The sequence below is a fragment of the Ruditapes philippinarum genome, unplaced genomic scaffold (genome assembly GCF_026571515.1).
Source record: "Ruditapes philippinarum isolate M1 unplaced genomic scaffold, ASM2657151v2 ctg9859_1_1_1_1, whole genome shotgun sequence".
Classification (NCBI taxonomy): domain Eukaryota; kingdom Metazoa; phylum Mollusca; class Bivalvia; order Venerida; family Veneridae; genus Ruditapes; species Ruditapes philippinarum.
In genome coordinates this window covers 22940-93350 of record NW_026855033.1, presented here as the reverse complement: position 1 = coordinate 93350, position 70411 = coordinate 22940, and the positions used below count along the sequence as shown (strand labels likewise).

At 32.0% G+C, this 70411-nt stretch overlaps 1 protein-coding gene and 2 long non-coding RNA genes across 4 annotated transcripts; 1 reads left to right on the top strand and 2 right to left on the bottom strand.

The window, feature by feature from the left end:
- The first annotated feature begins 16603 nt into the window (after positions 1-16603).
- LOC132741901 (uncharacterized) lies at positions 16604-19460 on the top strand. Its single transcript, XR_009627360.1, has 4 exons — positions 16604-16728; positions 17321-17398; positions 17567-17652; positions 17890-19460. It is a non-coding gene; the product is annotated as an uncharacterized LOC132741901 (long non-coding RNA).
- A 2939-nt stretch (positions 19461-22399) lies between these two features.
- On the bottom strand, positions 22400-30622 carry LOC132741903 (uncharacterized). The gene is made up of 2 exons (XR_009627362.1): positions 27884-30622; positions 22400-23682 (listed from the first exon to the last, which is right to left on the bottom strand). It is a non-coding gene; the product is annotated as an uncharacterized LOC132741903 (long non-coding RNA).
- Positions 30623-30745: 123 nt separating this feature from the next.
- On the bottom strand, positions 30746-57287 carry LOC132741902 (uncharacterized). Of its 2 annotated transcripts, none has more exons than XR_009627361.1 (8): positions 56964-57287; positions 55900-56427; positions 55269-55412; positions 53496-53631; positions 50008-50180; positions 48017-48152; positions 32469-32628; positions 30746-31916 (listed from the first exon to the last, which is right to left on the bottom strand). XR_009627361.1 is itself a non-coding variant. In XM_060730171.1 (8 exons), the coding sequence occupies exons 1-7, from the start codon at positions 57193-57195 to the stop codon at positions 32470-32472; spliced, it is 1521 nt and encodes a 506-aa protein (XP_060586154.1). In that variant the 5' UTR covers positions 57196-57287; the 3' UTR covers positions 30746-31916; position 32469. The 2 variants fall into 2 exon arrangements, 1 of the variants encoding a protein (XP_060586154.1); XM_060730171.1 differs by having other exon boundaries at positions 32469-32641.
- Positions 57288-70411: the final 13124 nt, after the last annotated feature.

The window sequence follows — 70411 nt, the reverse complement described above, 5'->3', positions numbered from 1 at the left end:
ATTTAAACTGACGAGATTCTCCATAACAATTGTTTGATGGACTGGAGGGGCTTTTGTCCTACCTGTATTTTTTTATGGGGGGGGGGGCTTTTGTCCTACATGTAAATTTCATGGGAGGAGGCTTTTGTCCACCTTGTCATTTTTAAATGGGGGGGGGGGGCTTTCGTCCGGGGGGCTTTTGTCCGTATCCCGTGTGCTACAGGAACAAGAAAATGATAGATCCTTAGTAAACTCAGTATGTCAAATATAACGGCGCAAAAGAACCCACTTTCTGTTGGCAGAATGTCGGAGAAAATGAAGGAAATGGTTTTCCTAGAAATTTTACATTTAGCCGATGATAAATATTTCATGTAGCTCAATTGTAGACTAAAATGACATCTGTATTTGTAATGTTATGCAAATGTAGCATTATTTCAAGGGAAATCGAGACGCGGTTTGGGTACAATATTACTTTCTGGCATCGATATCTGGTATATTAGCATTTGTTGAATATATAAACGACATACATATGTTTTACAACCATTTATATTATATGTAAAAAGGTTGGTATTACATTTATTTGATATAAAAGATGTGTCTCTGGCCTTAAGACGTTTTACTGTTTCATGCGATAGATAGAACATAGATCAAATATTTGCTTGATAACACTGTCATGGACTTGTTTAATACAAACCTACCTTAAAATAAAATGGTAACTCATAGCATGTATATACATTTATGTCAGACACAGTCTGTCTGATAATTTTTATGTTGATAACTACAATGTAAACATCATGTTATATCATTAACAATTGCTTTGAAGTACAAACACTGTATTGGTTTTATTAGAGTAGTGACAGCCATACAACACTAAAATGTAAGACACTAATTTGAGATCCGATATAAAACGCTAATATATAAAATAACAAGTAGGCAAATGAGATTAAAACATCTTTACCATTAAAATGAAAATAAATAAATAAATAAATAAATAAAAATGCTACAAATTGTCATACAAGCACAGGAAACGTACTGCCTGATTGTGTCAGAAATAAGTGATTAGCTTCATAGCGTTGCTTACTCTCGATCTCTTAATAACTAGAGAAAGAAATCTTAATCTATAGAAAACATTCACGAAACTTTTTTTGATAATGACATATATTTGTCTCGCATTTTTTTTGTATTTTAGATAGAGATAAATATTCAATAAACTTGAAACATGTTTTGTAGTGATAATATACTTTTTAAAAATACAATGCTTTTTTTCCAGAAGAAAACGGGAAAGAAGAAAAAAAGATAAGGTAATACTTCATTGTAGTCTAACAAACCAAACACTTATTTTCTAATTAATAAATCTTTCTTAAACATCTGTGGACTTTACTCTCTGTACCTCTCGTATGCAGAAAAAACCTTTGGAGAGCGTTCTTTGTTTGTTTGTATTTTTACGGCACGTCAACACAAAACTGGCCATATCGTGCCGAATGCTATAATAGGCTTAAATCTTATGTTAAACTTTGTAAATGACAATAAAAATGAGCCAATTAGATCCTAGAATACAAGTTTATCTCTTTCAAATAATCAATGATGTTTTTTGATGGAATTGTATTAAAGAGTTCTTTGAGTGAATTTACAGAATAAAATCTATTACGAGCCTGTGAAAAATCATGACATTCAAGAAGAAAATGCTTGACAGTAAAATTTTCATTACAACCTACACAGAAAGGTGCATTGTCATTTGTGAGGAGATAAGAGTGGGTAATTTTAGTGTGTCCTATTCGGCATCGAAGAAGAACTGTTTGATCACGGCGGTTTGACAGAGATAGAGATGGTGACACATCAAGAGATGAGTTTATATCGTGAAGTTTATAAAAAAACGGCATTGCCCCAAATTGCTTTCCATTCAGATGATACGGGTTTATTTATAGCCGGTCTAAAATAACAAGCAGGTAACAATAAGTCATTGTTTTGAAAATTTAATGATTGTTTAGTTAAAGCATCTACTTTTTCATTTCCTCGTATACCTACATGACTTGGAATCCAATATAATTTAACAGATTTTGTTTTAAGTATATCATGAAATTGTAAAAGAAGTTTCTTTATCATGATATTGTCAGATTTTTAAAATTTTTTAATGGATATTAAAACAGAAAGCGAGTCAGAAAGTATCACACATTTGTCCCAAATTGCTTTCAATTCAGGTGATACGGGTTTATTTATAGCCGGTCTAAAATAACAAGCAGGTAACAATAAGTCATTGTTTTGAAAATTTAATGATTGTTTAGTTAAAGCATCTACTTTTTCATACCTACATGACTTGAAATCCAATATAATTTAACAGATTTTGTTTTAAGTATATCATGAAATTGTAAAAGAAGTTTCTTTATCATGATATTGTCAGATTTTTTTTTAATTTTTAATGGATATTAAAACAGAAAGCGAGTCAGAAAGTATCACACATTTATCATGGGTATGCTGTGCTATGTATGACAATGCTAAATCGATAGCTTTTGCTTCAGCAGTAAAAATTGACGCATTATCTAGTAAACTCATACTAGATGTTATTTTCAAACGCAGCCGCACCTACTTTGCAACTTTCTTTTGAACCGTCCGTATACATATATATAAAATCTTCATGTTCTTCCTTAATTGCTAGAAACTTCTCTTTAAAATGTTCAGGTGAATTTGATGACTTTTTAATATTTGAAAAGTTAATATTTATTTTCGGAGAATTTTATCATGCCTAATTAAGTCCAAGGTGGAACATTCTCATCGTCATTTTGAAGGATACTGTCTGGATTAATTTTAAGTTTATCTAAATCATCTTTACCTTACATCGAGTAGTGAAGCTCCCAAAATGTAATGTACCATAGCAGTGCTTTGGAAATCATGTTAGTTTAATGAATAAGCCATTCATTTAAATGAAGAGAAAAAAAATCTTTGTCGATGTTTTATTAAAATTTACGAGTACCTGTGTTGACAGCTTTGCAGAATTGTGCATCTCTTTGAAAATATTTTATTACACAAAGCGCAAAAGAATTGAATTAATACAACATTCCACGCGCTTGTAAATCATGTTCCCACAATGAAACCTAATTGCGTTCAGATTTCAATTCTCAGCACTTCATTGTTATTTGGACTATCTAATTAAATCTAAAGAAACCTGATTCAAATATTTTAATAAAGGAGGTTTAGAAAAACAGAAAATTACAAATTGAAAGAAATATTTTATCTTTTCGATATAAAAAACAATGGCTTGTAAGTTTAAATCCCAATAAAACGGAGGTTATGTTTTTTCATCAACTACATCCGAAAAGCCTACTCTCCTTTTTAATGATAATGAGGATGTACAGTATACGAAAAAACAATCACTTGAACAACTACAGTATGATGCAGCACGCATAGTAACAGGTCTTACCAGGTCGGTATCGATCAATTCGCTTATAAATGAAGTTGGGTGGGTTTCCCTCTCACATAGGCGTAAAATACAAAAAATAGTTACGGTTTTTAAAGCTTAAATGGTCTTCTTCCACAATACCTTGGAAACATATTTCATTGCTAGTTTCAGAAACAACAGCTTACTCGTTAAGAAACAACAACAATTACATAACCATAGCTAGACGCACCGAAACGTACAACAAATCATTTATACCATCTGCTACTGAATTATGGAATGCATTAGACACCGAAATTCGAGAAATTAATTCATTGAATATTTTAAATCTAGAATGAAAGAAAAGTTTAAAGCCACCGTAGTACCTAAACACTTTTTGTTTTGTATAAGATATTTGTCAGTTTTACATGCTCGTTTAAGGAACAATTGTAGCAACATACATGCTGACCTTTTAAAAAATCACTTGAAAGTCCGACTTGTATATGTGGGAACCTTTGTAAGGATGCCGAGCACTATCTTTTTCTATCAGTATTCTCTAACGATGAATATGTGCGCACCAGATACCAAGAAAGTGATCTACTCACTCAGTGAAGATTATAAATGAACCCAGTATGCCATTTTGACAGTACAAATAGTCAATATTTGAACCTTCATAAAACTTCATAAACATCACCCATTTCATTTACATACATTTGACGGTTAATCAAATGAATAGTTTAAACAAGTAATACAAGTTTTATTTAAGAATTAAGATCAGCACAGAAGAGTCAAAAGTTAAGTCAAAACGACATGTTAAGTTTTAATGACATGTCGATGTTTGTGGTTTCGTTTTAGATTTCGTAGCTTTCCTTTATCATATTTTGATATCATTTCAAAATCAATCAGAATGTCAAAGAAAGAAAATAGGTTCTACTTGAAATTTTACAGTCATAATATGACACATGTGTCATGTAGCGCGAAGGCAGACTAATATGACATATAGTTTTATGTAGATAAAGGGTAGTCTTAGAGAAAAACGAGCCAACGTTTGAATAAAATATTAGTTTCTGGCAATTGTTTGGCAAGTACATGAAATTAATATGTAAAAATATACATGTATGGAATAGACATGTTTTTCCAAGGTGCTAAAGAATGAGTAAAATGACTGTAAACAGATACTTGTAATAACATTTGTTTGATATAAAAATCTGGAAACAAAGTGATCCCTCGGAAGCATTAATCACAACAAAATTACAAGAGAATTGCAGACTCGGTTTGATTGAGTCTGTACATGAGGGATAAAGCGGCTTTTCATACCATTCTTAAGGATATTTACAGAAATTTCATTTCTAAATTTACAGTTGAATTCAAAGTAAATTATAAAATTGAAGGGAATAATGGAAAAATGTAAACTTATTACGACTTTCACCTGTTCACTCACTCTATACCATTGAATGGGCATAATATCACTTTGATTTATGAAACGAATTAAAGTAATAACCAACTTTTTGCTTTTAAAGATGTTTACAAAATCTTTATAACAAAAGAGAGATGTAGACAATGCAATTATTCTATATCCCATTTTAACTTTATAACAAAAACTAGTTCAATTCAAAGGCTAATTTTCGAGGGTAGGTCAATATGTTATGCAATATGGTCATTAAATTTAACAAAAGAGCAAATATTTTACATTTTTCTAATTCAACCCTGCGGAATAATCTCCTTCTATGACAGTACAAAGTATCAAACTTTAATTACAATTTTCAAATGCTTCAACTTAGTCCTCCTTAGGTATGCCTTTCAAAAATGGCCGACCCAAGTCTATTTCAATTTTCGTAGCGATGACCTGCAAGAAGTTTTTCAGTCTATGAATGAGGAAAATATCAAAGGGTGCCAGGTGGATGTTTAAGGAGTCACTAGTTTTTCTCGATGAAAATCAATCATAGAAGCTCCTTTGTGTACAAGAGCGTTGTCATGCTGAAAATACATGCTTTACATACCAGTCGAAGGACGAACTTTATTGAAGTGATTACAACTCCCTCAATTACAACAGTGTAATTTTCACTCAAATCGGACAAATAAAAGCACACAAATAGATTTTCATTTTACTTCTAAGAATATTTCTTAATTATCCTCTGCATTATCTTTCTTTTCTAAATGCCCCAACTGTTCTATATAAGAAAATCTGTTTTTGTTTTTTTGTTTTTAGGCATTTGGACCTCAGTGGAGTTCCTTTATCGTTCAGGCCACGAACGTTTCATAGTTTCCCTACTTGCAATATTGATATGCTATCGTTATTCTTCAGGTTTATCTTTTTATCAACTATCGCGTCTTTATTTTAATGTGTCATATATTTTTGCGATCTTTACCGGCATTTTCTTGGTTTTATGTTTATGAAATGTTCCAGTGTAATTATCATATTATACGCTCAAATACTCCTTATAAAGTGAGTGGAAAACTATTTTTGAGTCATGCAGATTCAGTCAGCGTAATTGTAGGCATTTAGCAAATAGTGTACAGAAATTTCTAGAAAAAAATACTTTATAGGACAGAAATGATGGTAGTTCTATATTTTTTGACAACAATTACTAATCATCACATAAATGTTGTGCACTCATATGCATATAAACTATAATTTTGAATGGTTTCTTTTCAAGTCCAATAAAATCTGCTGTGTACCGGAATGCCACACACCTGGTTATGATGAAATTCCTGGCCATGGAAAGCCTAGTTACCATAGTTTTCCTGGAGCCACTAATCCACTTCGATCTGTTAGGCTAAATAAAATAAGGAGAAATGAAGGGCCACACTTCATGGTTAGTTTCACACCAGAGTCTTTCCAGAGTATTTAGTAAATGAAATTGCAGTGTCAATCTCATTAATCAGTGAATATTAGAAATAAAATGGATTCATCGGAAAACAATCATTTCCATAAATTGTATCTTTTACTTATATTTTTCTTTTATAAAATTTATAGTTTAAGCACAGTTTAAAGGTTTAAGCATTTTTTTAGACTATTTGTAAGTCTGTGAAACTTCATCTACATATTCTATTTATATTACACAGGTTTTTATATCACTCAAAAGATAAATCATAACCCTATTATACTGTTATATACAATCTGGCAATAACTTAACCTGTGAGATTTTTTTCTCTCCTGAAGGTCGGCAAGTACACATTTGTATGTTCTTTGCACTTTGAGAGAGAAGGATGCCTTTGAAAAATCTGGATTTTCTAATCGCAAGTATTTAAAACAAGAAACAGTTGGAAAGACAAAGTGCATTTTTACAAGCCACTCTCTTCAGCAGAAACATGATGAAAATTACCTATAAAGTGACTGCCATTACCCTGCTGTAGCGTCCAATAACTTTGAATCACCCTACAATTGAAGATCAAATAATCATCACTTCTGGTCCAATATCGAATGAATGGTCCAATGAAACTCCGGCTGAAAATGAGGTTATTCACAACAACAAAAAATTGTAGATCATGTTAATTATTTACAAGAAAGACTAAATATGTAGCTATAGAAAATAAGAAATTAAAAACTGCCATTGTACAACTTCAGACAGAAAAAGAGTCAAACAACTTCAGCATGAATAACCTGAAACCAAGTGAGATGCAATTTTATACAGGGTTTTCTTCTATAGAAGTATTTGATACTAGAGAGAAAAGTGAAATTATTGTAATGTATGCAAAGAAAGACACAGACGATGAAGAAAACCGAGTAAAAAGAAGCAAGAAACTGACACCAGCTAATCTGTTTTTTTTTTGTTATTTCTGTGCCGTGTGAGGGTAGGACTCTTTGAATTTGATTTAGCAAAAAGAATCAATGATTCATTAGGCCTTGTGAGTGTGATTATCATATCTTGGGCAAAGTTTCTTTATTTACGCCTAGGTTCGATAAATGTTTGGCCATCAAGGGAGCAGGTTGATAATTTGTGTATGTTTCCGTTTGTTTACCATCGCCACCGGAAAGATCAGGTTGATAAAACAATGCTGTTACTTTTAATGAAAAATACCAAACAACTAGAGTCATAATTGACTGCACAGAATTGAAAACTGAAATGTCTTCCTCTTTTCTTTTGAAAAGTCAAACTTACAGCAATTATAAGAGTTCAAATACACTTAAAGGTTTAATAGGAATAGCCCCTTGTGGATGTATAACATTTGTTAGTCAGTTGTACTTCGGAAATATTTCTGACCGTGACATTACTGAACGCAGTGGCTTTTTAGGTTTGAACTTTAATAATGGAGATAGTGTGATGGCAGACAAGGGATTTGACATTCAAGACCTTTTAGATCAAAAAGGAGTAAAATTAAACATTCCTCCATTCCTAGGACAGTATGATCAAATGACTGAAAGTGATGTGAGACAAACTCAAAGCATTGCTGCAGAGAGAATTCATGTTGAAAGAGCAATCAATAAAATTAAGAACTTCCACATATTTGATCAAGCTATTCCTATGTCGCTTTTTGGTTCCATCAATCAGATTTGGACTGTTTGTGCATTGTTGACATTATTTCAGGATCCCATTATATCATGCCCTGGCAATTAGATGCATTTTGAGTGTTTCTTACCCATACACTTAACATCTGGATACACGTTGTTTCACCAGCCAATGTAAATGTCATATATTGTAGTCCCTCACCCCCAGAAGAAAAAACATACAAAACAAAAAGGGACAAGTCATTGTTGAATGTGGCCAAGTTGTGTAGTTATGTCAATATTATAAGCATAATGTAAGATTTCAATATTATCAGTATAATGTAAGAGTAAACATTTTATATTGATGCCCTTTTGTGTTTATGACATTTTGTATTAACATTTCATATGTTAATTTTTATGTTGATTTTTGGGACTATATTTTTATAACTACTTAATAATGTATTATTTGGAGAGCTTATGAAATTGAAGTAAATAAATGTAAGAAATAAATCTGACGGTTAATTTTCTTGTATTATCCCGGAGGAAGAAAAACAGGTAAATGTACATGAGAGATACATATATGCAGAGATACACATAGAAATACATATATTCAGAGATTGCAATGCAAGAAGAATTTGTACCATTTTTCACACGTCAAGGAGTAATGAATTGTATATCTGTTTTATCGAGTCCTACAGATGTTTGTTGAAAATCATTTTTCAAAGGTCTACACCTTCATGTAAATTACATATATGGAATGTTTCTATGAAAATGGACTTTAACGGAACAAAAATAATGCGAGCTCAAAATCTAATTTGAAAAGGTGGCATAACTTGACAAGAAACAATTTTTAAGACCAGTATTTCCCTTTGAAATGGAGTCTTTATGACAATAAATATGTATCCCAAGTTTAAAGTGAACAGCTTATATAGTTTCTAACAATAGCTCCACTTTTTTTGTTCTTCACAAAGTGGAGCTTAAATGATTAACCATGAATTGGCAAGCATTTAACAAGATGTTTTATGAAACAAATATTCTATACACACACTAAATGAAAGTGTTTCTGTGCTAATGCTTCTATGAAAATATATGATATTTTGCTCAGACGGCAAACAGCTAACAGCTTTTACTTTCGGTATGTAAAAAAGCGATTTGTAGAATGCTCATATATTCATGTAGCTTCATAAAGTCCCTGTGGCTAAGTGGTTTATGTCTTCTACTTCAAATCACTTGCTACTCACTACTGTGGTTTGATTACTGACCAAACCTTTGGATTATTTCATGTGTAGAAGTATCCAGCTATCCGGCTAGTCCACTTTTGATGGCCATTATATTTATCATGTGGAGCCAAAACAACACAGAGGTACAAAACAATAATTTAATTAAGGAACAATGTCATATACAACACATAAATAAATTGCATATACAGCACATAAATAAATTAAATATAACTGGCTAATGTTCATTTCTATGTTAAAAGTTATCACAAGATTCATGCATCCTGGCAAAAATCACAAAAACAAATTCATATTTCATATAGTCTGACAAATCAATATTTGACACTTTCCCCCTCTCCCCACTATGTTAAAAGTTATCACAAGATTCATGCATCCTGGCAAAAATCACAAAAACAAAGTCATATTTCACATAGTCTGACATTTTACTATCTGACTCTTGTCTCCCTGTCCACCCCACCCCCAGCGGAATGACCATATATAACCCTTTTAAGTATATATAGGCAATAATGCAAGAAGCAAATATTTTTTGAGTTACGTGCGACACAAGTTGAAAATTGCAAATTTTTACTAAGTCAAGGGCAATAACTCTACAAATATCCACACAAAAATACCCAGGTACACAACTACACATGCTGATTAACATTCCTGTAAGGTTTCATGACTCTAGGTCAAATATTTTTGAGTTACATGCGACACAAGTGGAAAATTGCAAATTTTTACTCAGTCAAGGGCAATAACTCTAAAAATACTACATATATCCACATGAAAATACCCAGGTGCACAACTTCACATGCTGATTAACATTCCTGTAAGGTTTCATGACTCTAGGTCATTGAACGCCGCCTTTCCTAGTTGATCTTGTTTATCATATTTTTAACTGGCCTGGTATGGCTAATGATTTAGAACTTTGGGTTCGTTAGTGTGAAGGTTGTGCGAGAAGTAAACCTGGACCAGGAAAAGGGAAATCTCACTTGAAACAAATTAAGGCTCATCGTCCTATGGATATTTTAGCTGTAAATAAGTTGGGTCATCTCCCTTTGACAAATCAGAATAACGAGTATATTATAGTCCGTGGGTGTGACTTTACTAAATGGACAATGGCTTTTGCTGTTCCATAACATACAGCTTATACTGACCCTTATTACTAAAGTGTTTTTTTAATATGGATTTCCTACTCAAATACATAGATCAGGGGAGATAATTTAAGTTCTCCATTATTTTCAAATTTATGTTCCTTATTAGATATTCAAAATACTAGGGGGTTCCGTTCATTGAACGCCGCCTTTCCTTGTTGATCTTATCATATTTTGTCCTTATAACCCGAAATAGGACGGGATGATTGAACGCGCTAATAAGACTATAGTGTAGATGTTATCTCATTTTGTTTCCCTTACAGAAAATCAAACAGACTGGGATGCCACACAACATAAAACTACAGTTGTACCACCAATTTACTTACTAGTATGTTAGGACGAGAATTAGACTGTCTATTGATTTAATGGTGGTATGACTTCCACTATATACTACAGAAGTAGAAGGTCCAATTGAATATTTTCAATAAGTGAAAACTTCGAGGCGTGAAAGACTATTAAAACCCTAAGAAATATTGTCAATGAAGGGTTTTAGGGGGCTTGAAGGATGTTGATTATCCGTCATGTACAGACTCAATCAAATATAATAGATAAATATAGAATCCCTAAAGAAAGCCCAACAGGACAAAATTGAAAATGTTGCAGGCTCGGATGAGCCTGTTCATGGACGGTACTGGAAAGTGCAAGTTACCGTCCACGCCCCCTAGCACCGGCTTAAGCAGAATTTAACATTTAAAGATGAAATAGTACAATTTTGAATTTAGAAACATCCGCAGATGTGTTCATACGGCGGTTATCATGGAACCTTCAATGTGACACTTCCATGCCATTCCATGAAAGCGGCGTATGGTCCCCAGTTAATGAAAAGCGTGTGCCCTAAACGAGAAAACAATGGGCGGAACTAATTAAAATGGAATTTTGAAAGGGTATCAGAGGTTATGAAGCCTGTATATCACAGATAAGACGTCAAAAGACAAATTTAAAAAGCAGGCAACATATCCTAAGGGTGATTTAAAATACCAAGAATAAAGATCAACAAGGCAAAGGCAACGTTCACAGGACGCCGCCCCCGGACACACCCAAACATTATCATGCAAACCGATTCTGCAATTTTCATGTAATTAAAGTATTCTCATCATGGTGTTTCTCAAGGAAGCATACTTTCTGTTACACTTTTTGGCCTTAAAATAAACAATATTGCTAGAGCTCTTACACCAGGCATAGATTGTTCTCTATATGTAGACGATTTTCTAAACTGCTATCGGTCAAAAAGTATGAGAACAATTGAAAGGCAACTTCAACAAAATTTAGATAAAATTCAAAAGTGGGCAACAGCAAATGGTTTTAATTTTCAAAAAATATGATAAACAAGATCAACAAGCAAAGTCAAAAACCCAATGTGTTCATTTTTGTCGATTACGGAAACATCATAATGACCATGAACTTTACATATCTGGTTCTAAAATTCCAGTTGTTGATGAAGCTAAGTTTTATAGGAATTATATTTGGTAAAAAACACATAATATAATTATTAAACATTTGAAAACTAAATGTCTAAAAGCTTCACATTTTCGAAAGGTTTTATCCAGTACACATTTGGGATCAAATTCCTCCACATTACTGAAATTATACTGAAAGATCAACAAGGAAAGGCGGCGTTTAATGAACGCAACCCCACACGACCAAGCAACAAGAGCCAGCGGCAAGTCTTATCCGATCAAGATTATGGTTCTGTAGTATATGGGTCTGCAAGAAAATCATATCTTCAAATGCTAGATACCATACATCACCAGGGTTTGCGATTAGCTTTAAGTGCTTTTCGCATCTCACCTGTAGAAAGTCTTTATGAAGCTGGGGAACCGTCACATCATCTACGTCAAAAAATCTATCACCTCCATATGCAACTAGAATTTCATCTAATAGCAAACACCCAGCTAAAAATATTATTTTCAATCCAAGTTATACTGAAAAATTTGTTAACAAACCAAAGGAAATTAAACCATTAGGCCTTCGTTTACAAATGATTTAGATAAACTTAAGATTCATCCAGACAGTATCCTTCAAAATGACGAGGAGGGTGTTCCACCTTGGACTAATCATTCCCCAAAAATAAATATTAACCTTTCAAATTTAAAAAAAGTCATCAAATTCACCGGAACATTTCAAAGAAAAGTTTCTAGAAATTAAGGAAGAACATAAAGATTTTATACATATTTATACGGACGGTTCAAAGAAGGTTGCAAAGTAGGTGCAGCTGTGTTTTGGAAATAATTTTACATCTAGTGTGAGGTAACCAGATAATGCATCAATTTTTACCGCAGAAGCAAAAGCTATAGATTTAGCATTGTCATACATAGTACAGCATACCCATGATAAATTTGTGATATTTTTTGACTCGCTTTCTGTTTTAATATCCATTAAACATAAAAAATCTGACAATATCATGATTCAGAAACTTCTTTTTACGATTTCATGATGTACTTAAAACAAAATCTGTTAAATTATATTGGATTCCAAGTGATGAAGGTATACGTGAAAATGAAAAAGTAGGTGTTATACCTAAACAAGCATTAAATTTTCAAACAAACATGAACAGGCTCAATCAAACCGAGCCTGCAACATTTTCAATTTTGCCGTGTTGGGCTTTCTTTAGGGATTCTTTTTTCTCTATTTTATTGTTAGATCGGCTATAAATAAACTCATATCATCTGAATGGAAAGCAAATTTGGACAATGCCGTTTTTACCAGCAAGCTTCTAAAACAGGGCTACCGCTATCATAAATTACGGAATATTTTACTAAATTTTACAATCGTAACTTATGAACAGGCTCAATCAAACCGAGCCTGCAACATTTTCAATTTTATCGTGTTGGGCTTTCTTTAGGGATTCTGTATTTATCTATTTAGGGATTAGCCAGCCTGGTTTTTATGGCGACGTGATTTACAAACTTCGTAAGATTTTGGGTCATGGTAATTTTTCTGCTGTTTTTACTAAAATCATTAAACGTTTTATTAAAAGAGGTTATGACCCTACTATTTTAAGACATACTGCATGTTTAGTGTTCAACCATTTTACAGTTAGACACTACGCTTTCCTCTTTTGATTGCATCTGACGGACCAAGTGGGAGACTCTATGATGGATAGTTCGTAAAGCCCTTTGGGACTGAATTGTCTTAATGTTCGTCTTCTGCATTGCTTCGTCGGGCCCTTGCAGGTGATTTTCTTGTTGCTCTGTCTTCCTTTAGGACATTGAGTACTTTTGTTATGGTCATTGGGTTTACTTTTATATGTTTCTACATGATCATTTTAGTGTTTTACTTATTTAACCTTTTGTAACCATGACAACTGTTAGAATTTCACTTGGCGGGGATTCATTTTATTTACACTGTCTCGTTTATAGGAACATGGTGGGGCTAAGAGCCAGGTTTGGTGCACCATTAACCGGTTTAAACTCCCCAGCAGTCATTATTATGCTGCTGACCGTTCCAAGGCGGCGCCCCACTGTGTTCCTCAGATGTATGTATATGTTGTTTCATACTGTTTTGGTGACACTTTTGCTTGTGTCCCTTGTTGTTTTCTCGTCTACGGTAAGTATCTTCCCCTTTGCCTCTAGTTTTTATTTCTTTGATTACCCCCCCCCCCCCTTCCCCCGGTCTCCTGTCCCCTTTGTGGGCCTATTATTCTTTTCTTTGAATTCCTAATCAGTTACAAATTATTTATCATTTAATGATTAACCTGTCTTTGCCCTGTCCTGTTTTTGTTTGGGGTCTGCCTGGGCTCCTTGCCATTGGTTCTTGTTGCTGGGTCATATGGGGGTTGCGTTCATTGAACGCCGCCTTTCTTGTTGATCTTGTTTATCATATTTTAATAAACTTAACGATATAAACCCATCTCTTGATGTGTCACCATCTCTATCTCTGTCAAACAGCCATGATCAAATAGTTCTTCTTCGATGCCGAATTGGACTCACTAAAATTACCCATTTGTATCTCCTCATGAATGACAATGCCCCTTTCTGTGTAGCTTGTAATGAATATTTTACTGTCAAACATTTTCTCCTTGAATGTCATGAATTTTCACAGGCCCGTAATAGATTTTATCGTGTAAATTCACTCAAAGAACTCTTTAATACAATTCCATAAAAAACATCATTGATTATTTGAAAGAGATAAACTTGTATTCTAGGATCTAATTGACTCATTTTTATTGTCATTTACAAAGTTTTACATAACATTTTAAGCCTATTATAGCAATCGGCACGATATGGCCAGTTGTGTGTTGACGTGCCGAAAAAATACAAAAAAAACAACAAACAAACAAACATCATGAGAATAAAAATGTATAACTGATATCAAATAATCAAAATGCAACAATATTGACTTGAAACTTAAAATATATTGATAAGTACATTTTTTAAATACCTTTAGGTTCGATTGTAGAAATTTTAACTGTGTTTACCAACGCATGGTATTTTTGTTGCTGATGTTAAAAAAAGTTTAGATTACGCATTTAGATAACATTCAAGAATTACCAATCACACTACTTATAGAACATATGCGTTATAAATTTTGACGAAGAAAAAACAGAAAGGATCAAGAAAAATGCAGCCAGTTGTTCAAAACTTCATCTCATGTGTGTGCCATATATACATGTATTTTATATACTATGTGTTGTAAAAATGTGTCTGTATAAATAGAAAAAATAAAAGTTCAACAAAATGCTAAGTATTAAATTTAAGCGTCACAAATTTCCTCTCAAATAGATTAAAAAAGACACAACAGCGACATATTTTGATGATCAGAATTATAAATCATATATAAGGCAAACACGAGAAAAATTTTGATATATCATCTTTATAATAAGGCAGGACATAACATGCGTGCAGAAAAACTATGAACACGACAATATTACAAGACAGTTAATATTCGAAAGTCGAAATGCTCTTTAATAGAATATTTATTGTGCTTTAATTTTGTGAATTTGTCAAAGTGGCTGGACAAATCGATACTTTTGTTTAACTTGAATGTAAGCTGAAATGATGCACTACCTGGAAATGCGCTGTCATGGAAATGGAAGTGGAAATACAATCCAAACTAAGAGTAAAAGATATAAAACGCCATAACTGCCTCATGTTGTTACATTTCATTTTTCCCTTGAAATAGATAAATACAGAATCCCTAAAGAAAGCCCAACACGGATATATTGAAAATGTTGCAGGCTCGGTTTGATTGAGTCTGCTCATGGACGGTACTGGAAAGTGCAAGTTACCGTCCACGCCCCCTAGCACCGGCTTAAGCAGAATTAAACATGAAAGAGTAAAATTTTGAATTTAGAAACATCCGCAGATGTGTTCATACGGCGGTTATCATGGAACCTTCAATGTGACACTTTCGTGCCATTCCATGAAAAGCGGCGTATGGTCCCAAAGTAATAAAAAGCGTGTGCCCTAAACGAGAAAACAATGGGCGGAACTAAATAAAATGGAATTTTGAAAGGTTATGAAGCCTGCGTATCACAGATAAGACGTCAAAAGACAAATTTAAAAAGCAGGCGTTCATATCCTAAGGGTGATTCAACATTATTCAATGAAACCGTCTTTATACGAGGTATGATCAAAAAGTTATCGGCCCGATATACTTCTAGCCACTACACTGACATTCACACACGATATGTCGATACCGATAACATATTGAAGATTACTGACCGAGTTACTCGCGGTTTTACACAGATTAAGTAACATAAAACAACACACTTGAATCAGTAGAGAGGTGTGACATTTAAACCAAACGGAGAAAGTTGAAATCATAGCCGTCATTAAGTACCTCTGTAAGAAAGGGATGTCCCCAAGGAAATCCATGAAGACTTCATGGATACACTTGGGAAGGAGTCCCCTTTCTATAGCACTGTGAAAAAATGGGCTGCTGAAATTAAGAGGGGCAGGGAGAGCATTAGAGATGATGAGCGGCCTGGGTGGCCAAATGACGCCACCAACGATGAAACTGTCGAAGCTGTGCATGATCAGGTCATGTGCGACAGAAGGCGAGAACTGCGAAGCATTGCTAGGGTAGTGGGTACCCAGCAGGCACTTGACGTTGTTTCAACGTTGAAACAACGTTGAAATATGGTCGTGACGTTGTTCAACCAATATTCAACTATGGACGACCATACGGATATATTGCCAATGTATATACAACGTTGATTTACATTTAGTTTAATCATTATATAAACTTTTATACCTCTAATTTTGTGTTATTATTCCTTTATTGAATTGGTCTGTAAGTGTTTTTGTCAGGAAAATTTGCGTAACAATCTTTTCCCGTATATTCAAAATTAGCGCTTAAACAAATAAAGTTAGAAATAATTTTTCACTTTCCATTAACGCTTTAAATATTAGTTAATATGTTTTGTTGTTTGTTGTTTTATTTTTTAGTTCTTTATATAATAATAATTAATAAATTGATATTAGTCAAAACCCCGTTTATAAAATAACGCTTATCAGGGGAAGTATTTGTTGCGGTCTATGATTTTGTTTGTTGTCTATGATTATCGTTCGTGCAAATGGTGGCGCTGTTTGGAAAATTTGAAAACAACACGATTGGCAATTTATTTGGATTTCGAAGGTATTACCGTTATGTTTTACTTTAGTTTACTGATTATTTTCTAAAATTTTCTATTATTTATTCTTAAAATTCTACTTTAATTTACTTTATGAAATAAATGAGAGATGAAAACACATGATTGAGTTGATTTGACACGTTTTCGCGACCTAATTGAATGATTTGGGTTCGGTAGGCCTAGTAAGCATGAAGAAGTTATTGAAGTCCTTGGCAATTTATGATTTTACAAATCTTGTCTTTCTTTAATTTATTTTTCATATTATTAAACATTTGTCTGTACCATATCCTAATTAGAATTTAATCAATTATAAAATTGAAACCTATAAAGAAGTTCGGCCCACATAATTTACGTCCCAATATATATAACTATGTTTATATTTTAGTGATGGTATAATACCACATAATTTACGTCCCAATATATATAACTATGTTTACATTTTAGTGATAGTATAATACAGTGTTAATTAGTTTGAAAAAAAATTATTATTAAGTTAAATAACAAATTTGAGTGTTAAACTTTAAAGTTTAATAGTCGTTAATTGATGGGGAATAATAAATCTATTTCTATTTTCTTATATATTATTTTATATTCTAGATCCTGGTCCTGGCTGAAATTTAAAGTATTGCAGCTGTAGCCTGTATACCATACATTCAACATGAAAAGGACTGTCAGGTTTGTTAAATTGAAATTTTTTCTTATTAATTTATATATTTGAATTTCTTTACAATACAAAGTATAAATTTTTCAACTACTGGATATTTATCTTGTCTTAAAATATATTATTTTCGGAATATTCCTGTAACATTATTAATATAAAATTTACATGTTTGTTGATTTCAGGATGCTGCATTAAATGGTCTTAGCTAGAGCCTAGAATGTTAATTTGCAAGGAACTGATGGGGAGCAGATTTTCTATCCAATCATAGGTGAGACTTTTAAATAGCTTCTTTTTAAAAAGATTTTGTTGTCTTATATACAGTATTTGCTGTCAATATGAAACTTAGCTAACTTAGCTATGTTTCAATTTCTATGCTGTTTTATGATGTAAATCTTAGAGAAAAGCATTTTAAGATAAAAACAAATCACTAAGTTGAGTAATTATATGTATAATTTGAGATTGACCAAGTCACTTTTAACTTCAAACTTCTTATTTTTATTTGCAGAAGCAGTAAGAGACAGCCAAAGAAGTACTCAAACACTTGACATACCCATAAAGATCTAGAAGAAAAGATTGGAACAGATTGTAGCTTAATTGTTAAAACTATTAAAGAGAATTTAAGCTGGACTTAAACTGTATTTGAAAATAAAATATCTGAAGTATTTAATATTGTCTTGATATTTTGTTAAACTTGGTTACTTTGCTTTATATCCAAAAATTAAAGTATGGTGGGTTTTCAACGTTGAAATGACATTGAAACTTCAACGTTGTGCCAACGTTGAAGCTGCAACGTTGTATCAACGTTGAAATTTCAACGTTGTTTCAACTTTCAAATCCAAATATAAATCCAACCTTATTTCAACGTTGAAATATGACCATAATTCAACGTTGAAACAACGTCGATGTGCCTGCTGGGTATAAGCTATGGTTCAGTTTATGCAATTCTGACTGATGTCTATGGGATGTCAAAGGTTTCCGCTAGATGGGTCCCCAGGCAGTTGACTGACGACCAGAAACGGACCAGACTTGATAAATTAAGATATCTTTGTCTCGCTACGAGGATGAACCTGATTTAATCTACCGGGTCTTAACTCAGGATGAAACGTGGGTCCATCACTTCGATCCAGAATCCAAAAAAACAGAGCATGCAGTGGAAGCACCCTGGCTCACCCCCTCCGAAGAAATTCAAGAGGGTGCCATCAGCAGGGAAGATCATGTCTTCATTTTTTATAGTCAGGAGATAATCATGATTGGCTATCTTGAACAAGGTAGTACCATAAACGGTACATACTATGCAGGCGAATTAAGACGTCTCCGTCAAGAAATCGCGCGTAAAAGGAGTGCAAACTGTCTCAACGCGTTCTACTCCTGCACGAAAATGTGCCAGCTCACACATCCCAAGTTACGATGGCTGCTGGAACTGATTGCGGCTTGGAAAATCTTCCCCATTCCCCATATTCGCCTCTGACTTCTGCCTGTTTCCGAAACCTAAAACCAGGCTTCGTGGTAGACGTTTTGGAAGCATTGAAGATGTCATGGAGGCGGTTAATGAGTTTTTAGGACCAAAATAGAGTGTTCTATTTTGCAGGTTAAACAAGTTGGAGCAAAGGTGGGCAAATGCATTGATATAGAGGGCGATTATATTGAAAAGTAAGACCATTAGTTGGGTTCCCTCACTTCCGGACGGAGATCGTGTCAAGAACTTTTTGGTCAATCCTCGTACGCCATTATTCTTAACGCATAAAATATGAATGATTGATTAGGTGGTAAAATATTTAGGCGATAAAAAGTATGCTTTTACTTACGAATTATCGACTATTCGCCAATATTGATGTAAACAGATAATGAAAAGAATTGCAAATTCGAGCTGTACCACAAAGTGTTAAGCAAACAAATGTGTTACATAATCAATTATAAATGTTTATTGTGAGCGTATTAGATGAGTGTATTAGATATGTTCAAAAGTTCGTGGAATTTTGCTGCCATTTTACTTGGATCATGGAAACAGAGGGTGTCTTTATTTCTAAAAGTGAGTTTTACTTTTATCGTATTTTTTATTTCCTTCACGAGCTTTGTGTACTTAAATAACCATGGCAACGCAAAATCGACGCACGCCGAAATGTTTTTAAATATGATCTAACGTTACATTAAATTGAACAGTCATTTCAAGATGAAATTGCGGGTAAATATCTATTAATGTTTAATTGACATATATCATAAAGTTGACCTCATTTGGACGTTAAATGGCTGAACAAACCGATTTTTAGCAGCATTTGTCATTAGCGTAAATTGCAAAAATATGACGCTCGTTTAAAAACGAGATTAAACCAACGAATCAGGAATACTTCTTCAGTTACATATGGGATGGTAAATTAATGAAGGGTAATAAATAGGATATCATTTTCATATCATAGGTTCAGCCGGCGCAAGCAATTAAAAGATGGCGAATACAAGATCACAAACTGGAAGTGGGGATGGAAGAAAGCTGCAAATCGTCACCGGAAGAAAGCTGCAAATTGTCAGGGTGACGTTAGTAACGTCATCAGCAAAAACGCTACGTGGGGATCGACAGTAACAACATTTTGCGAGCTGTCCGGCATGTTTAATTTATGTATCTCGTCTACACATTCAATTCTGATCAAACAATTTAATTTAGACAATATCTTATTTTATTCATCAGGATATATTTGTACTTCCAATAAATAATTGTAATAACGATACACAGTTTTATATTTGTGTAACATACATTTCCCTGACTTGTTTAATAATTATAAATGCTAGCCTGTTAGTAGATTTACCGCAGACAATAAATGTCAGTTGAAAATATATTTTTCTTAATATAAAATCATATAAATTAATATATTAATAATCATATTGCTTATAGATCGGATGATATTGTTTTAAAATTGATACTTTTAATAACAAATTATCTGCACTTGATAAGACTGTCCGTTAAGTGTCGAGTTTAATAAAATATCCCGATAGAGAGTGAAAAGCGACCGACTCTTGGAACTTTATGCGAAAAGGGTGTGAAGAGATAGCCGCCTTCTTTCTCAACAGAAATCCGTTTATTGTTACATAGTCTGGAGACATTGAACACTCGAGAGAGTACTTTTAGAAACAACAATGACGCTGGGGACATTTTTTTCCATTTATATAACGACGCCACGAACATCTTTGTGTTGTACTATGAGCGGCGGCGGGTCGCATACCCCTTGCTATTTGTAATTTTCACAAAATTGTTATTTGTAAACATATTGTATTGATGTTTACTATAATATATTATGGACATGCTCCAATATTTGTAAAATCTTGTTATCTGACCAGTAGAGCCACAGTCCACGAACATTTTGAACTGTAACGTGTACCGAGCGAATATATAACGAATATATTATAAATATTCCTTTGTGCAACCTGTCGTTTGATTAGATACAAATGATTATGAAATTATCATATACCATAAGTAATCAGCTTGAGTTAATACGTCGAAATACACTATATAATTCTCAAAAGTCACAATATAGTAAATATGTTTAAGATTTAACACTATGAAATAATTCAAAACAATAAGATATCAAGCTGCAAACCGATAATTTCCTATAGTCCAGCAACTACCTCACTATGAGCGAGGCTTCTATTTGATATAAATATAAGCTGCTGGTAGGGATTTATAACAAAGGTCCAACTATTTTTATTTATACAAGCTTATTCGTTTTAACTCTACCTCTGGTCTTTTAATACCTATATATTACCATTTCTCTGATAGCTAGGCTTTCAGAAAATATAGAAATCTATAAACACCTAGAGTCATTTGCAAATTCACAAACTTTAATATAAGCGTGTCACATATTTATATTTATTGATTGATTGATTGATTGATTGATTGATTGATTGATTGATTGATTGATTCATTCATTTATTTATTTATTCATAAACATTGTTTTATCAATGCGAAAAAACTTAACTGATAGATAATAGCTGTGGATAAATCAATTTAAAAAATATATATATAGTGTATCAGAAATTCTGATATATGGGACCGTGGTGGCAGAGATCTACGCCGAAGAATCAAGGGGAGACCACTGCGTGGAGATTGACGTATACCAATTTACCAAGCGTATATTCTTAAGTCCCGTAAACTAAAATATATTGTCGCAATATAAACAAATAACGTAATATAAAGTTATTGTCCAACAACATTGACCTGGCACTTCATTAACTTTCGTAAAGGTCATATGAATTAACACTGACCAGTATCTATCTTATATATCGATATTTGAGCTAACTTTTCTCGTTAGTGAGGTGTGGTGTATTGGTATAGATTTCGGACTACCGATCTGAAGGTCTATGGTTCGATACTTTTCAACACCACGTTATGATTGTTTTTTAAATTTACTTGCAAGAATTAATTTGAAATCGTTTTCTACACCTGGTTTTAGAAATGTTTTAAGTCATGTTTTTATACACAATTATTTTTTTAATTTTATTTTAACAATATCTTTCAACGGTTCTCTTTGTGGCATTGTGCAATCGTACATGCTTTAGCGCATACACGCTATAAAGACAGTTATTTAATAATACTTAACAGATGGTAAATCGAAAAGGTTTGCAATAGTTTTAATAGAATGGCAATTTTAAAATTAAAATAAAAAAGAGGAAAAAAGAAAAAAAAATCGCTAAAATAAGTATCGAACCAACCAGTTTACGTCAACATTCTTCAAGTGAAAAGCCTTTACTAACTGCGCTAAAAGGGAATTTTTAATTTACATGTCAACAATTGCATATTGACATTTATATCGATTTACAAGTATGTAGATCGTAACGTTTACGGAATATACCGACTACAGGGTCAAATGCAAGAGTGCCAGGTCAATGTTGTTGGACAATAATACTAAAATCATTTCAGTAAACGATAATCTCCATTCAAAACAGACTGAGTAAAAAATGTCTAAACGTAACAGAATAAACCTCGTATTTAGAGTTTGGGTAATAAAAACAGATAACAACGTTTTAGGTATGAGTAATATATTTTATTATATATACATGTATAGTGGAACAAGCGATAAAGGATTGAACGCTATAAGCCAATAACTTGCACAGAAACCAAACATACACTCAAAGAATTTCAAGATACAATTGAAACTATACAGTTAGGTTAAGGATATATCATAGCTCATTGGAAACAAACAAAATGATAACTGGCACGTTTTATCGAAACTGAAGTTGAATTACTGTTGTTATTATTATTATATATTTATTTTTATTGGTCTTATTATTATTATTATTATAATTATTATTATTACACATCTTAAAAATTAATTATAACAAAATAACTCTGAAATGAATATCAGTGAAAAAAATATAAATTTTGTTTAAAACATCCATTTTCAGGCCTTTTTAAACTTTAACTTAATAAAAAATCAGTTTACGCCAAAATATCGAAACGCAAATAATTTCACAAAAGTGCTTTACGTTCAAAAACTAATGCTACATGTACATACAATTACATCTAAAAATAATTACAACTGAAGGGAAAAATCTTGAAAATTGGTCAATAATATCCACCCACTTTTTCTAAGATGGTACTCATTAAAATGTGGTATATGAATGATTAATAAACATGAATTAATATAGTGATAAATAGTTGTTTTACTGAACATAAATTGAAACATTTTGCTCTGATTAAGTCAGAATCACATTTTTAAGAAAAGGGTAATATATGGCAGATCAATTCAACATACTGAACGAATGTAATGATTTTTTTGCTAGCAACATAATAAAAATATTATTCAACTATAATACAAATAATATGTAAAACAAATTGAAAAAAAATTAAGCTATATTGATCAATAGAAATTCTAACATTTTCGATGATAGAAGATTGCATACCGCTAAAGCCGGAACTAGTGGGTAAGATATGTTGCAATCATCATCATTTATTATTATTATAGTCATCGCTTGACTAAATCAAACCGATTCTGCAAATTTCACCATTTAACTTTTGCTTACAACTTTGTATTCATTTTGACAAAAATTCAACAACAAAAACAAAGATATGGAAACACAAAACGTTTGTATTTAAGTGCAAGGTGCCTAAAAAGTAAAAAGATAACAATTTGATAAAAGAAATTAAAATTGACTGTGAACATTCAAATTGACAGCGATGTTTCACCATGCTTTTTTGCGATGATACTAATTACATTTATCATTGCGGAATGATTAAAGAACGTAAATTGTTGAGGGATAATTATGACAAGTACGTTTTACTTAAAGTAAAATTGGAACAACAATATTACACCTCTTATTACATAACATTACAAAGAACAAATCAAATAATCACCAAACTAAATATTAAAGATAGATAGAGCATATATTAAGCTAACACACCGACAGAATACATTGACAATAACATAAAATATAAACAAAAATCTAAGCAAATATAAAGAAAAATGAAACATGTTAGACAATGCTATTATTATTATTATTCAAACATTAAGAACAATAATTATGTAAGTTACTACATTTACAGAAAAAAATATTCAGGACACAATAAAACATTGCTAACATTTAATTGTAAAGATTGCGAGTAAAGCTATCTCACTTACAGACTTAATCTTACCGAGTCTACAAGTTTCGCTTTAGTAATGGTTTCAAAAACTTAAAAGGCATGTACATTTCCACAGGCCTCAATTTCACAAAGATTTAACAATCAACATCAAAATTTAAATTTCAAAATTTCTCCATTGCTTACTCATATATTTAATATGCACTTTTAAAAAGATTTTTTTTTCTGTCTTAAAATATATTCGTGTTTAAAATACAAATATTGATTTTGGTCGTAAAAGAAATCCTTACCTTTATTTAGTTTATGATACAAGGTGTATTACCATTCCATGACTTTAACTTGAAATGAGTTTGTTTTCTTGCTAATCTTTACTCTGTTGTCCTATTTATAGAGAGCTGCGTGAAAAATATTGTATAAACTCTTCCTTCCCTACTGTGAATAAATTTTATTTTCTTTTGTCAAGTACAATACGGGAAAAATAAGAAACGTTTCAAAATTTAGTTCATGTGCTATGAAATTAAGAGCAGAAATGATTGCAAATATGGCTACTCCTTAAAAGCATACATAGAGTCATCTGTTTAATTACTTTCAATTATATAAATATAAATATTGTTAAATTAATCGTTCGATGTTTATATGTTTTATGTGTTACATTTATATTGTATATATTTCTGTAAATTGCCAAAGCTAGTTTTCATGCCGATTTAGCCAAATAAATTGTAACTGTAAACTGTAACTGCTTATCTTTAGCTTTAATATATAAACAAACAAAAAGCAGTATCACGTGATCCTGATCCTGATCTTGATCATTTCTTTGTGAACAAGGAGTATGAAGCTTAGTAAAAAAAAAAAGTATAATTCTAATACTTTCAGCCTAATACAACTAATTTACAAAAATTAGGCTGAAAGTAACATTACACTTATACGTTCAAAATGTTGTTACTTTTGAAGCAGAATACCGCTCAAACCGGTACTATGAGTTAGAGGGATGTCGCAGGTTCTGTTAACACTCAGAAACCGACCAAAGCAAAGCATTTCTGCTACTTTTCAGCTTGAAATTTTGCTTTTATTGTGATCAATTAAACAGCCATTTTCAGATCTTTTTAACTCTAACTCTAAAATATCAGTTTACGCCAAAATATCGAAACGCAGGTAATTTCATTAAAGTGCTTTACGTTCAAAAACTAATGTTACATTTACATCTAAAATAATTATGACTAAAGTGAAAAATCTTGAAAATTGGTCAATAATATCCACTCACTTTTTCTAAGATGGTACTCATTAAAATTTGGTATATGAATGATTAAAACAGCTGTATTAATAAAGTGATAAATAGTTGTTTGACTGAACATAAATTGAAACATTTTGCTCTTAGTCAGGACAAAACATAGAATAGATTATATCAATCATATTTTTAAGACAAGGGTGCCATAGTCACAAAATACGCCCGTTTACGAAAGCTTTAGATGGAGATGGGGGCATTATGGATAAGTGTTATCTAGCAAGCAAGTTTTTATTCTTTGCACTGTGTTGTTAAATGAACCTTAAAACAAATCAGTAGGGAAGATATGCACAGGATGTGTGACCTTGACCTTGGTCGCAGGGACCTGAGTTTTATGCACGGCACTCGGCCTCACAATGATGAACATTTGTGCCAAATTATATTGAAATCCCTCTATGCATGTAGAAGTTTTGCTCCAGACAAGCGTTTTTATATGAGCTCTAACTGTGACCTTCACCTTTGACCTAGAGACTTGGTTCATGTGCAGGGCACTACGTCTCATGGTGGTGAACAATTCTATAAAGTAACATTAAAATTCCTCCATGCATGTAGAAAATATGCTCCGGACAACATCTGGATATTTAATCATCTCCAGTGACCTTGACCTTGCAAATATTAACCTAAATTAAATGTGTCACACCTGTAGTCATGATAGTTAACATTTGTGCTACAATCCATCAATAAATGATGACTAAATGGTCCCTATACACATCTTCAAATTTTTATCTGAACTTTGACCTCTATGTGTAACCTTGACTTTGGTCGCAGGGATCTGAATTTTTGCGTGCGACACTCAGCCTCACAATGGTGAACATTTGTGCCAAGTTATATTGAAATCCCCCTATGAATGTAGAAGTTTTGCTCCGGACAAGCGTTTTTCAATGAGCTCTAAGTGTGACCTTGACCTTTGACCTGGAGACCTGGATCATGCATGGAGCAATACATATCATGGTGGTGAACATTTCCATAAAGTATTATAAAAATTCTTCCATACATGTAGGAGATATGCTCCAGACAAAATCTGGATATTTCACCATCTTTAGTGACCTTGACCTTGCATATATTGACCTAAAGTACATGTGTCACAGCCGTAGTCATGATAATGACCATTTGTGTTACAATCCCTCAATAAATGATGATTAAATCGTCCCTATACACATCTTCATATTTTTATCTAAACTTTGACCTCTATGTGTGACCTTGACCTTGGCTGCAGGGACCTGAATTTTGTGCTCGACACTCCGCCTCACAATGGTGAACATTTGTGCCAAGTTATATTGAAATCCCTCTATGCATGTGGAAGTTTTGCTCCGGACAAGCGTTTTTCAATGAGCTATAAGTGTGACCTTGACCTTTGACCTAGAGACCTAGTTCATGTGCGGGACATGGCTTCTCATAATGGTGAACATTTCTATGAAATTTCATTAAAATCCCTCCATGCGTGTAGGAGATATGCTCCGGACAAAATCTGGATATTTCATCATCTTTAGTGACCTTGACCTTGTATATATTGACCTAAATTATATGTATCACAGCCATAGTCTTGATAAGACCATTTGTGTGTTACAATCCCTCAATAAATGATGACTAAATGGTCCATATACACATCTTCATATTTTTATCTGAACTTTGACCTCTATGTGTGACCTTGACCTGAATCTTGCGCGCGACACTCCGCCTCACAATGGTGAACATTTGTGCGTAGTAATATTGAAATCCCTCTATACATGTGGAAGTTTTGCTCCGGACAAGCATTTTTCAATGAGCTCTAAGTGTGACCTTGACCTTTGACCTAGAGACCTGGTTCATGTGTACTACACTGCTCCTCATAGTGGTGAACATTTCTATGAAGTTTCATTAAAATCCCTCCATACATGTAGGAGATATGCTCCGGACAAAATTGGACGCCGCCCGCCCGTCCGACCGCCCGCCCGCCAGGGGCGTTCCCATAATACGTCCCGTTTTTCAAACGGGCGTATAAAAAGGGTAATAGATAGCAGATCAATTTAACATACTGAACGAATGTCATGATTTTTTTTGCTAGCAAACATAATAAAAATATTATTCAAATATAATACAAAAAATAATATGTAAAACAAATTGAAAAAAATTAAGCTATATTGATCAATAGAAAATAAATTTTTTTTCCCTAACATTTTCGAAGAGAGAAGATTGGATACCGCTAAAGCCGGAACTAGTGGGTAAGATATTTTGCAATCATCATCATTTATTATTATTATAGTCATCGCTTGACTAAATCAAACCGATTCTGCAAATTTCACTATTTAACTTTTGTTTACAACTTTGTATACATTTTGACAAAAATTCAACAACAAAGACAAAATTATGGAAACACAAAACGTTTGTATTTAAGTGCAAGGTGCCTAAAAAGTAAAAAGATAACAATTTGATAAAAGAAATTAAAATTGACTGTGAACATTCAAATTGACAGCGATGTTTCACCATGCTTTTTTTGCGATTTGATACTTAAGATATATCGGTTATCAATCTATGTGTTGTGTGTTGTATGAGATATTATAGCGTAACAAGTAAATTTCGTATTCGAGTGTGCCAATAATTATTTAAGTGACTATGAGGATGTGTATTTATAACTTAAATGAGTAGGAATATGTTGGACCAACAATATTACACCTCTCATAATAATCACCAAACTAAATATTGAAGATAGATTGAGCATATATTAAGCTAACACACATACAGAATTCATTGACAATAACATAAAATATAATATAAGATAATTGAAACATTTTTAGCAATGCTAGTTTAACCATTATTTAAAAATTAAGGGAAATAATAAATGTAAGCTACTTCATTAGCAGAAATTATATTGACATCATAATTAAACATTGCAAACATGTTACTGTAAAGTGTGGAATATGCGTTAGCCGGTAGACGCGCGAGTGATGCTATCTTACTTACATACTTAATAATTCCTTCATTATATCCCAAACATTTGAACTTATTCAATTCAAATTTAGGGTATAGATATGTCAAAGAAATACGCTGGTCAGGTTTGAATTAAGTCATGATTTGATAATTTCTGGCAGGGTTATGCCCCTTTCACTTTGAAAAAAAGAAGAAAGTTTTACTTTCCGTCCATATCTCCCCAACGGTTGTACACATTCAACTCATATTGGACATATAGATGCATCTTAGGAATAAGCAGGCCAAGTTTGAATGTGGTCATGGTTCATTGATTTTGAACTTTAGGAAAAAATTGAAATTTTCAGTTTCCGCATTCCACATGTGGAAATGTATGAAGTCATTTTCTCGGCTACAGATATGCAATATGCAAAAGGTAAACATAGATAAAATAGTTTCATGGCCTTGAACTTTGTATAAAAATGGTTTGTGTTAACATTGAATAGTTTAAGGGCTTTCAACTTAGAATGAAAAAATAGTTTGTGCAAACAAATTTGAAACTAAATATTACTACAACATTTGACATTTTGGCTGCATGTTGGCTGCACATCCGTGTTGTGACGATACATTTCTAGTTCATTGTCAATATTAACTTAATATATATCTCAAAACATTCACTATTAATATGATAATTGACCAACAGTTGCTATTGAAAAAACTTAACGATAGACCATTAATCTGCCTAAAATATTAAAAAAAGACTGCCCAACCCTTTTTATAAAGTTAAAGTTACAGGAACATTTCGATGGTAATGCATATGCATGTTATTGGCCCACGAGAGTAATGTATTGTTCATGCGGGGTTTGATATATTTTCAGTTCCTAAGAGCTTTTCCAGACTTTGATATTTATTATAAACCTAAATATAGATAAACTTCGAAGTAGAACATTTCCCTGTTTTAGAGTATATTTGTATGTTTTACTTGTTTTTCTTTTTTGAATTTGTCCCTGAAGGAGATGTTATCGTGTGCATATTTTGGCAGTTATATTAACAAGATCAGATTTAGCATATTTAAAATAGGGGTATTAAAATTAAATGAATTGTGAAAACTCAACAAATTTATTAACAATTTATCTTAATTAATGCAAACAGTTTTACAGGACTGTCCGTAGGGTTAATTCGACAAATTGTACTTCGAGTTGATATATTGTGCTATTTTATGTATAGCAATATCTCCCTTCTAAGAAGTAGAAAAATTCTGAACATGATGAAGTTGAAATCGTGAATTAATGAAGTTGAAATCTTGAATTCATGATGCTGAAATCGTGAATTCATGAAGTTGAAATCGTGAATTCACGACGTTGAATTCGTGAAGTTGAAATCGTGAACTCGTGAAATCGATATCGGGAATTCATGAAGCTGAAGTTGGGAATTCACGAAGTTGAATTCGTGAAATTGAAATCGGGAATTCATGAAATTGAAATCGTGAATTCGTGAAGTTGAATTCGGGTATTTATGAATCTGAATTCGTGAAATCGTGAATTCTGCATGTTGAAAACGGGAATTCACGAAGCTAAAATTGTGAATTCATAAAGATGAAATCGGAAAGTCATGAAGTTGAAATGCCCCTTCCGGTCTTTCTAACTATATTCAGTTCTTACCTGTATATTTACTGGAAGTTAAAAGTGTTCTAAGACGGACTTCATCCGAAATACTAGATCTTTTAGTTCTATACGGAACATTTTTTTAAATTTAGTAGAATGTTTCAATTAGATAGACTTCCAACAATGTCTGTCTTGTGACTTAGGTAAAGGTAGATAGAGCCTATAATTATAAAGCTAACACATCGACAGAATACATTGACAAAAACATAAAATATAAACAAAAATCTAAGCAAATATCTAGCAATGCTTACATAACTATTATTAAAAAAGATTAAGGGAAATAAGTATGTAAGCTACTACATTAACAGAAAAAATATTGGCAACATAATAAAACATTGCAAATATTCAATTGTACAGAGTAGTATAAAGTGGTACTTCTAAGAGGTACTTCTAAGTAGTAGAACAAGATTCTGAACAAGATGAAGTTAAAATCGTGAATTAGTGAAGATGAAATCGTGAATTCACGACGTTGAATTTGTGAAGTTGAAATTGTGAATTCGTGAAGTTGAAATCGTGAATTCACGAAAGTGAATTCGTGAAGTTGAAAACGTGAACTCGTGAAGTTGAAATCGGGTATCCATGAAGCTGAAATCGTGAATTCCACATGTTGAAAACGGGAATTCACGAAGTTAAAATTCTGAATTTATGAAGATGAAACCGGGAAATACTAGATCTATTAGTTCTATACGGAAAATTTCTTAAGTTAAGTAGAATGTTTCAATTAAACAGACTACATATATTGAGATTCCAACAAAGTCTGTCTTATGACTAACAGTGAATTTATATAAATGATAAAAATGGGCTACATATGTTTAGAGACATTCTTTATAAGGTTTGAAAAGTTTTAATAATAAAATAAAAAAGTTCCCCCCTTAATAAATATCGTGGGGAAAAAAAAAAAAACAATTTTTCTTAAAGAAAAAAAGTAACTTCCATAACTCAATTTAAGGTAGTATGGCGAGTTCCCTCTACTGACCTAATAAGGTTTGTGACATAGCGTAAACGGCTTAAGATTTCACCAAATATGATTGTTATCGACTGCTCAAAATGTACATTTTCGTACTTTCTTAAAAGCAAATGTCTGAATGATAATTACACGACCCATTAATGATGATACATGCAATATAAAAATTATTTCTTAAGTTTTGAAATCAAAATTCAACACTTCACCATGTGACGTTTGTATAGAGCAATGGTGTTGCGTTTATTAATTTGTTATTTATTAAATAGATGTTGAATCATGCATTATCAATTTTATTATGTCTATATTGGTGTACGTTACAAGCATTTAGTTTTTAATATCAACAATATTACTAAATGCAGCCGCACAATATTATTCTCTACAAATCATTCTAAAAATATTCTTAGATACTGATTTTATCTATTTTAGGAACTTTGAATATGCAGCATTACTTACAGGAAATGGTGACATCTTTTTTCAACTGCTACATTTTCTTATTTTTATGTTAAATGATATAAATTTTTTTTAACCAATTCTAATCTATTGTATGTATGTATTCTATTCTAAATAACACTGAAGGTAAACGTATCATGTAAAAATTAGAACAAAAATTCATTAATGAGAAGCGATAATAAACATAACAAAAAAGATTCGGAAAAGACATTCAGACTCACGGTAATGTTACAATCAGAACAAAAAATTCTTTAATGAGTTGCTAAAATAAACATAACAAAAATGATTCGGAGAAGACATTCAGAATCACGCAAAACACTTTTGATTGAATGAACAGCATCAAAATGTTCATATAGGTAGAACGACACTAAATATGTGCATTACATAGGTCCGAGAAGGTTCGGTTTCATATATAAACATGTATATATTGCCTGTTTTGTGTTTGTTATCAAATAGCAACAGCTTTAAGCGTCATTGTAGCAAATAATTTCATATGCAATATGAAAGTATTGTATGAATTTGAAGAAAATATGCTATGTTTACTTCAGCTTTAATTAAATGAAATATCAGGTCTTTGTTCATACTTGCTCGGAACGTTTAACTATAATATCGAATCGGAGAAGACAAATGTCTTGATAATGAAAAAGGGTCTCCAAACCTATTGTAAACAACATTTGAATAAAATGGTCTAGGTACCTTTCTTGTTGTTTCATAATGCATTCAGCTGTAAAGATAATATAAAAGCAAAGACATTTAGAACATATAGCTTATGTCAAGTAAATAATTAATGCATTATTTAAGTCTTCTGAATGTGTATAATGTCAATATGCTTTTTTTGTCCTCCTCAAATTAAAGAATTCTAATAAAATTCTTTGTTCCTGAAAAATATTTTGTTAGACTTGACGGCCTTGTATGAATGATCGTTCGCGATGTAGCCTTCGCTACTGTACAAACTTACAACCGTTTATACTTGGTAGAAACTCTTCAAAACTAATAATTTAAACGCATTCTTTAACCGACTATACGAAATATTTTAAGTAGCTAAATAAAAAAGAAGCACACTAGTTTTAAACAAAACTTAACTTCTGTTATACACAGTGTGTGCTCTAATCATTTATGCCACATCCATTCACAGCGGAAAAAGAACAATTACCATTTTTTTTATATTTATAAAACTCATGTTTCTTGCATGCTTTGCCATAAAATTATATTTGAATAACTTCAAAATGATTTTTAATGAATTTTATTTTTCAGAATCAATGAAAAGTAATATTACCTTATTTACATAATATACCAACATGTTCATGGTGACCACAATCATGTCTTCCCAACCCTGCATGTGAACATTGAAGCAAGCTTGTTTCAGATCCCTTACAATTTACTTGGTCTAAAAGTATTGGTAATGTTCCACTGCCAAAGTGTGCCTCCTTGTATACCTTAGGATTAGTACTAAAATGATACCATCAAAATATCTTATCAAGCTTTATGTTCTTTAAAAAATGTAAGATGAAGATCAAACAGGAAACAATTGTTATTGTCATTTAATCGTTATTTACTGTTAGACGGACACATTTGGAAATTCGCATAACTTCTTTTAAATAAATGTACAAAAGTTAAGTTCAGCAGAAGTCTATGCAAGAAAATCTTGAAATTTTACAAGAAACAAAAATTAAAAAAAACAATAATAAAAATTTCTTCTGAAATGAAAATAATTCTAATCGTTTTTATTACTTTCCCAATGCAAAAAATTTAAGCATCTTTGTCTGTCTAAAAAATTATAGGGGGAAATGTCGTTTACAATGTATTTGTAATTATTGACAATCTATATAACGTTATGCAAAAAAAAACAAGAATTAAATTTATATACTTTTTAAAAGTGATCCTTTAATCCCTTTAGGATCAAAACCAGATTCTTAGAGATTTTAAATTGTCAACTATTTTCAAGCAGGTGCTAACACATTTTTTTTTTAAATTTTTGTTTAAGACATTTAATGTTCAACTAACTATATTTCAAACATCATCTTAAACTTTGTTCGTGTAACTTACTTTTATTATATTCTTGACGTAAAAAAACAACAACAAAAAAATAACAAAATCCCTTTCAGCTGGCTTTATCAAGAAAGGATGGTAGTTTTGGAATTAGCAACAAACAGAACCAGAGACAAGCCTATTTCGAAAAAAGATTATTAAAAACACGCTGAATAAAACGAAAACTTATTTTTCTGTGCTCGCGAAAAAAGAACATGTTCAAAAGACTTTCAGAAATTATTATTTCCCCTCACTTTTTTTGCAATGTAATTTCCCCTAAGCCCTGGGGTTTTTTATGAAAACACGTTACCCCGTTATAAGAAAAATTTTTTTCTGTTACTAGATAAAAATATTTTTAACAGTAATAAACCCGGGCTCGTGGTTTATTTTCTAAATAAAAAAATGGCCGTTTATTTCTCGATTTAGCCTTTATTCGGCTGCAAGACAGTCGTGTCTTTATGATTTTGAGTTAGTCGCATGATTTACTACTGGATTACACGATTAATTTTGCGAGTATTAAAATTATTGCAAAGTAAATAAAAACATTCACATACATATGCTTAACATTTCTGTACCCATTTTCTGTTTTTTAATTTATTGCAAAACATTGGTTATTTACATTTTTGTCCTTTTCTCCGTAAACAAATAATGGGCTGCTCATCTGGTTAATTTCCTATAATGCCGTAGATTTTTGAGACTTAATCATATGGAACCAGACTAAACGCACAGAAAATGATGACGCATCGAATTCAGCGTAAAAGACGTTGTCTGTACTATTTTGCATTGCACAAAACTGCATCGCGCAGGGACCGTATACGACTATAGTAAATTCCAGATCAGTGTAATCAATTGCTTTACTTATTTTTCCCTCGCTATTACGCACACATACGTATTTTCGAATTTACATACGCGTAAAAATGGACTCATTGAATAATAAAAAAAAACAACGACGAAACCACTGCACGACGTTACTGAATTTCGATATGGAAGTTATTTTATTGTAGAACATGTTTCATAAATATATTTTTTTAATCTTTGTTATTTTTCCTTTTAAATTATACGAAAAATGTCTTAAAATGAACTTTTTACAGGAAAAAGACATTATGATACTGCGTATACTCTCATAATTTCAAGATACTACGTGCACATTGTGTTATTGATTCTGCGTTCACTTTCTTCGAAGTATACACTGTTCCTCCAAAGAAATGTTTCTGTCAGATTTATCATCCTGTGTACTTAAATAAAATTGGTTCTATAATTAATCTTCAAAGCACATTTCTTTTCAACATAAACTATCAAGTGTACAATCTACTTCACAAAATGTACTACATAACATAACATATCTAATAGGGAATAACACATTTATACTCCACAACTAACAGCCAATGAAAACTGAACAAATGAACTCGCACATGTTTTATTATGACATACAAGGATGTTTAGCCTAAAATTCACCAGTGACTTTGACAGTATATTTGCAGATATGCTTCTAGACATGTATTATACTGTCATATGAAAGTTTAATAAACTGAAATTCTGAACAAAAATAATGTGTTGACATAATGGTCCAGATGTCCCCCTCTCAACCACTGTATTGTGTGGTCAAGCCCTTTAGTATTGAATGTTGTTACGAGCCAGGCGTAACGAGAAAGAAAAGCCAGCAACAAACTTGTAACAATATAACAAATTTATTACAGAAAAATATTAAAGAAAAATAAAATAACAAATTACGTTTACAAATACCTTGAAGTCCAAATAAAGTGAAAAATCTTAAATGTCTAGTCTGATCCTGGAATGATCCTTTTTGAATAACACAGTTAAATCTCCAAGTTAAATCCAAGAACACTTTAGTAATAAATTCCACAATAAAAATTCCACAAGAATAATTAATAATCCAAGCTCCAATAAATCATAATTTCCAAGTTGAAATAATACTCCAAAATAATTGGATGACTTAAAAGATTACTGATGACTAAAAAGGTAAAGATACTTAAAGATCACTGATGACTTAAAAGTAACTGATGACTTAAAGATAAGTAATTAATGAAAAATGTCTCCTTATTATATATTAACTAAGAAGTTTCCAGAAAGGTTCTATTATGTTCTCAAGTAATCATAATCTAGCAACTTCAACAATTATAAAGATCATTCCAGAAGTTTCTATCTAAATATAATGCATGAGTTTTCTACAACAGTTAAGAACCTTCTAGTACATACACTGTAGTTTATGTTCTAAAAATAGAACATATGATAATATTGGAAATACAAACTTGTCAGATATAAACTATTTACATGTTATATGTTGCAAACATAACACTTCCCCTATTCAAGAAAAAGAAACATGAATGAAATGAATATTTCTTTTACATAAATTCAAACAATGTAACTAACAAATAACATAGGAGAAATGTTAAACATTTTATACATTCATATATATGTGTATTACAAACAATAGCAAACAACAACAAAAAAAATAACCAATCATATCATATAAATGTTAAATTTAAAATACTGCAAATAACAGTTTTTAGACACGTGAAAGTACAATCAGGGATCAAATTATCTTTCCCTTTAATGTGTCTAATGTCAAGACTATATTCTTGCAAAAAATAAGCTCCACCTCAACAACCTTTTGATTTTTGTTTTTAAGTTTATGCAAGAAAGTGAGGGATTGTGATCACTAAGAACAACAACAGGCAACTTTGAAGAAGTTAGATAAACTTCAAACTGCTGAAATAGCAAGAATAAGAGCAAGGCACTCTTTCTCTATAGTAGAAGTAATTTTTTCTGATGTCATTAAAATCTTTTAGAAAAGTAACAAACAGATGGTCAACACCATTGTTGTCTTCTTTGGATCAATACACTTCAGCACCTATGGTCACTAGCATCTACAGCTTGACTTAAAGTTTTATTAAAATCTGGTGCCAGAGAAGAACTGGTGCACTCTTAAGTATGGCTTTAAGGCTGTCAAATGCCATTTGCACTTGTCATCCAAATGAATTTGTTTCTTTTTCTTTAACAATTTGTCAATGGTTCTGCCAATAAGACCGAAAAATTATTACAAAATTACGATAATACCCTGCCATACCGAAGAAAATCGCATCAGTTGTCTTTTACAAGTTGCACAGGAAATTCAGAGATAGCTTTGACCTTAGCTTCTATTGGGTTTTACTTTACCCTGTCCCACTACATGTCCCTAAAAATGTTAAAATTGCATGACAAAATCACTTTTTGCAAGATTAACTGTCAATTTAGCATCACTAAGTCGGTCGACAGAATGCTCTAATTGTTTTGAGATGTTCCTCCCATTCATCAGAATAGATGATTGCGTCATCAATGGTATGCGTCACATCCGTGTAGACCAATATTACCATGTTTATAAGTCCTCTGAAAAGTTGCTGGTGAGTTTTTTCATACCAAAGGGCATGACTTTATATTGATATAAGCGTCTAGTGTTACAAAGGCTGATATTTCTAGCTCTATCAGTAAGTGGAACTTTGCCAGAATCCTTTTAGAAGATCAACTTTGTTACATACTTTGCTTTTTTCCAATTTTGTCAATGCAGTCATCAATTCTTGGTATAGGAAATGAATCAGTTTTTGTTACAGAGTTCACTTACGGTAAATCTGTACACATTCTATATGTTCCATTGATTTCGGTACAAAAATACATGGAGAGCTGTAATTGCTTTGACTTGGTTCAATAAAGTCATTATCCAATAAATACTGAACTTCTTGTCTTAGGTACTTTTGTTTTACAGGATTGTTCTATATGATGCTGTATTGGCTCACATTTCAAGAATGACTCATCGATATTATAGTCCGTGTGGGAATAACAGAAATTCATTACATAAATAGAGTCTTTTCATCATCTCGTTTGGACGGTTCAAATGAGCAAGTTTCATCCAAGATTTTCGAGAATATCAGAGTTTCAAGCTTGCGACAGGATCAGACCTTTTCAATAATTTTCACACTATTAGATTCAATTGAACATTTATTTTTGTGGAACAATTTACAAAAGAGTTATAGTTTAACTAGATTTGCTACCTCTGTCAAAAATTCTTTTTAAACATAATCTATATGACTACATTTGCTTTTGCCTCGTTCTCTCCAGAGTATTAATAAAATAATTTAAGGTCACTTGCTTTCTTTCATACTATAAGGACCAAAGATTCCTGTAAGGTCCATATAAGTAAAACAAGTACTATACCAGTTAAAACGTCTTTCCGAAGCATTCCATCAACTGATTTCATTACTTTTGTATATTTAAATTAACCCTACACTCACATGCATAGCAACATTTTCGAAAATCCGATACATACTGAAGTAAATTTAAAGATAATCAATCTTCAGACAGGAATTTTCTCTTTTAGAAAGTTAAGGGTCCCTCGGAAACAGTGTGACCAATACTAATTCAAAAGGCTGAACCAAGAGATTCCTGACAGATTCTCTTATCATGCAATAACAATAAATTGGATGCCTCATCGCAGTCTTCAGTGTCAAAAAATATGACCTATCAAATTTTCAGGTCTGGTGAAATATCTCTAATGCATCTTTGACTTTCAGGGTGATAGGCTGGTAAGACATATATTGGAGTAAATTTCCTAACTCATGCATGAACCTGTGAAAATACCAACATAAAATTGACCCTGATCAGACGTACTGGATTAGGGTAAACAAACAAAGTGAAAAATCACAAGACCCTTGACAATAGTTGGCTTAATATTTCTAAAAGAAAGCTTCAGGAACGCGTAAACACACATTAATAATAGTACTGAGAACCTGATTTAAGTTTTTGTAATCTGGACTCTACACAGTCAAATAATAACGTCTACTAAAGGTCCATAACTGCAGGATAGCTTTAAAAATGAGCTTTAGGTTTGACTGGTTAGGTTTTCCAACCATCTTGACAGTAGACAAGATTTACAGCACTAGATAACATCTGCTTTAAGCCAGCAATAAAAATGATTGAGAATTTATGTAGGCTTATAACACCTAAATGACCTCCATGGGTTTCATGAGCCAACTTAAATATTTCATGGCGATTATGTTAGGACCTACAATTGTGTTATAACATCCAACCCTCTTCACAGGACATAGCGGTCGCCATTTTCTCATTAAAACCCATTCATCATAAAACAAAAACAGGACTTTGTCAAGTCATCTCACAAAGCCTTTTGAAAAGGACACAAACTCAGATCATGTTGTACCTGAATAAGGCTGAACCTGACAGCGATCATACCTGATCTTTAATCGGTGTAAAAAATCAAAGAATAGAAAAATCTTCGAATTTCAAAGGCAGAGTAGGAGTATAGAGAAAAATTCAATTTCATTATCTAAAAAAAGACGACCTAATAAAAGTATCAGCTAAGTCAATATCTGAACAAAATATCTTTCTTGAATGGCCTTCCTTACCATCACTCGAGATAACTGCACATGAAGGTAAAGGTCAGTGAATTTCCTGCTCAAGGGTCAATTATCGAATCACACAAGGATGTCAGTTAACAAGTGGATTAAACCACTACCGTTATCTGCCAGCAAGTCTATTACCTACAATAAATGGAACACCTTTAAAGGTAAGAAGAGATCTATACCTACACCACGGCCCAACAAATTATGACAAATAATAAGAGAGGACGTAAAAAACCCACTCACACCCGAATAAGACACAGATCTCAGAAAAGTCTCGCAGAAAAAGCAGGTATCTGCTAAAATAAGAGATGACGAACTCTGTCCTTAAAAAATAGAGTAGGGGCAATCACCGGGATATGACACGGGGGATACCTTCCGAAAGAATGGTTCATAAATCTCCCTTATAGAATCGTAGTATCTTGGGTCTTTGACCTTCAAATTGCATGTTATCAAACAAGAACTGAGGTTCAGACCTTTGAAGTGTGTAGGACCTGGGTTTGTGCCTCATCAGGGGTTTGTTGTGCCGTCTCTTTTTAAGGTAAAGCAATCAGAAATAAGATGTCCATTTTCTTGCAATATTGCATGTAGACAGATAAGGCATTAATGACGTATGTTCACTTCAGAATACTGTTGGAGTATTGACTGACTAGAATAGCCAATTAAATTACCAAACGAACTGGAAAAAAATGAGTGTGACTCCCTTTAACATAATAGACTGGGTAAAGAAAATCACAGCTAAAACGCAGCTTCTCAAAGTCTAAACTGTTCATCTAAGAAAAGATTCACATCAAGTAATCAACGTTTAAAACTCCAACAACCAAGCGCTGACTTTTTCATGATTTATTTATATCTTAGAGATAAGACACTCACCGATCAAAAAGTTTTCTTTTTCTCTGCAAAATTCGACAAGGTTGAACACTTCTTCCTTAGAATTTCTGAATTTTGCCCTGTAGGCCTCTTGTACTATGGAACTCATACCTTTCACGAATTAATTCTTTACATTATCAATATTAGATGCTTTGTTCAACAGTAAGTTGTGTATAGAATTCACGAAGCTTTACCAGTTAAGAACGCTCTGTAAAAAGTAATGTCCATGCTCTTTGGCCATTTTTAAATTTTCAGCAACCTATTTCAAAATAAGAAAATACTTACAACTTCTTCTTTGAAAGGTGGAACAAGCCTAATATTTTAGTGACATTCAAATTTTGAAATTTATTCTATGTTCAAACTGATTTGCTTTCTCTTTGATTTCTAATTCTCTCATTTTTAACTTGAAATTCTCATCTCTTTCTCTTTCTTTTTCAAACTGCCTTTCCCTTCTCTTTTTTTCCCTTTCTTTTTCTATACAGTCTCTTCTTTCCTTTCTTTTTCTAACTTCTTTCTTCCCCTTTCTTTTTTCCTAACTGTAAGCTGCCCTTTCTTCCCTTTCTTTTTTCTAATTGCATTTTTTCTATGTTCAAATTTAAAATTGAAGTTCAAGCTTCTTTTATCTTAATTTCTGGGTTTGTTTCAACAATCAGAGAAAGTGCATCTTGTCCAAAAATATCTTCATCCACAAAAATAATGAATCAGAAGATTTTTAATTTCTTGTTTACGCATGGAAGATTTAATTTCTGATAATTAACTTTTTTGCAAGATCAAGCAAATCAGTTTTTTTTAGCCAAAATCTAATACCTCTGGGAAGGTCAGCTACAAACTTTTCTAAATTAAAAGACATGACTGCTTGCTGCTTGGTTTTAAACTCAAAAGTGATGTGTTTCAAAAATTTCAAAATGAAAGGTACACTTAATAGAACAACTAAATGATATCAACTCAAATGAGTAAAATACGGTAATAATAAAATGTAAAATAAACGAAATAATTTTCCAATAATGTAGCCAAAAAAAATATTCTAATCCCGACGAGCCCCCAATTTCTGTTACGAGCCAGGCGTAACGAGAAAAAAAGCCAGCAACAACTTGTAACAAATAACAAAATTTTATTACAGAAAAATATTAAAGAAAAATAAAATAACAAATTACGTTTACAAATACCTGAAGTCCAAATAAAAGTGAAAAATCTTAATGTCTAGTCTGATCCTGGAATGATCCTTTTGAATAACACAGTTAAAACCAAAGTTAAATCCAAAAGAACACTTTAGAATAAATCCCACAATAAAATCACAAGAATAATTAATAATCCAGCTCCAATAAATCACTTAATTCCAAGTGAATAATTACTCCAAATATATTGATGACTTAAAAGATTACTTGATGACTAAAAAAGGTAAACTGTATGACTTAAAGATCACTGATGACTTAAAGAGGTAACTGATGACTAAAGATAAGATTAATGAAAAATGTCTCCTTATATATATTAACTAAGAAGTTTCCAGAAAGGTCTATTTATGTTCTCAAGTAATCATAATCTAGCAACTTCAACAATAAAGATCATTCCAGATAGTTTCTATCTAAATATAATGCATGAGTTTTTCGTACAACAGTTAAGAACCTTCTAGTACATACATTAGTTTATGTTCTAAAAAATAGAACAATGATAATATTGGAAATACAACTGGTCAGATATAAATTATATACATGTAATATGTTGCATACATAACAATGTTGATCACCGATTCTTTTTTGAATAAGTTATTAATAAGTTGATTTCCTAAAATGAGTCCTATGAGTCACGTGGAACCTGTGCAATGAAGCAACGTGGAACCATTTCATAACATAATCAATAGCACAGTGTGCAAGGGTGGGACGTACACAAGGTCTTTGCAATGAATTCGAAATTACAAATATAGGCTTAATATAAATCAATCCTTTTAATTTACTTACCATTGTTTTTTCGTAAAATATTAACCTCACAGAATGTTCTACAAAAGGCTGGCGTACATGTTATACGTTGAATACTTTGTCACTGATCTAAACATACGACTTAATCTGTCAATACATTAGCAGACAGTGAGCAGCAGTCCTGTCCAGTTAAGAAGTAGCAGTGAATGTATTTTAAGGCTGTCGTTTATGGAATTCCGTAACTAAGTGGATAGCAATGATAACACTGGCGAACAAAAACTAGTAAAGATAATAATATAAAAATAAGCTCAATCCTGTGATTAAATAGCCATAAAAATTTAATCGTAACTCTAAAAATTTAGTTAATTCTTTCATTAAATTTCCAACAATACAAAGACACTCAGCATGTACTTGATAGGCATGTCTTTTCTGATAATTATGCCATAATACAACGTCAATCCTCCATAAAACAGCAGTGCAATGCCATTGTGGAAAATGAGAATTGAAAGAGAAATATTGCCCCAGAATTTTGTATTTAGGAGTTCAGTGCTTTAATATGCACTAGCAAACCTTCGTACACCTATAAAGATTATTTATCAAAGTAAACTATTCTTAACTACTGGTTAATATTTCACATTACATGAAGTTGTTTATGAAGTTGTTGAATGCCAATATAATATATTCTTTCTTTATTGCTTTTGCCCTAAGCAGAATGCGCACGCAATAAATGCAACATCCATTTCTATGGAAAATTCGTATCGTAAAACAAACAAGTTGTAAAAACTCGTATGATTAGAATCTTGTATGAAGAAAGGTGAGAACGTAAATTTTAGGGTGGTTAAAAAAGGAAATATAGAAACTGTGCTATACTATAGCAGGGTACGGAGTAATATAATCTTTTTAATAAAACAACTAAACCTATTCTTCTTTATGGGGCGGAAATATGGGGATATGGTAATATAGAAGTGATTGAACGAGTCCAATTAAAATTTTTAAAGTATATTTTAAATATGAAACGATCAACCCCAAATTATATGGTGTACGGCGAAACAGGCTGCCTGCCGCTATCTATTGATATAAATGAAAGAATAATCATGTTTTGGGCTAGATTAAAAAAGCCCGATGTAAATAATCATCAAAAGAAATTGTCGTCTTTATTATATAATATTACATACAATATTTTAAAAAACTTAAGTGAAAATAATTTGAGAAAATTTTTTCCTTGAATTGCAAACTTAAGACAAAATTTTATCAATTGCGGATTATGTAATATATGGGATACTCAAAATTTCGGAAACGAGAAGTGGTTGAAATTAGCAATAAGACAGAAACTAAAATATATTTTTCTAAATGATTGGTATTCCGTTATTGAAAACTCTAACAAAAGTACATTCTATAGAATATTAAAAAAATAATTTAAATTCGAAAAATACCTTTAATCAACTCCTTAACCTTTTCTTCGTTACATGATAACATTTCGTACACGTAACCATAGATTACCAATAGAAACCGGAAATTGGGCCCGAATGCCAATCAATCAAATAACATGTACCTCATGTAACAATAAAATAGGCGATGAATTTTATTACTTATTTGAATGTGTTTTGCTTAATGATGGAATAAAGTAATTTTTGAAACCCTATTATTACAGACGCGCAAATACATTCAAGCAAGAACAACTAATTAACACAGAAAACAAGGGCTAATATTCGAAATTATGTAAATTTGTTAAAACAAAATTTTTTTGTTATTCACCTCTTATTTGATTACTTACATTACAAGAATTACTTACATTCCAAGACTATTACACGAATATTTCATAGATTAATTTTTATAACCCATAGTAAAGTGTTTGTTTGTTATATTTTATGTCTAATAGTATGGCACATTTTTCATTTAGCTTTTAAGTATGAGTCTAGAAATGTCATTGTAAAGGTTTAAAATATTATGTCGTACTTAATTGTACATCACTTGTCAGTTGCTTATATTATTATTATTATTATTTTTGTAACCATTCTCATCGTTTGTCGATAAATAAAAAGAAAGGTAATATAAAACGAAATTATACCCTTAGAGAGTGTCTAAATTACGTGACTCTCCATGGTTTTTGTGCTAACATATTTACTAAGAAATTAAAAAATTTGTGGTTTTGATGCTTTTTTAACTGAACTGTAGTTAAGCAAATGATATGAACAAATACTCTTTTTACGAATTATTTTATCACAAATTATATATACAGTGTTCATATGTTTAAAGACCCTCTACTAACATTGTATTTATTACTAACCACATTTATTCATATTAACATGAAATGTGTGTAATTAAGGAAATATGACTTTGACTTGACTTTGACTATAATCACGAAGACGCATCTCAACAACATATCGTGCTATATATTTATAACATAGAGAAACCAAAAAAAACCCCCAAAAAACAGAGCAAACAAAATCACAATATTTGTTTTTTCATTCTAACATGTCAAGAAAAACTATAGTTGGACTATATTGTTGATGATTAAATTTGTTCTTGCCTCAGTATTTCTAATATTTACGTTCTTTAAAGGCTTTTTAGTCTGTTTATGCACATCAATTTGAGAGTAACAAATATTGGAAACATTGTTTGCCTTCTTATTTTATTTTTTTATATATTTTACAAGCGAAATACAGAGTCTTTATAGTAAAATAAAAACAACAGTGAAAAGTTTTCTTTTTTACAGTTTTTGCACGCGCTGTTTTGGCGCTTTATTGTGACGTCACGTTAACAATCCTTCAAACGTCTGTAATGCGTAAATGAATGAATTAAAGATATTGGTGTCCGTTTTTATTATTTTAAGTAAGACAACTTTCTATCATTCTAGATAGTTTTATTATACTTTATCACATACCAATATCGAATTTGCGATTCCGTAAAAATGGTATTACAAGGTCGTGCATATACTTTGAAGTTACGTCATTTACGTTATATGAACTGAGTGTTAAAGTGTGTTAATTGTAAGCGTTATACTATAGGCGCATCAATAAATAATGGTTCTTTTTTTCTTCAAAAGGTCTTTGTTTTTGGTAAGTGATAAATAGAATATTAAAGTCGTGTAAGTTTAATACTAAATTTATTAAACTCGTTGAATGAATAACATAATATTATGCTCGCCATAATTTTATTCAACTCGTTCAAGAAATTCAGTATTAAACTTACACTCGTTCAATATACTCTGTATTTATCACATACCCGTGTCGCTTTTGCACGGTAGTGTTTATATAACGCATATGACGTCACGTCAAAATATATTCACGACCGTGCAATACCATTTAAAATTTATTTTCCAATCTTACTTAATACAAGATTATAATCATACCAGATTTAACAACTTGTTTGCCTAATAGCATTAAGATCGTTTTACGATTTTTTACCATAGAAACGGATGTAGCATTTCGTGCATGCGCATTTTGCGTAAGTAGGGCAAAAGTTGTAAAGAAAGAATATATAATATCGGTATTCAACAACTTCAGAATCAACTTGATGTAATGTGAAAGAGTAACCATTAGTTTAGAATAGTTTATTTCGATAAATTATAGGTGCACGAAAGTTTGTTAATGCATATTAAAGCACTTAACTCCTAATTAAGATCGTGAATACGAAATTTTTGGGCAATATTTCTCTGTCTATTCTAATTTTCCACCATGTCATTCAAACTTGCCTTCAGATGAATGACGTTTCGTATATGTCAAGTAATAGAATTCAGAAAAGAGAAAAAAAGCACATGCCTATTCAAAGGTCACATTATTAAGGACAATCTTAACGATGTCGATCGTCCTTCATGTTGTCTGGAGAAGAATTTGCGACAAAATCGGCAAACATTTATTTCTTTTAATGAGCTATAAATTTGACTGTAAAAAGTAAGTTATTCTAAAGTGTAGTGTACGAAAAAAGTTATCAGTTTAGAGTGTAACATAAATGAGTTAACAAATTTAATGAAAAATATGAAACTCAAAAACTTTTTTAGGATGTACATTGTAAATATTTTAAGGGAGCATTCTTTCTCACAGTATTTGAATCCTATTTTTTTATTTAATTAGCTATTTTATTATTTTTTTTTGTTCGCCAGTGTTATCCATTTTATCCCATTATGAACTTAGATTTCTTCGAAGAAGGTTTAGGCAGTATCAATAACATATAAATGTGTACGCAGTATCTTGATTTTTTTTAGAGTGTACGCAGTATCATAATATCTATTTTCTGTACATAGTACGTTTTAAGACATTTTTCGTACAAAGGAAAAATTACAAAGATCGAAAATATATTTGTGAAATAGATTCTACAATAAACTAACTTCCAGTTGTGTGAAACTTTCAGTTAAATCGACAATTTCTAAATTTATGTAACATTTCAACGCAGAGTGTACGCAGTATCCAGACTCAAAATCGCATTCAACGCGAAATACTGACGAGAAAGGGAAGACTTGTGTCAAGGCATTAGGAATATTAAAACTAGAAGTAATGACATCTTCTTTTCAAAAGAAATTAAATTCAAATACATTCTGATTGCTTTACATGACTCGTTTTTGTTCAAAATACCGTTTGAAAAAGTGTTCGCGGTATCAGAATTTTGAGGATGCGCGCGCATGGTATGACCCCCTTAATCTTGTTAGCCAGCGAATATTTACAATATTTTAAGAAATTTTATACAAGTATAAGAAGAAACAAGTTGAAAGTAAGTCTAATTTAGTGTGAAAAGGAAAGGGATTACTAAACACTATGCTTATGGTACTTGTTATAAGTCTTTTAATATATTTTTGCTACATTAAAGAAATCACCAGGAAATAATTATTAAATAACTTTCTTAATTGAATTATTTAAGATAATGCGGAGAAACGTAAGTCTTATAATGGATTATTTTGATAAACATACTGACACACAGATACTGTATTTTATTAAAATTTATATTATCAGAACTCTATATTTGTTAGTATATATGTTAGTAACAACTTGCTGCGTGTTAAAAGTAGCAACTCCTTGTCTACGCAAGTTTTGTGTTACAGATAAGGAAAGTTTTTTGGAATTCAAATGATAATTTCTTGTGTTAATTTTCATCCTTTCACAGTTTTCAGAAAAGCGTCAATCGTTCCTCCAAGTGGCCATTTTTCGTTTGCCTGTATTTGAAAGACCCCGTGTACATGAACCATTTAAGATATATAGTGCAATTCTGTTACCATAACATGCCGTAATGGCCTGCATATAAGACGCTGTTTAATAGTTGGTCCGTAGATGATTTTGTCAACCTGATATTTATTTTAAAAACGTATGAACTATTCATGTACCTGGGCACCTATACGCCGACAAATATACACTTCGGAAATGTTGACAGTATTAATAATTGGTGCATAGTTCTCTTCTTCCCTTGATTTCTTTGTTTCAACTCTAAATGTATAAGATGAGTGTTCAAGTAGAGACACTATAATCATATTAATTATTATATTATATTATATTAAAATCTAAAAATAACTTTTTCCAATTTGGACCGTATCATCATGGGAAATTGTATATTTTTTCCGCAAAGTGAACACTGCTCTTATTTAAATTAATATATCTGCGCATGTCTTTACCAAAGTAAAACAGATAATGTAGAATGATATTTCAGATTATAAGACACATCTTTAAAATATTTTCTGGGAACATAACATCTTCATTCATTATTTCTTAAGTTTGAATTTGTTTTTTTCGCGTTGGCCATGACTCGACGGTCTATCGAAATGGGCAGGGAAAATCTCTCTTTATGAGAATATTCATATTCAGTTGAGCCTTGTTTTATTTTGCAAAAGGCTTTCATAGTTTGGTATACAACAAAGATTTATTCCATATCTTTGACATTTATGCCGTAAAAGAATTGCTTTCTTTTATAAAATATTTTCATGATGAAGCCTGATTTCGAGAATCAACGCGGATATTGTACAATGTAACAGAACCAAAACGGAGCGCCGCTTACTAATTTTTTTGCTTTTGGACAATATTATCAAATAAAAATGTGTACTTATTTATTTTACAGTAGTAAGATAGTGATTGTTTCTCCTTCAAATATGAGAGGTGTTGCTTTGTAACGAACTTAGGAAATTGGCGCCTCTTCAGTTCTTTTTAACCAATTTTGAAGTTTTTGTTATTGAATGAAAATTACGATTTCAAGTATAATAAGATAAAAAAATCAGAAAATAGTACCTAGAAATTAGATATTACAACTTTAATCTTAAAAAGTTGGTCTTTCTTGCATACATTTGGAGCGTATCGGTAAGCCGGGAAAAATTTGCTGAGAAAAATCGGGACCGTACCCCCTTTAAATTCTCACAACTTTTTAAACAATTTTCATAATTGTATTATAGACATTTAAGATTATCATCTTGAAAATAAATCATCAAGTATATCGAGTCAAGGCCGACGCGATAAAAACAAATTCAAACTTAAGAAAAGTAATGAATGAGAATGTTATGTTTCCAGAAAATATTTTAAAGATGTGTCTTATTATCTGAAATATCATTCTCCATTATCTGTTTTATTTTGGTAAAGAAATATAAGTTAACATACGCAGATATATGCATATAATGTTTTTTTTTTACTTACAATGGATAATTCAGCATCTTACAAACAACTTTTGCTGACAGCGCACTAAAAGCATCATCGCATACTGTCCACCAAGTGTTATCATGCCATACTTCAAGTCTCCCTTCATACCGATTTAACCCGTTAACCAACCGAACTTTCAAGAATAAAAATAATATTTTCAAATACCAATAACAACAACAACAATAATAATGGCATAATTATAATAATATATTTTACAGTTGTGTTATGTTGACTATACTTATTGAACAACATGTTTGTAACTGGTACATCATTAAAATGATAAAAGTAATAAAAAGAAAAAAGAGAAAAAAATTCCATTTAGGAGATATTCTTATGCGTGTGCTATATCTAGTAGACAGTTATGTATTGTCTGATTCCCTACCTCAGCCCATTTAAATATAAACATCGACTTGTCTTTTTTTAGTTTTGCCAGGATAAATGTTTTGGATAGAGGAACAAGTAGATGGACGGCATAATAAAAAGAATTTTAATTTTATACAGAATTTCTATTATGGCCCATACACAATTTCATCAACAGAACATTTTACCTTTTTGAGTAATAACAGGATATAGACGGAAAAATGATCAAATGAAAATTAAGTGCATATCTATATGACACTTTATCTACAGTACAAGTATCATCAACAAAGATGCATCATGTGCATTATTTCAATATTGCCCTCTATGTACATATTACGTTTTATATACCTAGCTTTTGCATTTTTCATTATGGAACATTTGTTAAGATGTCTTCATTTCCATAACCGTATCACCCACAAATTATATATAGTCACCATATGGTCATCTGTTCTATGGTGGCTAATTTGTTACACTTTTGCGCGTCGCATTGTCGCTGACGACAACACGACAAAGCGCTAAACGACGCGTTATCGCCTTCTTGTCTTGTCGCTAGCGAAACACGCCAAACGCCTTTTTGGCGCTATGATGCTCGCGACAACGAGCCATACGACAGCTCTCTAAGAAGCCAACCCTTCGATATAATTCAAGCGCCACGGCAACAACGTGCCGCATGAAGAATCGCAGTCTGACGCATTTCGCAGCGACAAGATGACATGACGAAAAGGCGACAACGCAACGCGCAAAATTGTAACACATATTATATGTTATCAACCTAGCTTGCTTTTGGACATGATAAATTATTAGTGATTTCTTCTTTAAACGGAATGACCTCCGGACAAACGGACACACGGATGGTAATCTTAAGTTGTTCTCCGGCGAAATATGAAATTAACCTTTTACGACAAAGATATTTATGGAGGCTGTTCGTTGCCAAAAATCCAGCCTTTAAAACTTGACTATGCATATTTTCGATTCTACTAAACAGATAAGTAAAATCTAATTGTCGATCCGAGAGTTAAATACTGCATGAACTGGTAACACTCTCAGGTTGACAACACCACACTTTCGTTTTACATTCTAAGGGGATTACCATTTGTAAACGATTTTGCAACTTCCATATGGCAATATCACGGAAAATGACGAAGATTAAAAAGGTGGAGCCAATTTTCATGAAAGTAGAATATAAAGAAAGGCAACTTTTACTGGGCAGTAATAATAAGTACAAAAATATTTCAAATTAAATGAAACTGTTATATATGTCACATACATCAACTGCATTATAGTTGACTTTGAATTTAAAACGTGTTCTAGCACAGGATATTCAATTATTACAAAAGTGGTTAATATATAATGTAACAATGGGACTACGTTCGTAGAACGTCATAAAATTGATAATGAGCATAATAATATGCAATAACTAAAGTTCGTCATTAACATAAGGGAATGTTTTCCATATATAAGGACACAAACCACTCCTTAAAGCTATGAATTGTTGAAAAGTGTAAAGTATTGAAGGAGAGCCATTTTTGTCTTTTATACATATATATCCGATTTGAAATAGTCAATATAATGAAAATATAGAAATCTAAAAATTTAATTCTTTTCAATAATATTTTTCAAATAATTACTTTGTGTACATGATATGCCGACATCTTCGTCATGAGAACAATCATTTAATCCCCAACTTCTATGTGGACATTGAGGTAAGCTTATCTCAGTCCCCGTACATTTAACATCGTCCAAGTGTATTGGCAGTTTTCCAGCGCCGAAGTATGCGGACTTAAATACTAGAGGATTGTTACTAAAATAGAGAAAAACAGAATCCTTGAAGAATACACAAAACGGCAAAACTGTAATTGCTGCAGGCTCGGTTTTATGTAGCCTTGGCATTGCAAGTTTCCGTCCGGCTAAAGCAGTATTCAACATTTAAATGTACGTATGTAATGGTGAAATTTTGAATTAAGAAACATACGCAGAAGAGTTCATCTGAAAATGATATAACTGTCGTTTTTTATCATGACATATATATATGACATCAGTTAATCACTTGAATCTCTACATGTATGTCATTGTAAATGAAAACATTTATTTTAGAATTAAACAAAACTTCTTAATTTTGATTTTAAAATTTAAACGTACGAATGTATTTGCATAAAAAAGTTTGAAAAGTTTTTTTTGTCTTTAGGGAATGAATGTAAATGAATTCAATATGTTTTATAATTATTGATTTTAGTCTTCATACAACATGTACAACTGTATCACATGTGAGATATTATGGCCACCTCATAGACATTTTGCCGCCAAAGTCTGAACATATTTTCTTGTTTATTAAAAAGTATTGAGATTGTATTCTTTTAACCAAGCTGCATGATTGATATAATTTTAATTAGGCAATGTTACTTGAAATATCTTCCTGCGCCGAAGTGTGCGGACACAAATACCAGGAGATAAGTACTAAATTTATATAATTGTCTGTTTTAACACAACATACATGTAATCAGTCAATCTCTTTAATATGAACGTGTTGTCATTGAAAATAAATACATTGCTTTTGAGCATCAAACAGTTGGTCTTCTTATAACAACTTCGTCACAGGGTTGGCATCAATACAACTGTTTATGTACATGGACTTCATAATATGAATGTACATTCCTATTTCACTCGTTAATTAAAAAAGTACATTGGGTGTTTTTGTGACACAGTTTTTTTATTCAAGCTGCAGGATTAATGTAATTTTGTAGAGGGTAATTAAGCAATGATACATGAAACATCTCATAACTGAGTACTTTTGTATTTGTATTTTCACCAATTTCGATCCTAGAGAAATTATTTTTATTACTTTGTAAAAGACCACAAGGTAATATACTAATATTACATGTCAAATACGTTTGCTATGAGCATTGAAGTTTCGGAAGAGAAGTTTTTCAGATATGTTTTCTACAATATATATAAACCTAAATGTCATTTTTTTCAATGTACGGGTTTTGTAGTTTTCGAGAAACATTTTAAGACATTTGTTTCACTATATCAGTATATATTAACTAAGTGGTCACTGGATTGGGCAATTTATGATCACAAGTGATTGAATTGTGAAACTTCTGTGGAGGCCTACGGTTTGATATAGCAAGCTATATATTAAAGAGTTTATTGTGGTTCTTTTGACCATATGTATATGACTGAAAATATTTATATAATTTTTATAGAGGACTCAAGGACCATTTCTTTAGGTTAAGACAAAGTCCATTTTGTTATTTGAAAGGAGATATGGTTTCAAGAACAACGATTGGTGGACACTTTTCCATAAAAAAGCTCGACTATGGCCACTTTGTTTTCATGTGATTCAAATTATGACCAGATCTGATGTAAATATTTCAATACATAGTTTGCTGATCATGTTTTTCTTGAAGGTTTACAGAGGTACATGGAAAACTGTATGAATACGTATTGTGTGATTTTAATCATTTGATGGTTAGAAAAAACAAGAGGACCAAGATGGCCCTAGATCGCTCCCCTTACCCGTCAACCACATACGAGAATTGTCTTAGACAAGCATCCAAACCAAGTTTGATGACAATTGAATCAAAATGTGACATCTAGTGTGTTAAACAAGGTTTTCCATATCTAGGCAGTGCAACCTAGTTTTGACCCCAGGCGACCCATATTCAAACTTAACTAGAAATAATCAAAACAAACTTGCAGCCAAATTCCAGGATATTTCAATAACAACAGTAGCCACTAGAGAGTTCACAAGAGTTTCTTTTTTTAGCACCTGTGACCTAGTTTTTCATCAGAGATACCCATATTCGAACTCCTCAATGCAATTAACTAGACAGGCGTCCTGATTAAGTTTGATCAGAATTGAGGCAAATGTAACCATTAGAGTATTAATAAGGTTTTTCTATATATGGGCAGTGTGACCCTGTTTTAACCCCAGGTGATCCATAATCAAAATTGACCTAGAAATCATCAAAACAACCTTCCTGATCAATTTCCAGGATACTTGGATCAAAACTGCAGCTACTAGAGTGTTAACAAGATTTTTCTATTGACCTTGTTTTTGACTAGAGACGTCCCATATTCAAACTTGACCTAGAAATCATCAACGCAACTTTCCTGACAATATCTAAAATATTTGGATCAAAACTGTAGCCACTAGAATGTTAACAAGAGTTTTCGTTTTTTAGCTCCTGTGACCTAGTTTTTCACTGGAGATGACCCATTTCGATCTTGACCTAAAAATCATCAAAAAGACCTTCCTGACCAATCACCAGGATACTTTGATCAAAACTGCAGCCACAAGAGTGTGAACAAGATTTTCTATTTTTGTCCCTGTGACCTAGTTTTTGACCGGAGACAACCCACATTCAAACTTGACCTAGAAATTATCTACACAACATTCCTGACAAATTTCAAAAATATTTGGATCAAAACTGCAGCCACTAGTGTTAACAAGATTTTTTTTCTATTTTTATCTCATGTGTTGTAGTTTTTTTATTAGAGATGGCCCAAATTCAAACTTGACATAGAAATCATCAAAACAACCTTCCTGACCGATTTCCAGAAAACTTGGATCAAAACTGCAGCCACTAGAGTGTTAACAAGCTTTATTATTTTCAACTCCTGTGACTTAGTTTTTTACCCAAGATAACCAATCTTCGAACTTGACCTGTATTTGATTGAGACCAACATTCTAAAAAAGGTTGATGATGAGTTTTAACAACCCAATTGTTGACGACGACCGACGCATAAACGCACTACGCACGACGACGGACGCCAGACATAGCCCCATCACTATACCTCACCTTGACCACTTTATGGTCAGGTGAGCTTAAAAGCAACTAAACATGATTATTACTAGCGAGAAAGAAATGAATGCGATTCCAGAAAATGATTGAAAAATATGTATGATAAAATAAAATGTACATTGTCTATCTATGTGCCATTGATTAGCATAATTATGTTTTGCAAAGTTTAACATTTTAGTTAGGTTCCTAATATGTTTGATATATATAATGGTAATCAATTTATCTTAAAGTTAAAAAGATTAATAATACATCCACTATATAACATGCATGAAAACTTGTACAGAATTAAGTTAATATCGTTTATTACTTACTGTGGATAATTTAGCATCTTACAAACAACACTTGCTGATAGCGCTGTAAACTCATCATCGCATACTGTCCCCCAAGTGTTATCATGCCATACTTCCAGTCTCCCTTCATACTGGTTTGACCCTTCAACTAATCGAACTTCAAGAATATTTAAAGAATTAATAATCATATATACCATAATGCTTCATGATAAATGACCAGTCTTATGAGCAATTGCAATGGTGGCTAAATTGGTTTGGTCACTGTGCCGGTCAATATCATGGACAAATAAAAAGTGAAAAAGTAAAGATTATATTTCATTTAACATGAAGTACAGGAACGCTATCGTCAGTCACTTATGCTAGAGTTTTGCTTTGTTGTAAGTGTATAATCTAAATTTTATATTATATTATTAATTAATTTTTCAATATTAAGCAGGTTTTCACTTCAAATGTAAGGCTAATATGAAGTTCAGCATGGCATTATGAACATACAACGAGGCCATTTTGCAAAAAGTACGGCCTTTAAGAGAAAACTCGGCTATTATGAGAAAAGAGAATTTAGATTGGCTCCCCAGCTCTGCCATTATGAATCTGCTTTTTTTTATTGAAATTGCTGCACGGTAGGTTTTCGAGACATTTTTAAAAACATGAATCTCATTTGAAAAACCCAACAACAACGGAATTTACGTAAGTTATGTTTTGTTCACTGAGTAATTAACTTTTTAGTTTATTTAGTTTTTGAGTTAATTTATAACATTGTCAATAATTAAATGTTTTCAAATGGCCTTGTAAGTGGGTTTTAGACTGTTATATTAGCCATCGGCCTGAGGCTAATATGACAGTCTTCAGCCCAATAACAAGGCAATTATGAAAACATTTAATTATAAACATTATGGTAAACATTGTTAAAGTGATCGTATTGTTACTGCCCATGATTTACTGTGCCAAGTTTTGCTTTGTTGTAATTGGATAATCTAAATTTATATTAAAATAGAAATTGTCACAATAATCTAATTGTTACATGTACTGCCCATGGCTTACTGTGCTTGTTTTCCTTATATCAAAGTCATGATAAAATAACATATTAGAATACTATTTCCACGTGACAAAATTATAGAGAAATCACTTAAGTTAATAAAACAAGAAAATAAATAAGAACTTGTGGATGACAGTGGATGACGATCGCAAAAGCCCATATCTGAGCAATAATTTGTATACGGACAAATTGCTAAAATACAAATGCTTATTTTATCAGAAAAATAAATATCCGAAATTGACATTTATAAAGGAGTAAGGAGTTCAGCTTTACTCAGACAAGATTAACGATATAATTAAAAGCTCTGTAGAATGGTTTACCCGATAGCTTACACATGTTTCATTATCAATAAGGAACAATATATTGCGAATCAAAATTGGAACAACGGCTATCAATTCATGGTTAAGATAGTACCCAATATCAACATTGCCAAATAAAGAACTGTAAACATTTACTAGCGGTATAACCCTCCTAACTCTGCTTTGAAGAGTATCTAAAAGGCTAGAATTACTGTCAACTGCATTGAAACTAAGTGTCCTAGGGTCAACTTCTTTTCTTCTTTTTTTCTTATGTTTATCTCATATCTGTTTTAGAAAGAAAGAAAGTGAAAATTCGGACACAGTTTCAACAGAATCTGTTTCTAAATAACCTCATCAGTATAAGTTCACAAATACTACCCGCCGTTTCCTTACATCGTGCATTTATTTCTTTATGTATAACAGACATATTACAAAGATTTTCATCAGTAGCAATATCACCTTTGCAAGTTTCGATATGGCATATTTTGAAATCCTTAGAGCTGCCTATGCACCCAAATGGTGATGCACACGTCCTTACTCGTTCTCTTAGTCCAGCACCACACAGTTCAGAACATTCTCCCCAGGAAGACCACTGATCCCATTCTAAAAGAACACAAACTATCATCATATTGACGTGACATAGGTAATAAATCGAATCATCTTCTCTGATAGTTTGTTACAAGCCCGGTTGTTATTCCAAAGTTATGTTGGGTTTAATCCATTAAAAGCCATTAAAGTAAGATGCTGTACAATTTCTTCTGTCATGAATAAGCATTTTACTGTGAAACACTTGACGTTGATAACAGAATGGGGAAATACAAGGAATAAAAAGGTGGTGTAATGAAAAGCTACGCTCTGAGAACAGTTACCAATATGATCTGAACAACTTACAATCAGCCAACGAGCGCATATAGCTTTAAATGTTAATGTAACTTAAAACTATATATTAAGTATCATTTTCATTTGAAATATCTATGTTCTTATTCAATATATTATTTTATAATTTGTACGATACGAAATAAAAAATATGTTACAGTATATTTATTGTTATTATTATGCTATGGTGAGATAGAAATCGACTAAGGCCTACCTTTGTTTTCTTTCACTTGATTACTTAAAGTATCTACGACCATTCTGTTCTGCCCTACACTTTGATTTACTGAGACAATATCTGATGAAATGCGTTGAATATTTTTATCCAGTTCTTTGATACTATTAAGTCTTCCATTAACGTCTGTCATAAGTTTATTTTCAAATGAAGAGATGTTGCTAAAAACGGTTTCGATAAAACTGACAGTATCGTTTGCCGTATCATCTAAAAATTCTTGAATTTCTTTCTTGTATTTGACTTGCATAGCAGTTATATATTCGAAACGTTCGTCTATAGTATTGTTAATTACAACTTTGAATTTTTCTATGATTTCCTTATGTTCATTTACTATTTCATTTATGTTTGAAACTAATTTTTGTCTTTCTTTTTTCTCCGAGATTAGTGTCTTCTTCACAATGGCACCAATGCCTCGATTGATTCCTGTGTGTTTATCCTTTGCTCCGGTGACTGTTTCATTAAATTTCATATTGATATCTTTAACGTTTTGTTCTAACTTTTCTAGACGATCTGAAATGTAGAGATATTTCTTTTAGAAGGACAAATAGGCATGAAATACATGATAAAGTACTTTGGGTGTTGTAATAAGCATACATGACGCAAAATTCAAGTTTTCACTTTTTTGTCATTGGAAATGTTCGTTTTTTAGGCATATTCCAAACAAATACATGCAATTTTGGTTTGGATGTCTAATGCTTTGTAACTGATTTATTTGACATAGACCAACGTAGTTACATAGCACCTGATTATATTAAAGATCCTGTATGTTGTAAGTGAGGTTGTATACCGCACTTAAGTGAAATTATATACTAGTATATGTATATAATTATGCTTAAAAAACAATTATCGAAGAATATGTAAAATAAGTGCTGCAAATATTTGTACATACTATTTGTAATATCTTTGTAAATAATGCTTTTTGGAACTTCATAAATCTTAATTTGAGCCTCATATTTATAATATAAAACCATCAAACATTTGTGTCACAGGATATTTAAACACGTGCTTTACAATTAAGTAAACACAAATTAGAAACATAACTATACCATTTGGAATCGGCCCAGTCGTCTCGTATGCCTTAAGTCTCGCTTCTAATCTACTGATTCTAGCAGACTCCATTCGTTGTTCTATCAGAACTTGTTGTACTATATCCTTTAATATTCCAACTTCCTGACAGTCACAAATTGCACCCCCTTCACATGTTACTGTCGGGATGGTAACAAAAAAAATAACAATGCACAATAAGAACATTTTAGTATGCAAAAAGTAATATGTCATTAATATATCTTTTTTAAACTTACAGCTAAACCCATATGACACAACAACGTTTTTGCATTTAATATAGCTCGTACAATTATGTTAATTATGGTTAATATAGGCATTCAATTAAAATAGTAATGAGCAGAAAGTCAAGTGAGATTGGACAAGAAAATATGAAGTGCATCACTTGACATTAAGTGGTTACGTTTTATACTTTCCATTTTGATTGAATATATACAAGTCGTCCAAGGTTAAGGAATGACAAAAATAAAATCACTAAAAATACGATAGTATAAAATTGATAACAAGATTTTTTTTTTTTGGAACCACGTTTAAGGCCCGTTTATTTCACGAAAAAATAGAAGAATACAAACCATGATAACTTTATGAAAACTACATTGTATTCAACTAACAAACTTTGAAATTTAAAAACTTGCCTGTGTCAAGTTAAGAGGTACTTCAATTTCAAAGGTGATTGTACAAATATAAGTGTAAATTTTTGAAAATGAAGGTTAAAATTTAAAAATAAAAACACTAGTAAGTAAAAAGTCATACCTTAAAAAGTTATGTGTTTGCACATATTCAAACATTTAGTACAATTGTTAAAAATAAAAATAAATAAAAATATGATAGGATATTCAGAACAAAACTCTTTATGTTTTAGAATAAGAACTTCAAATATATCACAATGGGAAGGAGTGGATTGCACAAGTATAACCAATCCCTTTGATTCTTTTTCGCATCTTTTTTTTGTCAAGGCTATAACTCATGAAGTTCAACATATATGTTAAGAAACGTAATTGGAGAATAGAGCACACTAAGAAAGAATGCAGTCGGCGAAAAGATAACATATCATTTGGAATTATGGAATGCCTTTTGTTATATTGTTTCATGCTTATTTTTGAATTTAGAACATTTGGCCAGGCTATAACTCAATATGTCAATATATTTGAGACAAATCAGCTTCAAACTTCATAAAAGAATAGCTGTCATGTACCAAATTTGTACGTTTGGTGATTCCTCTTTGATGTATGCATATAAAATTATGTGTTCTTGCTAATGGACTTTCCTTTTTTTAAAACACTTTTTATTTCTTTCGGTCAGGAATTGGGCAGTCTTTTTTCTATCGGCCAGGAATTAAGCAGTCAGTAACTGCTAATTGTTAGAACTGAAACGTTTTGTTAATTTTAGCCCTTAAAGGGAATTCACTGAGGAGTTTTCAATGACGAGACTGGACATTATTTTTCGATATTAATGTTCAATTCATGTAGGTTTAGACCAATAACTGTTGTGCAAAATTTCAGTCTATTCGCTCACTCTGTTTTGCCAGGATCATTATGAAAAATTACCCAAACATGATAATCGTTGCAACGCTTTTTACTAAAACAGGGCTGAAAATAGCACACAACGACATATATACTTGCATATCTTTCTGTTTAAAGTGCACAAGCTTATCTATGCAAAAAATCTCATTTTGTGTTTTATGCTTTTTGGACCTCAGTGTACATTGTATTTCCTTTAATCGAGTAGCGATATACATTTTAATCAATGAATAATCAGTCCATTGTTTAATGAAACGAATATCACAGTGCAAGCAGGTAACAGTGACTAGATCTATATATATTTGTTATGTAAAATACATTAGACGAGAGTATGTTACATAATTCTAAACAATAATGAGGAAAACACTTTAATTGAAGAAATATGGCGGGAAGTAGTGAGAGTAAGATTACTTGCTTATTATACATTGTTGAGTACTTCAATACTAAATTATATAGGACCAGAACATAGCTGTGAAAATTAGCCTATGATCTCAACTAAAATTAGTTGTGCAGCTGGGTCTATGAAAAATAACACCAAAATGTACAATGACTTCTGTTCCACACCTGCGCTTTAAGGCCCATCATGCTTTATAAATGTTCTCATTTTTATTACTTAAAAAATTTCATATTTGGTATATTTCTGCAGTTTACAAATATATTACTCAGTTGTCTTATAGTTAAACCATCATTTGCACTGTTGGCAATTGGCATACTTACAATGGAAGTCAAAATAATACGTTGTTTACATTATGCTACCATTGACTGCACGTTTATCGATTCTATCTTTAATGCACTATATCCGTTATGAAAACATTATTACACACATGTTTTAATTTCTAAAGAATGAAAAATATGGGTTTCTGATGCATATTGTGTCTTTGAGAAAGTTTAAGTCAGTTCCTGTCTTTTTTTAAAAAAATATTTTATGTGATCAAATCATTTCGAGATCGATTCACGGTTTGAAATAACTTTGTACAGTAAATACGTTCGTTTTTCTCTGAGTGATTCGTTGTTTGATGATACAGAATTTAATTAATAGTGTCGAATATTTAACAGTGATAACCCATACTAGTTTTATAAGAAACTGCGAGTAAAGTTTGGGTTTGATATGGATTTATTTTGGATTTGGAAAATGAAAACTAGGTTAAATGGAGAACAATATTGAATTGATATCGGAAATTGAAAACAAAATATCACACTTTGCAAGCGCTTGAATAAATTGCTTAATTTCTTAATTTTGAGATTAATCACTATTATGGTGTGAATAAAGTGTTCAATTGTTTCAATTTACACGACAGGTCGTTTTATTTGAAAGACAGTATAATTTAACACTGCCATTTTTGATAAACATGATAAATTATTTATCTATTCATTTTATTAGAGCAGGGAGAAGGAAGATTTTTATCAATGTAGAAATGCGTGTTCTTAATGAATATAGAAACAGGAAGAAAAATTAACGACACAGAATATAAATAAAAAAGTGAAAACCTGTTGAATTTGTAGATAATTCATATAATTAAAAAAACAACGCCGCTATCTTTCGTTAGACCTTCTAGTTAATTTTAATTACTTCACCTAAACTTTGTTTGTAATCTGTCCAGTATAGACCCAGTCCAGTCTGTATATGATAGAGCCATGCAGTATGTACTGTAAGGAGCCTGTGTATTCTGTTCAGTAGGGAGCAGATGCAGTTTGTCCAATATAGAGCTAGCGCAGTCTGTCCAGTATAGACCCCTGTAATATGTCAAGTACTGTGCCATTGTAGTCTGTCCAATATAGAACCAGTGCAGCCTGTCCAATAATAGAGTAGAATTATTGTTGTCTGTCCAGCATGAGGCAATTGAAGTCTGTCCAGTGTAGAGCCACACAGTCTGTCCAATACAGAGCCAGTGCTGTCTGTATAATTAAGAGCAACGGGGCCTGTCCGATATAAAACCACCGTAGTCTATCCAGTATAGATAGATTGTCCGGATATAAATCCAGTGCGGTTTGTCTTATATAGAATCACCGTAGTCTGTCGAGTATAAGGCCATTGTAGTTTGTCCGATATAGAACCATTGTAGTCTTACCAATATAGAGCCACTGTAGTTTGTACAATAAAGAGCCAGTTCAGTATGTCCAGTATAGAGCCACTGTAATTTGTCCAGTATAGTTCCATAGCGGTTGGTCCAATTAAGAACCACCGTAGTCTTTCCAGTATTAAGCCACTGTAGTTTGTCGAGTAAAGAGCCAAAGCAGTATATCCAGTACAGAGCAAGTGTAGTTTGTATAGTATAGAGAAACTGCAATTTGTCCAGTATAAAGCCACTCCAGCATACCACTATAGAGATAAGAGCAATGTAAAGTGAACAGTATAAGGCCACTGTAGTCTGTCCAGTATAGAGCCACTATAGTCTGCCCAGTATAGAGCCAGTGTAGTCTGTCCAGTATAGGGCTACTGTTGTCTGTCCAGTATACAGCCACTGTAGCCTGTCCAGTATAGAGCCAGTGTTATCTGTCCAGTATAGAGCCAGTGTAATCTCCCTAGTAAAGTGCCAGTGTTGTCTGTCCAGTAAAAAGCCACTGTAGTTTGTCCAGTATACAGCCACTGTAGTCTGTCCAGTATAGAACCAGTGTAGTCTGTCCAGTATAGAGCTACTGTAGTCTGTCCAGTATAGAGCCACTTTAGTCTCCCTAGTAAAGTGCCAGTGTTGTCTGTCCAGTAAAAAGCCACTGTAGTTTGTCCAGTATACAGCCACTGTAGTCTGTCCAGTTTACATCCACTGTAGTCTGTCCAGTATAGAGCCACTTTATTCTCCCTAGGAAAGAGTCAGTGTTGTATGTCCAGTAAAAAGCCACTGTAATCTGTCCAGTAAAAAGCCACTGTAATCTGTCCAGTATAAAGCAAAGGTGAAACAGTGAATAATGTGATTTTTATATTTTATAGATTGTTTAGTTAGTTATTATTACTAAGGTTTCTTGAACTAATTTAAAGGAATGTGCTATATAAAATATGAAGCGGATACAAAACATTAATTTTCACTGTTCAGATGTGTTTTTTTGTAAAAAATACATATTTTAAAAGTTACGTCCGGATTTTGTTGTTGTTGGTGGTGGTATATGCGCAATACATTTCAATAACAACGCGTACTAAGTTAAATGAGATTGGATAAGGAAATTTGAAGTGCATCACTTGAAATTAAGTTGTTATGTTTATACGTTCAAGCTGTATAGAATATATTTAAGTTTTCTTACTGTACTTAGAAGTCCAAGGTATAAGTAGAATACGACATTATATTCAACTTAGATGACTTGGCAAAATAGGTCACTGTGTCGAACTAAAAAATAAATATGTTAAGAAGGTGAAATAGCTACAATAAGTAAAGAGGTCATACGTCTCAAGCGGAAATGTTAAAGTAGTACAAACTATCTACAAGAAAGAAAAGACGGGAGCGTGCCATTTTCTCACAAGGAATAATTTTTACAATTGAGAATTTTGCGCAATGTTGCTACATGCCAAAATCAATCACCCTGGCTTGCACGTCAAGAAAAGAATATTTTACAATATAAACATTATTAAAGATAACCCCTACGTCACTAATAAAAAAATAAATGTTTTGAAATATATTTCAAAATAAATCTAAATTATATTGTGGCTGATTTGGTACACTTTGGTAATTTTACCATCTTGACTGTCCTCTGTATTATACGGTGGCACAAAAGTGACAAGTGTGTGTTTTTATTTATCTCGTGCGCATGAGATACTATGTCGTGGCCACGAGATACTAAGTCGTGGCAAAGAGATAGCAAAGTCGTAGCTAAAAGACACTATGTCGTGACTACGAGTTACTAAGTCGTGACCACGAGATAGCTAAGTCGTGGCCACGAGATAATATGTCCTGGCCACGAGATACTATGTCGTGGTCACGAGTTACTAAGTTGTGAACACGAGATAGCTAAGTCGTGGCCACGAGATAATATGTCGTGGCCTCGAGATACTAAGTCGTGGCCACGAGATAGCTAAGTCGTGGCCCCGGGATAGCTAAGTCATGGCCACGAGATACTATGTCGTGGCCACGAGTTACTATGCCGTTGCCACGAGTTACTTAGTCGTGGCCACGAGATAAATAACCAATCAGATTACACCATTTATATGAATTTCCCTAATTAACTAAAGTGCTATAGTACAATGATGCCCCAAACTGTAAAATTGTCATTTATACAACTTATTGATTGGTCAATAATTTTACATTTAGCGTCACTGTGACCCTGAAGTTTGACCCAATGACCTCGAAATTATTAGACGTCATCTACTGATCAGATGCAAAAATCTTTCTGTGTTATATAAACCATGGCTTATCCCTTCATAATTATTCATCAGACAAGGATTTTACATGAAGTGCCATGGTTACCTTGACCCTTGACCTCATACATCCTTATAAACTATCTACTATCTATGGGCAATGTCCCTTCCAAATAAAATAAACCAGGACTTATTCCTTCCCATGTTATCGTATAAACAAGGTTAACAGGCCGTAGTACGTAGAAACTGACCAATTAGATCACAAAATTGTGAATGACGGGCCTTGAAAGGTGACTTCTAATATGATCCTAAAGACAAGTTCAACTTGAATATCTTCATTAATTTCAAAGATTCATGTTGCATGTAAAAGTAAGTTGTCAAGTTTAAAAAATCATAATATATATAGTGTATTCTGATTGGTTAATTATCTCGTGCGCACGACTTAGTTATCTCGTTCCCACGACTTAGTATCTCGTGGCAAAGACATAGTAACTCGTGCTTAAGGCTTAGCTATAGTGGCAACGACTTAGTAACTCGTGGCCACGACATAGTATCTCGTGGCCACGACTTAGCTATCTCGTGGCCACGACTTAGTATCTCGTGGTCACGACATAGTATCTCTTAGCCACGACAAAGTATCTCGTGGCCACGACTAAGCTATCTCGTGGCCACGACTTAGTAACTCGTGGCTACGATATAGTATTTCGTGCGCACGAGATAAATAAAAACACACACATGTCACATTTGTGCCACCGTAGTATTATCCGATTTGAGATTTTTATGTATACAGTCTTCGTCGAGATATTCTGTCCGTCGTGGGTTCTTGTGTGACCGAAACATGCATTGTGTATATTATGAATATATGTATATGTTATGAAAATGTCATAAAACGGACTCCAATACATTGGTCTAAGTGAATATTACCACTGAACGCTACTTAACATTCAAACAAACCCTTATTTGAATTTTAATTTGAGCGGGGTTTTCCCCCCAAACCAGGAATCCCAAATAAAAAATTCCAACATTGAGTTTCACATGTGTTTAAAAGATTTTCCCAAAAGTCAATGAATAAAAACCCTCATTAAACAAAAATTACAAACCCTTTTTTAAAAGGCAATGTAAAATTTTATTCCCTTTTATATTCTTTTTATTAAAATTTAATACCCAAAATAGAAAAAACTTTCAAAATTTCAAGCTTGAAAAATTTCATCATTAAAGAAACAAATAAAGACATTCAACATGAGTATAAATATGATGTCCATTACTATTTGAAAAGATGATGATGAGTATTATCTTATTTATACTGGCCGACGTATTTAACCATATGGGCCAGATTATCTGCGCATATGCAGGTCCGATCATAGACCTGCCATGTATCGACGTGCACGCCTCGGGAGGGATTTGGAGAAGCTACATGTATGGGAGCTTATTGTCACTTATGCCGACGTTGAACGAATGTAGTTTTAATTAAAAAAAAACGTTGTCAATTGTTAAATTATAATTATTTCGAATTACTTAACATCTTAATACATACAATATTAGTATTTGGCATGGATCTTTGTCGAAATTTAGTGCTTTTATTTTGTTAAATGATAAAGTGCATACAAATCACAAAATCAAACTTAAGCGGAGACAGAATATCGACTAATATAACAAGTTACTTCTGTTGAGCTAATCCATGTCAATACAAATCACTAAAAATAATAGTATATCTTATCAATACGTTGATATGTTGATCATAAACACTTAGGATTAAAGATCCTGTAACACGATTTTTTATGGTTTTAAATCATGAGTAAGATGCTCAAATTAAGATTTATCAATTAAGTAGGTTCCAAAAAGCATTATTTATAAAGATATTAACGAATTTAAAATTTCATATAAATAAAGGGAGGTTATATATTTTTTTTCTAAAACGTTTAAGTTAAATTTTACAATAAGAAATGAGTGCATATATTCTAATGATTACATATAATATGCGCAAATATTTGCAGTATATATTTTACATATTCTTCGGTGTTTAAAAATTGTTTTATTTGCATTCTTATGTACGTATATATATATAATTTCACTTAGTGTGGTTTACCACTTTGATCACAACATTCAGGATCTTTAAGTAAAAATAACAGTTCCTTATCAAAATTATCAATGGATTAAGATCTTGATTTTTCATTACCGTTTTTACATCAATATTCATTGGATATTTCGTCGTTTTATCGAAAACAAGAGAATATTACATTTGATCACAGTTCTTGACGATATTTACTTGTATTCTACTGCATAAAAGTCAAGAAAAAAGTACGTGTGCCTATTAGAGAAACTCTTTTGAATACAAATGTAAAATCTTGAGGAGATTAAAATAATTTCATGGAACAAATTATATGATACGATAGCTTTACAATGCATTTTAGTTTACTGTCAATTAGAATATTGTCGAAAACTTTATGACATAACAAAGCTTTTGCACTTTAGAACATTTTTACTGCCTAATTATATACTTTTACAGACTTAAAAAAGTTATAAATCCCTTGATAGTATGTTCTTTATAATATTGTACCACATTATAAAATGGCAGTAAAATGTCGACGAAAACACTTACATGTATTGAATATATTGCCAAGAGTGCTTGACCTAGATTTGGTAAAACATTTTACATTTTACATACAGTTTAAAGTTTCTGTCAGACAGTTTATCTTTCTTTTAAACTGATGTAAGTATGCTTATTACCTTTGCTACTTACAAAAGTAACATTAGAATATAAATTTTATGACTAACTTTATAATTTGAAATTCTCTTTAACATCTTATTTCGGTTCAAAGGGATAATTTTACAAATGAGCTAGCTCGCTTTTAAGCAGCATGTAAATTTAGATAATAAAAATAAATAAAACAGTTATACCGGTTCAAGTCTGTGTAACAATCATGCGACACAGACTTAAAGATTTTCTAATCTTTAAATGGGTAAATCATTTAAATGATTATATGTTAAGATTACAGTCCCAGATTTTTAGAGGACCAATTTAGAAGGTTCTATTGTATTTAAGCATTTTTTTTTAAAAGAAAAGAGTAACATTACAATACGTTTTTTATTGAACGGATTAATATATTTTACCTTATTTTTAAAGACAGATAATGCTACAATGTTATATTTGTTTAAAGCAGCACGCCTTCAGATTTATCCGAATGTTCACGAACATTTTGAAAATGTATTAAAAAACAATATATTAGGAAGTGAACAAAGAAAAGAAATTGACACATTGCAATTGGCACTTAAAATATACGTAAATTACCAAACAGGGGGAGATAATATGCAAAACAACCCTAACTGCGTTAGTACCGTAGTAGAAATATGTTAATAAATAATGCAAAATTATTCATTAATCATACATAAGATATAAATTATCAACTTAAATCTTCAATCTTTTTTACTTTTCTTAAAATCTGCTTATATTTTCCCAAAGTTTGATTTTTCTTGAAATCCTTTGGCATAAGTTAAGGAATTTTATGCTTTATTCATTTAATGCATTTGAAATACATTTTAGCACAAAATCATGATTACATAGAAGAAATCGTCTAAACGAAGAATAGGTCCTGAGCACTTTTTATTAGCTAGTTCTTTATATATGAATGTTAGTACGTCAGACAGGAGAATTTCACCAGTATTAAGGAAAAACTAGCTTATTCGCTTTTATATGAAAACATAGGGGCGTAGGCAAAGTAAGAAATTGTCTTAACGAAACACATTTTTTTTAAAATTGTTACATTTAACATAGCACTAGTTATTTAAAAATTCCGCTTAACCTTATTGCTTGAACCAGGCGAAGAAGGATAAATAAAACATAAACTGTAAGTGGATAAAGAAACAGGAAGAACAACTAATTTTCAAGATTGGCAGATGAAGATTCGGGCCTCATTGACCTTTTCATACTCCTTAACAAATATCACAGTGAAGCAAATCATTTGCTTCGACCAGGCGGAAGAAAACTTTCGGATTAAGGATGATTTCTTCATGTCTTTTTGAAAAGCCAGTAAATTCATATTTTATGTAAATAGTTTTATAAGATTAAGTCGGTAAAGTATGTTTTTATGCGACTTTAAAAAAGAAATTCAATAGTAAAAATGTAGTTAGTTATCAACAATCCAATTGATAGCATCAATATCATTTGTTTACAAAAATAGAAACAAAATTTAAAATAAAAAAAGAAAGAAAAAAAATGGGTCTAAATATAAAATTCTCTTATTGCGTAATTGACGCCGTAGATTATTGATGATAAATACTGCAAAAGTCAGTCATTAATTGCATTATAACATGTTAACTCTTGATTGGAGTGAAGTGTGATCATGTTAGTTTATTTTTCTTAAATCTTAGTACATTTTTCTCAAGGTTAATTTTCTCAAAATGCCTTGGCTTATCTGGATGCGGGCATCTTTTAAGAAGGGTTACCAGGCAGCTCATTTCAATAAACAGATAGTTTTTTTCTTATTGAACTCTTTTAACGATTATATACGAGATATGAAGCGGCCTTTCAGATGTGACCTTAATATAAAAATTTTGCATATTGTGTCACGCATACGACAAATTACCTACACACGATTCGTTGTTGAAAATTTTCTGAGTAAAAGATATTTAGATCAAACACGAAAAGAAAGTATTGATAGATAAATAAATAAAATTAAGAAAATAAACAAAAAACAAAACAAAAACCCAAAAACACACACGCACGCACGTAAGACACACAGACAAAAAGGAACATATGACTGACCCTTACCCTGATTACATGGTCACATGAAACAAGACATCATATTGGTATAAAAAAAAAGGCTAATGTCCCTATCAAAACAGATAAACAGATGAGAGGCGTGATCTGATACAACTGTTACGTATGTTTTTAGCATACAGGCAGCAATGTTGTTTATCAGATTATTATGATTTCGGCCTTTTTTTGTAAAGCCTTTACTTAATTTCTGATGAATTTTTTTAAAATTAACTTTTTCAAAGGAAGATATGTGTTTAAGATTATTTCATACTTTAAGATGCTGAGCTAATCATGTTAATTGGTACAAGTTAAGCAATACTTATAAGAGAAACGTCCAATTGTGCAAAAAAACCATTATTTCTTGTTTTCACCAAACTAAGGAACAATCTGAGTTGTTATCTTTTTTTTCTCACAAATTTTGTTAGTAAGTTTTTCCCTTATCACAATATTTCGGAAAAAAAGCTAAAATTTCACAATTTCAATGAAAACTTCGCTTGTCTTATACAAATCAAATAGACCCAGGTCCCTTCATAATTTCAGGAAAAAAACCGATGCCTTCGATTCTAGAAATAACATTTTGTTTAAGAATTTCAACTTATTTAGAAGTCAGTCTAAACATACCAATTACAAATGTTTACTTAAAAATATTGTATATTTCTTACAGTTGATTCAGATTATATCTATTCTTGTATCATAGTTTGGGGATCTTTCTTGTTGAAAAAATGTGTCATGGTTATTATCGTATACTTATAACTTGCACAGTGCGTTAACTGAAGTACAGGTATTAGTTACCTAAGCAGGCCCATTTTTGCTGGGTTACTTATTGTGACGGCAGAGAAATGGAAAAAACATAGAAATATTATATTCAGATATCATTCCATTGATTACCTTTTTCTTGGGTTTCATATTTGTGGACAAGAGGTAACGCGTTTTTTATGTTTGACTATGATACAAAAGAGAAAGAACATCAAAAACACTCGGAAATCTGATTAAAACTGGGCGTACAAATCAGATAGCCTCGTGTTTCGATGCTCTTTCGATTATTTATATATATTCTTATAAATATTGAGATATTTTCACAGGCCTATTATTATTTTAAACTTGGAAATACAACTCTTAAGTGACTATTTTAAATTGCTGTCTATCATAAGTAGGCATAAAAACAACTAAAAAAACATCATGCAGATCCAATGAACAATATTTCAAAAAACATTTCATAACTAATGTCTTTGCAAGGAGGAAAGGATGTAGATCTTATCGATTAGGTCAAAACGTTGCATAATAATCTTTGGAAAAAAAAACGACACTTTTGTTGCAGATCATGACCTTTAAAGACTCGTGTTTCAAGAACAATGTCTTCACGACGTGTATAGAATGTATGCTAGACATTCCATCATGAGTTCTTTCCCTTCCATCATTTAACTCATAATCTGAGCAATTCTTAAAGGAAAGGAAAAACTTGTAAAACATACAAAGATGATAAGCTATACATAACTACATACCAAATAACAGAAGCGAGGTTTTACGCAACCAGCAAAAACAATACTAGTTTTTAATGGAAAACAAGTTGGAGGTCATGCACCTAAACGAAATATAAAAGATACATTTTCTCTACCAGCAAAAATGTCTATACTATTTTGGAAAACAAAATAGAGCAAAAAGATTTATAATTGAAAAAAAAACAACATGGAAGCCATGTACGAGAAAGTTAGAATCAAAGTGCAAGAGATAACGATGACATTATAAGTCGTTATGGGTATTTCGATCGAGATGTGGCGTGCAAGAATAGGTACATTTTCTCAAAAAGTAAACATATTTATCATGGAAAACAACATAAGAGGCCATGTACAAGGACGTTCGAATCAAAGTACGAGAGATAAAGATGATATTATAAGTATTTATGGGGATTTCGATCGAGATGTGGCGTGACAGAATAGGTACAAATTCTAAACGAGAAAAATAATTTATAATTGAAAGCAACATGGAGGCCATGTACGAGAAAGTTAGATTCAATGTACGAGAGATAAAGAAGATATTATAAGTATTTATGGGGATTTCGATCGAGATGTGGCGTGACAGAATAGGTACAAATTCTAAACGAGAAAAATGATTTATAATTGAAAACAACATGGAGGCCATGTACGAGGAAGTTAGAATCAAAGTTCAATAGATAACGAGGACATTATAAGTCGTAATGGGGATTTCGATCGAGATGTGGCTTGCCAGAAAAGGTATAATTTCTCAACGAGCAAAAACAATTATAATTGAAAACAACATGGAGGACATGTACGAGGAAGTTAGAATCTAAGTTCAAGAGATAACGAGTTCATTATAAGTCGTAATTGGGATTTCGATCGTGCTGTGGTGTGCCATAATAGTTACATTTTCTCTACAAGCAAACAATTTTATAATAGAAAACAACATGGAGGCCATGTGCGAGGAATTTAGAATCCATTTGCATACATCTTTATCAAATCCTGCTTTTTGATCAACAGAACCTTTGTATATTCGCAATGTTTCGGTAAACGGAAGGACTAAAACTTTGCTATCCTGAAGCATTACGTAGTTTTTTTTGCTCCTGCACCAAAGAGATAAGCAAAGACGTACAGTGTTTTTATTCCACCGTCTAAATCTAGGATTTCTGGACAAATTTTTCTGTTGATCAACAAGCATATCTAACATATTGTCACCAGCGTATGGAAGAACTTCTTCAAATATTTTTCGCATAATATCTTTCATCATTATTTTCTTTCAGAACTACAGTTTCATAATTTTCCCAATGGGAATCCAAAGAATTTGACTCTGTGCATTGGATGGTTGCATCAGGCTCTTTTAAAATGGATTGAAGATGATGGAATTTTTGACATTTTGACG

Excerpts from the sequence above, each read along its gene's own strand:
- LOC132741902 (XM_060730171.1), bottom strand. The coding sequence starts at position 57,195 with ATGACATATTACTTTTTGCATACTAAAATGTTCTTATTGTGCATTGTT. Across the intron at positions 56,428-56,963 it reads GACTGGGCCGATTCCAAATG|ATCGTCTAGAAAAGTTAGAA; the intron begins GTATAGTTATGT and ends TCTACATTTCAG. Across the intron at positions 53,632-55,268 it reads CCATATCGAAACTTGCAAAG|TTCGATTAGTTGAAGGGTCA; the intron begins GTGATATTGCTA and ends ATATTCTTGAAG.